The following is a 66,525-nucleotide window of genomic DNA, read 5'->3' as shown; positions in this document are numbered from 1 at the left end:
GCCGCCGCGCCTCTTGGCTCTGCCCCCCGCCGGGCCCGCCGCCGCCGCCGCCGCCGAGCCCCCTCCCCTCCGCCGGAGCGCGCAGCGTGGCCGCCGCCGCCGCCAGCCCCGCCGAGGCATCCCGCGCAGCCCGGGCCCGGCCGGGGCTGGGGGCGCCGCTGCGACAGCTGCGGAGCCGGGAGGCTGCCGGGAGGGAGGCCGGGCCCAGGACGCAAGGTGGCGATAAGGCGCGTTTGGCCCCAGGTAACAAGGGGTCCGGCAGCGGCGTCCTGCGCCCGCGCTGGGGGGCACAGCTGTGAGTTGGGGGTTGGGTGCGTGAGTGGGGAATGGGGAGGGGGTCGCCTGGGGTGGCAGGGCCTGGGGAGGGGGGAGATCGGGAATATTGGAGGTGATGGGGAGAGGAACCTTCCGTCAGAAAGCGAATGGGAATTAAGAGCGATGACAGCCTAGCAGTCACAACCTCAGGTAGTCACTCAGTGAGCCCCATCGTCGGTGGTGGGGTCCTGGGGTCTGTATCTCCAGCCCCAGGATGACTAGAAAGTTGAGTCTCTTTTAAGCTCCACGGGATCCCTGGGGAAACCGAGGCTGGGAGGTGGAGGGGGGCGGGGCGCAGAGCCGGGATGTGGCCGCGCTGGGAGACTTACATTCACTTGGTCCCTTGGGTTCCCAGGGCTGGGCGCACACACAGGGGCAGGTAGGTGTCCACTCTCACTCCTGGCTGAGCCCCGCGAAGCGCCTGTGCAGAGAAGAGCAAGTCCGCATTTTCTCCCCAGTGAACCCCATGCACCTTCTTCCAGAGAGAGCTGTTTTCCTGGCTCTGATCTTTCATCCACAGGAAATTCTCCAGGCAGGGTTCTCTATGCACCTACTGGTGCCCCGTCAGAGCCAGCCAGGGGCCAGGCTCCCTTGGCCTTAGGGCCGGCTTTCTGCGGCCTACCTCACTCCCTATCCTTTCACGCTCATTTCCTTTTGAGTGCAGATACTTTCTCATGGTGGCTTTGTATTTCCTTTTTCATATCCTGTCTGCAAGCTCTCTGAGGGGAAAAAGGGACCATGTCTCATTTTTTTGTGGTGGTGATGGTAGTGGTTTGTTTTGTACCTCACTGTCTCTGAGGCCTAGCATGCTGCAGCTAGAATTAAGGAGAACGTCATTTCTCCTTTATACTTATTTTTGTGTGTTTGTTTTATACTGGCCACCTTGGTTTACATTTCCAGGACAGTATATGACCGTAGTGGGCCTTGGTTGTCAAGCTGAGGTGAGTCTAAATTCTGGTCTATAGGCAGTAAGGAGCCATTGGGGGTTTTGAAAAGGAGAGGAAAGTGATAAGAACTTTGCTTCACAAGTTTTCTTTGGACAGCCGTGGGGGGAGGGGCAGGTTATTCCAGAGTAGAGCTTGGAAGCCCAGACTCTAGCCATAAACTTTGTATACAGAAAGCACCAGAGATCTCATAAAAGTGTGTTTTTCCCATGCAGAAGATCTAGAGTGGGCCTGGAGAATCAGTTTGTGACGAAGTCCTGTAAGACACTGACAACACTACTTTTACCAAACGGTAGCCAGCAGGTCTCTTGAGACCCCTAACTGAACAGGAACAACTAAGCTGATCAAAGCAGACCTGCAGATATGTGGAGAAAGAAAGAGAAATAAGTTTTGGAGTATGTATTGGTTAGGAGCTGCAAAAAGAAAAGAAAAGTTATGTAAGTGTGTTTATTTCCTTGAAAAAGAAAGCGTGGGCCACAGTGATTATGAGCTCAAGGACGGGGTCTGTGAAAATCATTTCACCCTTCTCTCCTGATTACAGTTGGGCCGCAGACAGCCCAGCCATTGCTTTGGAATTCCAGGTGGAAAGAAAGAGAAGGGGCCAAAGTAAGCTTTCCTCCCTAGATTTAAGTTGGCTATCTTTCTGAAGAGTTTTCTAGAAGCCCTGCATTATAACATGCACACATTATTGACTGTCACTGTCAGCAGGAGAGGATGAGAAATAGTTATTTATGTCTTTGTCTACAGTGAGACATGTAAGTTGTCAGTGGCTAAGCACCTGTGATTCTCAGGAGGCTGAGATTTAAGGATCGAAGTTCAAAGCCAGCCCAGGCAGAACATCCATGAGGGTCTGATTTCCAGTTAATCTGCAAAAAGATGGAAATGGAGATATGACTCCCTGGTGGTAGAGTGCCAGCCTTGAGTGAAAAAGGCAAGCAAGAGCGCAAGGTCTTGTGTTCAAGTCCCGGTACCAGTACAAAAAGAAAGAGAGAAGAGAGCGCCCTAGACAATGAGGTCCTGCCATGGCATTGACCTTTGCAGTTGGAGGAAATGCTTTGTTGCAGCTCACACACAACCTGTCTGGGCACCTTATAGTAACACCAATGGTGTCTTCCACTTGCTGAGTGTTTGTTGTGAGCCTGTCACTGTGAGAAATCCCTGACCTCTTCCTGAGTCATTGTGGTGAACATCTAGGAGTCCATCTTCTTGATCTTCAGTTAGCAGATGAGGCAGAAGAGGGTTAATTTGATCCAGCATTCACCACAAAAGGCCCAAGGTTCTTCCCTCTTCCCCACTGGAACCACAGACTTCTGGATGAAAGAAAGCCATGGACAGCAACTGAACAAACAAGGGTGCCTGTGTATGTAGAAGAAAGGGCCTGGTTTTCCCAAACCACCTCATCCAGCACTTCAATATTACACAGAGCCGCTCTGGTGTCTGAGTGGAAAGGAAAATCCTTGTTTTCACTCGTTTAGCATCCTGATGGTTCACATTTACTTAATGACACACTGTACTGCCTTTCTTGGGGTTCTTAAGCACTGAAATTCAGTGCATATCTGAAACAATGGAAGGCAAGGGTTGTTCACTATTTCTTTAGTAAAGATGCTGAAGAAGAGGTAATCCTTCCCTGGAATTTGCATTTCACTGTGTTTTTCTATTGCTATCTATACGGCCTCATATGTTTCTCTTTGGGATTGGAGATTTAGTCATTTGCCCTGAATCAAATAACAGAAGTGGCAGTAGAAAAATGTATAAATCACAACACTCTCTCAGCATTTATATGTCTACATCTTTCCTTCTCAACATTTGCTGAGTGGATTAATACCTAAGGAAAAGTCATCAACATTTCATTGGCCAGAATCAACTGCTATTCCTTTTACTGTTTCTAGGAAGCTTCAGGCAAAAATTTTAAATACTTTCGTCGACACTAAATTAAGTACTTGCATATCAAAGTAAAGCAGCTTTAATATTTTTCCCCTATTAAAAAGTTTCCATTATACTTATAACCAAATTTTCCTTTTGCACATAGAAAAGTTGGGATTCCCACTCCAAATCAGCGATGTTGCTTCTCGAAGTACATGTACAGAGTGTGGGTCGCTATGGAAACCAGACTGTTCCAGGGACTGGTTTGCACCAAGCCCATGGGTTCTTGATCATGGCAGCCATTTCTGCCACTATCCCCTCACCAAAATGTTGGGCTTTGGGCCAATAAATACACAGAACACCAAGTTAGAGACGCTTGCTTTGACTTAGCGGTGTTCTCAACTCTTACACGAAATCTACATCCAATGGATGCTAGGCCAGCAAAGACATGAGTCACTCTGTTGGGCCTTTCCGTGGGAGGAAGCTGTGTCTAAGAGTCCAAATAGGTGCTGGAGTTGGGTATACTCTGGTTCAAACCCACAGGCCACCAGTTACTATCTTAGCCTCCGGGGGCTAGTTTTGTTGTTGTTTGTGTTTGATTTTCTTCTCTGAACCTCTGAATATGAAAGATTCAAAGAGCATAGCAAAAGGTATGCCCACAGGTCACATAACGTAAGTGGTAACTATATTCTTCTCCTATCTAATAAGACCAGTGCTTGTACCTTGTACTTGTATACTGAGTTGACTGACTTGTGTATTCCTTATCCCAGATCAGGGATATTGCAGGATACTGGGTATCCTGTATGTCACAGGTCCTCGGTATTCCTCTGGAAGTATGAATATGAGTCAGATAAATTGAGGGTATACCATTTCTTACTTTGAGTTGCCATTTTTTCCCTGCTGGTGAAGGAATATGCTCCTTGGGTTCAGTGTGATGCTTTGCCTTTTTAAGATGTGCAGTAATCCAGGCAAGTGCACAGATTTCAGAATGCATGGTTCTTTAAGTGTGTGTGTGTGTGTGTGTGTGTGTGTGTGTGTGAGAGAGAGAGAGAGAGAGAGAGAGAGAGAGAGAGAGAGAGAGAGAGAGAGAGAGAAAGCGAAAGCACCTGATATTAGGTCAACTCCTGCCATATTGTTCCTTCTTTAGCCATTGTGGCTTTCATGTCAGGTCTGAGAATCTGGGCTGAGAGTATCACATACATATCACAGCCATTACTTGAGGCAGTGTGCATTGGCAATGGAGAAAAGAATTCATACAATGCTGGTGGGAGTGAAATATCCCATAGCTCCTTCTGGAAACGTTTGACCAGCTCCTCAAAACGTTAAACAGAGGGTTGCTTTGTAACCCAGCAGTTCCATTCCTAGCTTTATACCCAAGACACATGAAAACATGAACATGTCCACACAGAAACCTGTGCATGAATATTCATAGAAGCCATAATCATATTAACCCAAAGGAAGTGCTCATGAAGAATGAATGAGTGAGTGGCTTGGTAGCTAATCAAGAGGCTGAGATCAGAGGATTATGGTTCAGTGCAGGCTTAGGAAACAATGTCCATGAGACTCTTCTCTAGTTAACCACCAAAAAGCCAGAGTGGAGCTATGGTTCCAATGACAGAGCGCTATCTTGAGTGGAAAAAGTCAAAAATAGCACACATGCTCAGAATTCAAGCCCCAGAACTGGCACACATAATCACATGTACACGCAAATGGACACATGTGCACACACACAAGTGAACAAAAGTTACTCATCTGTGCAATATCATTCATTTGTAAGAAGGAATGAAGATCTGACACATAATTTTCCAACATGTGTGAACCTTCCAAATATTATGCCAAGTGGGAAAAGCCAACATTTAAAAGTCTGTGTTTCAGTCTGGGAATGTGGTGTAGTGTTTGCCTAGCATGCATGAAGCCCTAGGTTCGACTCCTCAGTACCATGTAAACAGAAAAAGTCAGAAGTGGCGCTGTGGCTCAAGGGGTAGGGTGGTAGCCTTGATCTGAATAACTCAGGGACGATGCCCAGGCCCAGAGTTCAAGTCCCATGACCGACAAAACAAAAACAAAAACAAACAAAAAAACAGGCAGTGGTGATAGTTGTGCAGTTCTGTAAATGTTCTAAGAGAATTAGGAATTGTAAAAAAGCAATGCAAATCCAAGCAAAGTGATATCTGTGGCCTTTTGTGGTGTCTTTATTGAAAGATGGGTCGTGACTGAAAGTGACACAAACTTCTGGTTGTGATTTTGTAAGGGAACAGAGGCCAGTAAGGTCTGACTTCATGGACCTTCTCAGGGGCTGGCTGTCATGGAGGCCAGGGTAGCCCTTGGTGGGCTTCCACATTTCCAGCTGCAGGGCTTCGATACTGAAGTGAGCTTGGTTAGAGGGATGAAAGAGTTCATATTTTGTCAGTGCCTTTATATTGCCGTGTATTTACTAGAAAAGCTACCTTTGGGGGTTTTGTTATTTTGACAATACTAGAGTTGAACTCAAGGCAAGCACTGTACCATCAGAGCCATGCCTCCAGCCCCAGAGCCTTTTTTGTTGTTGTTGTTAATGCACTAATGTATCTTGCATTCATTGATTAATATATGTTTCAAAACGCTATTTCCCAGAGGTAGAACTTGAGTTGAGCAGTAATTAGAGCACAGGGCCATGCAGTATAAAGTGGCAGGACAAGGTGGAAATTGAGGCTGTTTGGCCTGCAAGTCTGACTTCTGGCGTATTGGGAGTGGGTGAGCAGGGGTGGTTAAACTAAGGGCCTGGACTCTGTTGCTTAGCTTTTTTGATCAAGGCTGGCACTCACTGTACCACTTGAATCACACAGCTCTACTTCCAGCTTTGGTCTGACTTCTCAATCAGGCATATAGGGGTATTATTGAGGAATACACAGCAGATGGGAAAAGCCTGTCAACATGATGGAACTATATCAAGTTGGGGGTTGCACAATTCTAGTGCAAAACACAGAATACCCACTCTATCATCAGCAGTGCTTCAGTCACCCAAAAATGAACACCATCAGTAATAAAAAGAATCAAACAGAGAGTCAATATTAACCTGTTGTCACCATGCAAAATTCTGTTGTGATAGTTTTTCATGTGCCTTAAAGCCACAGCTTAGTGGCTGTTGGAGCTCCCTCTAGTGGCTATTGTTGTGATCCTCAATTTTAAATGTTGCCGGGCCTTCCCCCCCCACCCCCATCCCTCCTCCAGCTGCTGCTCTGCATGTCAAACCAGTTCTCCAAGACACTGTGTGTGCCTGACATAAAGGTGTGATTGACATGTCAAGGTGGCGAGTCTGTGTCCTCTGCCACCTTTCTGTCTTCGCAGGCAGCAATCACTACTGGATTGAAATTACCTTCTATTCTCTAGAGAATTGCAGGTTTCTTAAGGTACAGATTTTTGAGGCCCTCCTAAAATATCTTGTATTATAGAGCAAAGGCCTACAAGATATGTCTTCAAGGATACAGCATTTACCTCTTGACTTAACTAGTCTGTTGCCTTGGTTTGGATGAGATTCATATATTGGAATGGAAGGAAACGTTTAAGAGGTAGAGGCTTGGACTGAGATGTGGCTCAAGTGGCTTTTGGAAGGTACTGAGTCCAGTCCTCAATACCCTCAGAAGATGGGGAGAGAGAAGGAGGGAGTTGACTGGCAAGTAATTAGGTCCTGGACTTTGCTAGATCAACCTCTTCATTTTTATTAGTCTATATCTTTCCATAGGTAATAGATTTTCTTATTTACTTTTGAGAATTCTGCATGCATTACAGAATCAAGTTCTTTTTCAGCTATATTGTTTGCATATATTTTCTCCTTTTCATTCTTTTCTTTTTTCCTTTTGTGCTCTCTCTCTCTCTCTCTCTCTCTCTCTCTCTCTCTCTCTCTCTCCCTCTCTCTCTCTCCCTCTCTCTCTCTCTCTCTCTCCTTGAACTCTAGGCCTGGGCACTGTTCCTGAGCTCTTCAGTTCAAAGCTAGTGCTCTACCATTTAAGCCATACTGCCACTTCCTTCTTTTCATTCTTTTAATATGTATTTTGAAAAAATGGAAGACTCATTTTGACACTTCTGCTGTACTCCTTTGGATTATTAAATAAATCATGCTTTTTGGAAGATTCTTGTCTAACCTGGAGGCATAAAGATTTTTCTAGCACTTTTATTATTGTAGATTCTTTAGTTTTATGTCCCATACTTAATTTTAATAAATGGTGTGAGATGGAGATCAAAAATTATGTAGGGTTTCTTTTTTCATATTGCTTCTTCCATGTACCAAAAACTCATACTCAGCAATGAGTTCTGGGTTGCAAAAGAGGATTTCCTGTTTGCACTGTCTGTAAGGCTTTGTTACCAATTGAACACACACACACACACACACACACACACACACACACACACACACGTGCTATATGTAGTTTTTCAAACATGGATATCCAGTCATTCAAGCCCCTTTTTTGTGCCTGTAGTGGGGCTTGAACTCAGCCTTTCTCCACTCAAGGCTTGTGCTTTCCACTTGAGCTACAACTCAACTTTTGGCTAATTGGAAATAAGAATCTCACAAACTTTCCTACCCAGCTGCTCCCACTATACTGGTCAGATTTCAGTCTCCTAAACATCTAGGATTATAAACATGGGGCATTACTGCCTGGCTTTGTTCCAGCACTATATAAAAATTTATTGCTCACTAAATCATATTTGTACCTCTGTTGAGAACTAGGGGATCCTCTTCTTCCTCCTCTTCTTTTCTTCCCCCCCCTCCTCCTTCTTCTTTTTGTTGGTCTTGGGGCTTGAACCTGGCCTGGGCACTGTCTCTGAGCTCTTCAGCTCAAGGCTACTGCCCTACCCTTGAGCCAAGCCCCACTTCCTGTTTTCTAGAGGCTAATTGGAGATAAGAGTCTCAGGTCCTTTTGTGCCTTGGCTGGCTTTGAACCTTGATCCTCAGATCTCAGCCCACTGAGTAGCTAGAATTACAGGCATGAGCCTGTACTGACTTCTAAATATTCATGAAGCATCATCCCATAAAGTTGGTATTATGTTCTAAGGTTCATTCATTTCAGAATTCTTTCTAATTTCCCTCCCTCTCTCCCCCTCCCTCTCTAATTCCCTCCCCACTCTGTCCTTAGGTTATATAGAATAGGCTGTTGTGCTTTAATCCCCTTGTGTCAAAATGTACACACATGCCTTGCATTCTGAGCCTTGTTCTATGTGGCAGCGTGCCCTGTGTTGGTGCACTCTCTATGAGCACACGAGAAGTGCATGTGTTACCTGGTTCTTCAGCGGAATAGTCTATGATTATCAGTCAGGCAAGGTTGTTTGATAATACTGTTAAAATCTTCCATATTCTCACTGATTTTTCTCTCTCTGTGTTCTGTCTATTTTTGAAGGAGGGGCATTGACCTGTCTGACTATAATTGGGGTTTTGTATATTTCTCCTTTTCTAGCAGTGCTTGCTTTGTGTGCTTTGGAGGTGTGCTATGAGGAGCAGAATGTTTAGGTGTACTATGTCCTCTAGGTGAATCCACTCTTCTTATTAATTAGCCCCTCATTCCTTGTCATATTTTGTTTCTGAAATTTACTTAGTGAGCCTTCCCATCTTCCTTTTTAACAGTATATTCTTTTTTTCCATTCAGTTTTTGAATTTTAAACATTATTGTGGGCTGATTAGCAAGTCAAACCAAGGATCATAGTAACTTCTAATTTTGTTTACACCAAATTCTGGGATTTCAGGGTGTTTATGTTTTTGTTTGTGCATGTGTACAAGCATGTGGTTTCGTACACATTAGAAAGTTTCTGCATATCACAGAAAAACAAATACACACTCTGGGATTTACTTTTAACTCAAGTCCATCTTTCATTTAAAGTGGGACCTGTTTTTCAATCCAGTTTAAGAATCTGTAACAATGTACTGGGTTATGGAGACTGTTTACATCTAACATCTAACATGGTAAGATGTAAATCTTGTTGGTTTTTTTTTTTTTTTTTTGCCAGTCTTGGGTTTGTGCTCAGGGCCTGAGCACTGTCCTTGGACTTTCTCAAGGCTAGAGCTCTACCACTTGAGCCTCAGCACCACTTCCGGCCTTTTTTTTCTATGTATGTGGTACCAAGGAATCGAACGTGGGTCTTTGTGCATGCTAGGCAAGCACTCTACCACTAGGCCAAACTCCCAGCTCATTGTTCGATTTTTTTTTTTGTCTTATATTCCTTTTTTCTTTTTCCTCTGTGCTTGTACTTTCCTTTAGATTATTGCTTGTGATATTTTTTCCAGTCCTGGGGCTTGAACTCATGGCCCCAGGCCATGTCCCTGAGCTTCTTTTGTTCAAGGCTAGTGCTCTACCACTTGAGCCACAGCACCACCTCCAGCCTTTTCTGCTTATGTGGTACTGAAAAATCAAACCTAGGGCTTTGTGCATGCTAGGCAAGCCCTCTACCACTAGGCTATACTCTCTGCCCTTTCTTATGATTTTTTTTGTGAGTTTTTTTTCCTTGTATTATTAGCTTCAATTCTTTGTTATAGCATTCATCTTTAGCATATAGCAATCTATGTAAAAGTGATAAATCTCTTCATATACTTTTAAGGCTTAGACTAGTTCATACTCACAAACCTTGTGCTGTTGTTACATACATTTCTTTTATTTACATTATGAAACACATGCTTTATTGTTATCTTTATTTAACACAGTCCATGTTCTGACTTGAATATAAAATGTTTCCGAAAGATTGGTCACCATTTTATGGACCAATTGACCTGATCACAAGGTTGCCAGTCTCATCAGTGGGCTAATCCATTGGTGAGTTCATAGCTGGATAGGCTGTCAGGAGGTAGAGCTTGCTTGGAGGAAGTGAAGTCACAGAGGGTAGGACTTTGACACTTTTTTGCGCCCCCTCCCTTTTTTTATTGTTTTTTTGGCCAGTTCTGGAGTTTGAACCCAGGGCGTAGGCACTGTCCTTGAATACTTTTTGCTCAAGGATAGCACTCTGCCACTTGAGCCACAGTGCCATTTCCAGCTTTTTCTATGATATGGTACCAGGGAATCAAACCCAGGGCCTTGTTCATGCTAGACAAGCACTCTACCACTAGGCTACACTCTCTTGGTCCCTTTTTTGCCCCCTTTTAAATGTCATCTTATATTTGGATTATCAATAATGTTCAAGATTTTTAACTGTACTCAAGAGGGAATCAGAAAAGTGTGTTTATCTTTTCCTGTAGATATTTCTTTTTCATTGCTTTTGAAAAAAACATTGTAATGGGTATATAATTCTAGAATGGCAGTGTTTATTTTCTTCTTAGACTGCCAAAGATATTACTTCTGTATCTCTTCATCTATAATATTTCCTCTGGAAAAAAGAACATCTATCCTTGCCCCCCCCCCGTGTGTGTGTGTGTGTGTGTGTGTGTGTGTGTGTGTGTTGTGTGTTTTCCTTTTCAGTACGGTGCAATTTGATTTTGATCTGTCCTGGGTGACTGATTTTTCATGTGTTTTGGTGTTAGGGTTCATTGCAGTTACTGCCAGGTCAAGGCTGACCTCATTTCTGAATGATAGAGATGCTGTCAGAGGGTCGAACCACCCCTTCCAGAGATTGGGGATATGTTAGGTACAAAAGCATGGAACTAGAGAGACGAGGGCTGCACTCCAGGCTTCCTGCCAAATAATGGGCATTTAACCATCTTGTCCTGATATAGATACGCTTACTAACTTTCAAAGGCTGACATGTAGATTAGGTAAACACAGTGTGGTACACAATTAAGGGTTCACAAATTCATAGTTATTATTTCCAATAATTTTTCCTTTAGTTTCCTTTTTAGATTTTGAAGTAGTTTTATTTTGTTTTCATTTTTGGGTCCTGGGGCTTGAACTCAAGGCCTGGGCAGGGTCCTTTTAGCTGTCTTGCTCAAGGTTAGCACTCTTGAACACCACTTGAGCCACAGCTCCACTTCTGGGCTTTTGTTGGTAATTGGAGGTAAGAGTCACATAAACTTTCCTATCCAGGATTGTTTTGAACTGCATTCCTCAGATCTTAGGCTCTTGAGTAGCTAGGATTGCAGATATAAGCCACCAGTGCCCAGTTGAGTCTTGCAATTTTATCTAGCTAGAGTTTCTCTTGAACTGCAATCCACCTACCTCTGTCACCTTTTGAAACTGGGATTCTTGGCATGTACCATCATACCCAGCTTGGTTTCTGAGATAGGATCTGTTACAATAGTAGAGCACTTATCACAGCATGTGCAAGGCTCTGGGTTCCTTCACTAGCACCACAGCTGTCTTGTGAAGTACAAAGTGCTGGTTCAACCCTGTCCTCCTTTTCTTCTGCAGCTCTGGAAGAATGTGTGTGGGCTTGTTGGGATATAGTGGCACATATTATAATTGTAGCATATAGGAAACAAAGATAGAAGATAGTTCAAGGTTAGACTGGGCTAAACTAGCCTAGCAAGACTTTGTCTCAATAAAAAACGAAAAGAAAAGAACGAAGGAGGGAGGGAGGAGGCAAGGAGACAAGAGGGAAGGAAGGAAGGAAGGAAGGAAGGAAGGAAGGAAGGAAGGAAGGAAGGAAGGAAGGAGGGAAGGTTGGTTTAAAAAAATCAGATCTGTGGGCTAACAGGAGTCTGTTGTTGTCAGTGATGACATCACATCAGCTAGTGAATCGCCTGAACTTGCAGAGAAGTCTTGTGGCCCAGATCATTCTGTGGGAAGTACTTGCAAATGCTGTCAAGGACTGCTACATCCCTTTGTAGGAGAAGGAGGTGTTATATTGTCCCATTCCTACTCCCACCTCCTCCCCACACATCAGAGGGTTTATACTATGTGATGCATTTTCATTTTGTGTCCTTCTCTTTACACACCATTTCCTTTGCAAGTAATTTTAATTCTCTCTTTTATGAGACAGTACCTCTGTGTGTGTGTTCCTATATAAAAGAAAGAAAATGATTGTTGCTAGGGCAGATTAGAAAGGAATATAATGGATTTCAGCTACAACGATTTCTCCCCCCTTGGAAGAGATGAACACCTAGTCAGATGTAGAACGCCATTCCTTGAATGATTTGAATACATCCTGTTTCTATGACAACTTGTAGTTATCAGCTGGCACCCTAAAAGAAGTGTTTCGATTCTTTCCTTGATAAAAGACTTGACCAGACACTAGGGTTCCTGCTTCTTAATTCTGATTATTTCCATTTGGGTGATAGTTTTCTTTTAAATATGGGCTGCTTCGGAAGGTTAGCCAATTAGAGGTAAATTCACCTTCAAACTAAAAGACTCAAAGGCTAGATGCTAATGAGCACAGGAAATGAAGATGTTCTTGCTGGTCATAATCATTCTTTGATATCTTCCAGTTTAATAAAATCAACAGAGATGATGCAGCAACTTATTAAGATGTGATTTGATTTGACAAAGAGTGATTCTGTTCTTTATTTCCATCTGGACATTGTAATCAGGCTGTTTCTTCACTGCTAATTTATATCTTGCCTTTATGGGCAGTTTGTGTCTTCTCATAGCTAAATTTCAAGTCTTGCAAGGAATATGATTTTATTAATGATTTCCTCTCAGAATGGAAAATAGGAAATTATCTGGATCATCAACTATGTTTTTGCAAAATCTGAAAAATATGGAGTTGCATTTTATTGGCAAGATTATACTTAATGTAACATCAACTATTTAAGTCTAATAAAGGTAAAAAAAATCCCCTTGGGCATTTTAGGAATGCTAGGGACTTAACTAAATTTAGGATGACTCAGAATGTAACTCTGAGGGGTCTGACAGGATTCGAAAGAACAACAACAGTGATTCTGTGTGTGTGTGTGTGTGTGTGTGTGTGTGCGCGCGCACGCATATGTACCAGTACTGAGGTTTGAACTCAAGGCTTTGCTCTTTTGCTTGTCTTGTCTTGCTCAGTGCTGGTATTCTACTATTTGAGCCCACAGTTTCACTTCCAGCTTTTTGCTGGTTACTTGGAATTAAGAGTCTCTCAACTTTTCTTCCTGGGCTAGCTTAGAACCTCAGATCTGAGCCTTCTGAGTAGCTAGAATTGTTGGTGTGAGCCACCTGTGCCTGGCCAAAAGTCTCTGTTTGTGGCAATAACTATTTATCTCATGAAATAAATGCTCAGGGCAAAGGCACCTGGGGGGCATTTTTTTTGTCAAGTCCCCCATTGTCGGGGTCCTTCGTCCCGGGTCCCTCTCGACTAGTAGGAGGGATGGGGAAAAACACACCCTGACCAGTCCAAGCCAGGAGAGGAGAGGGTCCACTCTCCTCTCGCACTCAGCCTTCCTTTCCTGGAGCACAAACAGAGACGCCACGCAGCTTCATCAAGGCAGGAAAATCTCTCTCTCCGAAACCCCCCCTCCTGAGAAAGTCCCTCCAGCTAATATCCCCTCACTCTAGGTCCTAGCAGAGAGTGATAAACAATAACACATTTGTAAGCAATGGTAATCAAGTCTTGCGTCCTGCCTCTTGTGCCTTGCCTTGTCTCAGCATAAAGTTATTAGACATGGTGTCACTCGGCCCCCAACACCCTTTGAAAGATCAGATTTTGGAACTGAATCATGTCAATGAGTACATAGTTTTAGGTCTGAAAACAAGATAGTATCTTACCACCAAGGATAAGAAACTTTTAAAGCAATAGCATGATATGCAATTTACCATTACATACACACTAAGTAACAAATGATAAGACATAGGGAACAAGTAAGGAGTTTGACATCACCCTTCCTGGCTACTCCCTACAGGTATTTATAAAGGAAAATGGACTCAGAACTGAGGTCGTTCCCCCACCCAGGCTAGGTGTGTTATAGAGTATCTTTGTGACCCCTAGTGTAGTACTTTGCTTGGTAGCTCTATTTCTGAAAAACATTATGCAGTCACAGTTGTTTTTAGCGAACAAAAATGTGGCTTCACTTCAAAAATTACTTTATGTTCCTTTACTAATTGCCCATCATTTGATAATGACTTCTCAAATTTTAGTGTACTTGGCTCTCAAAAAGTAAATGATTTATAAGCCAGGCAAGCAGTTATATGCCTGTAATCCCAGAATTTTGGAGGTTGCCTGCAAATTCCAGACAAGTCTGGGCTACAAAGTGACACAAAGTGAGTTGAAAATAAGACAACAACAACAACAACAACAACAACAAAACAACCCAAATAAACCTAATTTAAAAAAATACTTATGAAATACTTTAATGCATGCCTTAGTGAAGGTGTCTTAATCCTAGAAATGTTTATTACTCAGATATTTTTGAGAGTCTACTCCATGAACATTATTTTGTGGTCTTCTCAGAACCTACAAAGGTAAGCTCTTGCATCTCGGGGCTAAATGTGGTTGGTATAGGGAGGAATGGTGCAGGGAGTCATTTTTTGACATGATTTGTCACCTAATACTAAGTTTCTATTTTCCATATCAGGATTTCTTATGTCATAAAGGTCTATCAGATGGCACAAGGATTGGTCTGTGGACTTGCTCTGGTTGTCTGACTGCTGTAGTTTGCCAAGGACATGAGGGCCATCCAGGACATGAAATGGAACATAGGTGTTTGAGGACTGTGAGCAGGACAGATCTGAAAACTGGGACCTGTTCATGCTGCCTATCCATCTCCAACACCCCGCACTGAGACTACCACGTTCACTCAGAGACGAGCAGGCTTGGCCTTCCAGGAGGGGAGATGAGGAAGCCACAGCCAGTGTTGCTTGGCAGCTGTTGCCTGGCCAGCTGCCGTGCTTTCATCCTCCAGCCAGCACTGCTGAGCTGGCGTCCTCAGCATGCTCACTTCCCACTTGGGAAAGGAGGAGGCCCACCGAGCCCCAAGCATGCACAAAGCTGTGAAGCAGACGCCAGCACATATTTTTAGGTTCCCCTTTGGTCACATTGCCTTCTTGATGTTATTGCACACCAAATTAAGGCCTGCCAGCTTGCCCATCCATCCATTTCTCATATCCAGGCCTCCGATTGGCTGACCTCAGGGACATCATAGCCACAGCTGGGTAGGAAGCCAGTGGTAAACACAAATGATGCTGCAATCAAAACACTCGGTCTCTTGAATCTTTGTGTTCCTCTCAATAGAATATCATGCAGTCTCCTCACAGGGCCCTTAAACTTAGAGTTCTTAGATTAGCCACAAAATACAGTATTTCTGAAATCAATGGGATTTCTTGTAAGAAAAAGCATGCTTTTTTGTCACAAGTCCCTTTGCCAAGGCCAGGGGTTCCTGGGGAAAGCAGGAAGCCATACTCCAGATCTCTGGATCTTGAGCCCCATTCTGGAGTATGTGGGAGATGGTTCTCCAGTGATGGTTTCCGAACCCTTCAAGGATGATGAGAGAATATGGCTGGGCATAAAGGAACTGACTCAGGCTAAAATGTGAGAACATGAGCTCACTCAGCATGCGGCCAGGTAGTAGGGGCAATCCTGTCACTGGCTCACCAGAACGGATTCTCCCATGGCCCAGACTCTGCTGCTGAGAACGGAGGATCAGATGACTGGGGCCAGGCCTGTCGTCTGGAGCTCTGCCAACACTGAGGTCCTATGAAGGATTCAGGGGCAAATGTGTTTGTATTTATTCATATAAATTTACATTTGCATGTTTTAAGTATATGTAAATATAGCCACACACACACACACACACACACACACACACACACACCTATGTCTAAACACATTTGGAAATATACTTGTAACTGCACTGGGAAAGGTGTGAAGGATTTTTGCTGCTCCACTGAGGATTTCAGATTCCAGCCAGTTGAAGTGTTTGAGCTAAGATGTCATCGGTAGCAGCCCCTTGTAGGGACAGCAAGATGCCATCCACTGAAAGGATGAAGTGGCAGAGGAGCAGAAACTGGGAGAGAAATTCCATCTGTATCCATTGTAGATCCAGCTTATTTCCTTAACCCCTCTGGGAGGTGTGACAGGCCCTGTGACAGCATGTGACAAAAGTAAAGGCAAGAACCCCACCCTCCATGCTGGGACTGGATGTTCCTGTCTGGGAGATGGGCAACAGACCCAGGCAGCTCATGACCTGCCACCTGAAGTAAACAGTCAGGAGGCGGCGGCCAGTGTTAGCTGCGGAGACTTGGGGTGGGAATGGGGGCCAGCTGTACACAGCAGAAGGGTGGTGGACCAGGACGGAGGCAGCCTAGACCTGTTTCCTGCAGCCCCAGAACAGTTATTGAGGATGGGGAGAAGGGTGGTGAGGAGGCAGGAAGAATCCAGAAGAGGTCAAGCCCCAGTGGCTGCCCGAGGGGTTGTGGTCAGTTAGTGAGTAGAGCACTTTGGTGTGATGGTATCAGTGCTCAGACTGCTGTGTGGAACAGGGAGGGGGTGAGAGGGAGGAGATGGGAAATGAGAAGGGTGGTTGAGAGGACAACTAGCTATCCAGGAGGTGAGAACCAGGAGTGGGTGATGCTGCTGAGGATAGAAGAGGAAGACCATTCCCAGGTTGCAAGGCAGAATAGGCTGGGTAGGTGGGAGGATGGGGGGGAGGCACCGCCTAACTCCAATGTCATCGTTTTTAGGCTCAGGGATTGGGTAGACATATTTCCTCACTGCAGATGCTTAACAAATGCCATTTCTTGTACCCCTCCCCTTCCTTGCAGTGGTGAACCAGACCTTCAGGGTCTTTCAGCATCTAGATCAGTGAACTGGCTGAGCTTTTTCTAGACACAGTTTGCAAGAGAAGAGCTGATGGTCTTGGGTGAGCCATCTGAAGCTCATTAAGTTTGTACAGCTGGCAGGATCTTGGTGAGGTCTAAGAGCACTCTCAAATCACTTTGGGGGGTAGGGCATGGTGGGGGTTGGGGTTGGTGCCAGTCCTGGGACTTGAACTTGAGGCCTGGGCGCTGTCCCTGAGCATTTTTGCTCAAGGCTAGTGCTCTACTACTTGAGCCACAGCTCCAATTCTAGCATTTTTTTGGTGGTTAATGGGAGAGACGAGTCTCACAGACTTTACCTGTTCTGGTTGGCTTTGAACCACAATCATCAGATCTCAGCTTTCTGAGTAGCTAGAATTACAGGTGTGAGTCATGGGCGCCCAGAAAGAAATCATTCTGTAACCACACTGCAGACTCCCCAGACACCCACAGCTTTCCAGAATAGACTCAAGTGTCCCCCCTTCCCCCGCCTCCCTGAGCAGAGCAACTGTTAACACTTGGCATTGCTGGAGGCTCCAGGGGCTGTACCTTCCAGTGGCCTAAATTTGGAGGGTCCCAGTGTCTGCCATCTAGTGGCTGTGGCTTCCTTTTCCTTCTGTGCTTTGAACTGGGAAGGAAAAATGGAGTTCCCGCAGCGACACAGGCCATGTACATATTTATAGCACTGCACCCTGTAAACAGGGAACTTCTCAGTCTTGGAGAAGGAGGCTGGCAACATAAACAGCATAAACAGCATATCTGCCAAAGAGTTCCTGCACCCATTCAACAAACACTTAGAAATGTAAATACTTCTGCAAATCTGTGTCTGTATACCTGAGTGTACTCTGCAGTGTCAGCTCCTAGGATGGGGCTGTCTTTGGCTTGTATTACCAACTGAATTGCAGGCATCCACATTGCACATTTGCATATCAGACACACAATAGGTAATTACCGAATGGACTAAGTACAGGCTGAACATTTACTGCATCTGCACTACAAACTGGATCCTTGAGTGTATGCATTTCCTTGTTTAATCCTAAATGGGGCTCAAGAGTGGTGTATGATGGGGGTCCCTCTTCTGTCCACGTGGAGACTCCAGTACAGAGAGCACAGAAAGCTTGCTAGGTTTAGAGATAACTGATTTGTGACTCAAGGGAGACCAGAATCTAGCTACTGGGCAAATTGCCTTGACTGTGTGCTAAGTTCTGTATGCAACATTGGCATCATTTAGACCAGAGGTAAAAGTTCTCCTCTTGAGGAAATACTTGGACTTCATGGGGGTAGGTGGTTCCCTTCCCACAATGTTCTGAGCTAGAGCATGGGCAGAGGGCTTAGCATTAGCTGGCTCCATGGCTGCGGCTTGCACTGTGTCCCAGAGTTCCCAAACCCCTCAATGTTTAAAGGAAGAGATGGAGGTAGGATCTCTGCCTTCCTTTCTAACTCCAAGATTCTACTGCTCTTGTGACTCCCGGGGAGCTGGATGTAAGAGGAAGAGAGAGAACCACTTGTTACTAGGCAACCAGCACCCGCCTCACCCATGTTGCCATGGAGATGAGGAAAGTTGGGCTGATGGGATTACCAGTGCTAGCTAATTGCATATGAGTGTTCAAGGTCTCTGTTTCTTGCTTTCTCACTCGCTCTGACTTTCTCATTCTTGTAGTGAAATGTAGAAAGATCGTCTCTCCTTCATTTGACGCTTGCTAGAGGCAGCCCTTGTACAACAGAAATCAACTGGAAATGGAGCCTGGCTGTGCCTCTTGAGGAGCTGTGTGACCTTGGGCTGGTTACCTAGCTTCTCTGGGCCTCCATGGTCTCATTTGAAAACTGAAGGTGTTAAAGTAGTGATTCCGCCCTAAGGTTCTTCCTGGCTCTCAAATCCTTTGATGTCTAGGGAGCATGTCAGGGGAACAGACCATACTGTTACTAGGCAACCACCAGGCACCCTGCCCAAGTTGCCTTGGTGACTGGATGCTGGAGGGGAGGGGAGTAGCTGCTGCAGCTAATTGCTTAATTATTTATGAGTGCCTCAAGTCCTTTTTGTTGTTTTCATTGCTAGGGGCCGTGGGGTCACCTCCTCCTCTCTCCTGACACCCCAAGTCATCTGCATTTTGTGTGGTACAGAGGACGAGCACCTTGGCCTGGACCTCAAGCTACCTACGTTCTAGTTCTACCTCTCTCAGGTCCTAGAGCTGTGGCCTCAGGTAAGTCACCTCACCTCTCTTGGCCTCAGTTTCCGCATTTGTAAGGTCACAGGTGGGCTTAGATTATCTCATGTTCCCTTTCCACTTGGAAAGTCTAACTATTGCTTTAGAATTGCCAAGTGGGGAAGATGAAGGAAATTTGGGTAATTTCTTTTTTTCTAAGATGATTCTACAAAGGAGTGAGAATAATTGCATTTCTCACATGTGTCAAACCAGAATAGAATTAAAGTTGTCCCCTTATTTACTGTTTGGTTTGCCTGACTTCTCTCCCCTTTTCTGACTTCTTTGACCTTAAGGCCCTTTAAGTGTATTTATTTATATGCCAACAACTTCCCAAATAGGTTTGAGGGCTTCACAATGTAAGATCCATCTATGCACAGAGGTTGTTAACATAGCAAAAATACAAACTATAAAAATAATGTTGTTTCGGGCCGGGAATTTGGCCTAGTGGTAGAGTGCTTACCTAGCATGTACGAAACCCAGGTTCAATTCCTCAGTACCACATAAATAGAAAAAAGCCAGAAGTGATGCTGAGGCTCCAGTGGTAGAGCTCTAGCCTTGAGAAAGTCTAAGGACAGTGCTCAGGCCCTGAGCTCAAGCCCAGGACTGGCAAAATAATAATAATAATAATAATAATAATAATATAATAATAATAATAATAATAATAATGTTTCTTCAGTGTTTTAACGTAAATGTTGTGTTTGAGAAGCAAATGCCATTTTGAGCATCCTGGGAGCCAAAGCAAAATGAAAGGAAGATATATTTGTTTTTCAATACAAAAGACTGTCAGTCCATTCCTAGCTCTAAATTCTGAAGAGAATAAACCATGTGGTATACAATTCTTTTATTAGATAAAATGTCTAAAATAGCCCTTTCTTAATGACAGGACTGTTAAATGATATTAGAGCCGAACTTTGACAATGTGAGAAGTTCCAATCAGTAGAAAGCATTTTGCCCATGCACAGAACTTTACACAGAAACATGTCATTTAATGAATATAAATTTTCACAATCATTCACCACCTGTGTAAGTCAATTATATAGGGATTCGTGTGCAACAACTTGGCAAGATATGTCTGATTGTTTTAAATGCAGCCAGTGGCACCATATCTTCAAAGTTCTTCCAAGATAAGTTAGTACAGATGAGAAAAGAAATCAATATAAAAATGCTATAGGTGGCATTATTTATAAAAAAAGAATATGACTGAAATCTGCATAATGTCAGAGCATAGTGAATTAAATTATACTACTTCTTTACAATGAATTGCCCTGCAAACCTTGAGATGAAATCTAAATGTTTTGATATGGAAAGCTTTCAAAGATATATTATGAGGAACCTACAATGAATCCTAGGTGGTACAGAAGCTGTGTTCAGAGGACAACGAAGCACCTTCCTTGTTCTGTAATCCCTGTGTTCATTTTATCCAACTCTGGTTCTCTTTGGAGAAAAGCCCCTGTCCTGGATTGGTGACTGGCTTGATCCAGTGACCCCTGGGCTGATAGTGATGCGTTTCTACCTCTCACCTCTGCCTGTCTTTTGAAAAAGAGTGATGGAGTTGTGGACAGGGGCCTTCCTGCCTATGAGCCCACAAATCTCTGGGCCATAGTGACTGACAGGAAGTTCCTAACTGCAGGCTATGTGTACAAAGTTGTCCTCTGTTCTCCTTTCTTGCCCCTGGTTTGAGGGCAGGTCTGGAGAAACATGACTCTGAGAACCTTGTTTGAAAGTTAGCCACGCCATGGGCCAAGCTGGCCCTCTCACTGTGCCTGGGGGGTGAGGGGGGGAAATTGAGAGAAGGTGGGAAAGGAGCTTGGGGCCCTGCAAATGAGCCTAGTTGGGCAACTTGCTCCCACTAGGAGGAATGCGACCTGCTACAGCCTCAGGCCCTGAGTCAGCAGTTCCCCTGCTCCACCTTCTGTCTGCCTGGCTGTGGTCTCCATGTCCCCAGGGCCTCAGCCTCTTTATCCATTTGGCTATTGGTTCCCCTCTCCATCTCTCTGTCACATCCAACTGTGCCTCCATCTGCCCTTCCATCCCTCCCTCCTTCCTCCAGCCACCTGCCAGCCTTCCCAACCACCCTTCAGTCTGCGGGTCGGTCTATCCATCCCTCCTTGCCTCTGCACTGAGACCCAGATCCCAGCCACCACCATTCCGTTCCATCCCTACCTCCATCTGTCCACAGCCCGCTCACCCATCCCGCCGACCTCTTTCCTGGTTGCAGAGCTTCCCTCTTCTGCCCTAGACACCCCACGACCAGCTAGTCCCCGGTTGCCACTCCTACCCACGAGTGGGGCTCTCCGCCTGACTGCTCCGGGCGGGCTCGGCTTTGTGCGCGCCCAGCGGCCCCGAGCACAGCGCGGGCCCCGGCGGGAGGGGAACGGGGAGGGGCTGGGGCGGGGCAGGCGGGGCCAGGGTGACTCAGCCGCCTCCTCCCCCGTGGTCCGCCTCGGCTGGGCCGGCCTGGAAGGCGGGGCAGAGAAAATGGCGCTGACCCCAGCCACCGCGACCCCTGCCGGGACCCAGGAGCTGCCGGGACTCCGGGAAGCCGCCGCCTCCCCCGAGCCGCCGCTTGGCCTCTGGGAGCTGTCGGTCCTGCGGCCCGAGCCGGGCGGGGTCCCGCTGCACTCGCCCTGGACCTTCTGGCTGGACAGGTGAGGGGGCGCGGGGCCCTACCGCCATCGCAGCCGCTGGGGCTCGACGCGGCCTGGAGAGCTGGGGTGCTCCGGGCCTTGCCCCTCGTGCGCCCCGGGACGGGAAGTCCTCACCTCACGCAAAGGCGCAGACCCGGGTCCACCGCGCGCCCCGCGGGCTCGGCAGCTGCGCTTTGGGCCCCGGTGTTCGGCGGCTGCAGAGCCGCCCAACTTTGCGCACGCTTCCCTTCCACCCGTGTCCCGCGGGCTGCATCCGCGGAGGTGGGGCGCGTCGCGGGGTGGCGGTGGGGGGTCTGCGGGATCCCCGTGTGCAGCGGAGGTGGTTCCCCACACCCGCGCGCGGCACTCTGGGGATGCCCAAGGCAGGGTCGATTTTGCTTGTGACAGCAGTCGGGAAAAGTTGACCAGACCCCCTGGAAAGTAGGCGAGGTGGCGTCAGCTCTGAGCACCCGCACCTCGTCCTCCGAGACACCACACCTGGAATCCCTTCCAGCCACTCCTGGAGCAGGAGTTGTGCAGCTCTTACTTACCTGGTCTGGGCGCAGCGGCTTTGCTGGGGAGTCACTTGCACCTGGTCTGTAGGGACCCCGCCAACTGGCGGACGCCGTCCCCTCCCCACCCCCTCAGCATCTCCTACCCTCCGCACCGTCACCACGTTATTCAAGAAGGATCCTGTTTATTTCCAGTCTGTCTCCTCAGTTCTCCCAACACCTGCCCACGGCCAAGAGTGACACAGCAGGAGTTTGATTGTGGACACTTGCTAAGTCCTGTACTGTGCCTGGCATAATTAATAGGAGCACAGGAAATGTTTGAAGGCTGAATAGGTGCTCGAAGGCCCAGCCTGTCCATGTATCTGTGCTCTATGCCAATGACTACCCCTCAAAGTGGTCCATTGAAGTTCACAGAGGTTTGGGTACAATTGTGCCTATCATGGTTGAAGGGTTAGGTGGGAAAGTGAGTGATCCTCAAGCAATGGACTTAGTAGCCGTCAAGCTGCTTTTTAAAGACCTGCCTGAGATGCCTGCCAGAGTATTTAAAAGTGGTGGTCATTTTTGACAGGGGAAAACAAACTATTTTCTTCCTGTTGGGATTGGTGCCAGCTTCTAAGAGTTTATATTTAGAGCTAGCTTCTTTTCTGGGGAACCCGTGGAATTGAGGGTGGGAGAGATTGATTCTCGTCTTCAAAACAAAAACATTTTCACTTTCATTATGAGATTCTGAGACCCTTTACTATCATGACAGGCGTGATTAGAGCCAGCTGGAGTAGAATGAAATAATGAGTCTTTGTTTTCAAAGGTGTGCAGGGTAGGCTGTAGTTTTCTGGCATCTTTTGTCAAGGTATTACACCTGGAACCATAATGGTATAACTGTAGATGCTGCTGCTGAAAAATAGTATCCAGAGGTTTTCTTTTTAAACGTGTCAGTGTTTATTCTACTTCCCAGAACGCTTCTGAATCCTCTGAGATATCAGCATGCTACAAGCCCTGGTTTTTGTAGTAGTGCTGGGGTTGCAACTGAGAACATGCTTACCAGGTAGACACTATCGTGTGAGCCTTATTCCGGGCCAGTTTGCTTTGTTATTCTTCAAATTGGGCTGGCTTGGATTGAGAACCTTCTATTTGCACATGCCATCTAATTGGTGTAACAGGCATAAATCACCTTTGTATTGGTTGGGAAGGGATTTTGTGAAGTTTTTGTGTGGAGAGAGGAGTGGTTGGCCTAGAACTCTGAACCTACCAATCTCTGGCTGTGAGGTAATTGGGATTAGAGGCAATCGTTATGTATCTGGCTAAAACAAAACAAAACTAAAACAAAACAAAAAAAACCCTTTTTTAGTGTAGACACTGGGTTTGAACGCAGGGTCTTCTTCTTTTGTTTGGCTTTTGTTGTTGTTGTTGTTGTTCAAGGCTGGTGCTCTACCACTTGAGTCACAGCTTCACTTCCCACTTTTTGCTGGTTAATTGGAAATAAGAGTATCATGGCATTTTCTGCCTGAACTGGTAGTTTGAACCTTGATTCTTGGATCTGTCTTCTGAATAGCTAGAATTATAGTTTTGAGCCATCAGTATCCAGTCCAAATCTTCTTTTGAAGAGTATCTAGTATCTTTTTTAGGATAAATGTGTACTAAGGAAGTGTAGCTCAATCGGAGAAGGCTTACCAAACTAGCATGTATGTATGTGCAAACACACACATCTATGCAGATATTTAAATATGCATTACATCATTTGTAAAGGCCCAAACTGTCTTTCTTACTACAAACTTGGATTTTTAAAAATTTCTTTGTCAGTAATAAAGTGAAATTTATTATTTCACAGTGTTCACACCTTTAGTAGGAATGGCTATATTCATTTAGAAATCATAATCAGTTTCAACATTGTAGGTTGACTTTCTCTTGCCTGATCAATCATCTCATTATTTTTATTGAACTCGTTGTACTTCTCTGGGAATCCATTTATATTGGCTGGCTCCCTTCTACTCAGGGTTGTGTACTAACGTGTTCCAGAAGTTATTTTGTAAGTACTTTCCTTGCCCTCCCTCTCCCCCAGCAGCATCCTAGCATAAGGTTTTCAGGAGGGACCCTAAGGGGCCCTGAGGTCACTGCAGCTAACACTATGTCTGCACATGATGTCACCCTTGAGCTCCACAACATCCAAAGGCCTTCTACTTAGACCTCCCCTTTGACCCCTGTTCCCCGCCTGACCTCTCTGCCAGCCAACTATTCGATGACATGCAGGTCACACACCCTCCTCCAAGCTGTGATTTCATTGTTTGTGAACTAAGCATAGTCATATGATGTATCTCCTAGTGCTGTCTGAAGGATTCAATGAGAGTCTTGGCTGTAAATCACCTCATCTGTGTGTCTGTGCTTAGTAAGTTTTAGCTGTTAGCAGTAGTACCTTGCACCCAAATTACCAGCACCTTCCTACATTCACACATCCCACCAGCTGTCTTTAGCTCAGCTTTTCTGCTTTCACTAGCAGGAAGTCAGCACCCTAAATTCATTTCCCATTGGGTGAATTGGAGAACCCTGCAGTAGAATTGTTTGCACCTTCAAGAAATCCTTGTTTCATTAAAAAAAAAAATCAAATCTGTGGCTAAGAAATCTTCTGGTCTAAAGAAGGGCATCGATGGAGGACATTTCTTCCCCTTTTCTGGATATTTAAAGCTCTGCCCTTTTTTGGTTCTTGGAGATATTCTGGCCTACATTACATGATGATGCCCTAACCTGCGAGTTTTTTTGTAGGACACTCACAGCCCCCAGGCCTGTTCCCTGCTCCATCCAGGCCCAGGGCTTGCACCTCCAGCTGAAGCTGATGCCTCATGAAGGAGGGAGATTCAGAGCAACAGGTGACCCTGTCCCTCTTTCTTGTCTATATATGTCTGTTCAACCAAACATATGCTGGACTACCTTCTCAGCTGTCGAGCACAGCTGCCCCTTTCTGTCATCTGAGTTCAGATGGAACACTCTCAACAGTGATCCTCTCCTTCCAATTGGTCAGGCCCTAAATCCTGGAGCCAATCTGTAACCTTCCAGCACCCAGCAGAAAATAAGTGCTTAGAGAAGCTGGAAGATTGTGTTCTTCCTGCTCCCACCTCTTCTTCCTTTTCCCCGTCCATGTCTTTCAGTTCCTTAATCTCCTTGCTCTTTTCCCCAAATCCCAAGCAAGCATGGGTTAACACAGTCTGCCTGGAATACTCTCTTATTGTCATCTGCACAGCCTCCTGTGCTCAGTCTCCTGTCCTCAAGTATTCATTCATGGGCATCTTCTAAGCAGACTAGATTTCCAGGCAAGGTCCCTAGATTTTTAATTTAATTTAATTTAATTTTTGGTGTGTGTGTTTCATATTACCATCACAATTTTTCAGTCTTCTCAGTGGAATGCAAGTCTCATGCCGATTCGAGTTTGGTATCTGAAGCTGCTGATTGCTACATCGGAGCCTGGTACACAATGGCTTTTGATTTCTACCTAAAGCAAGTTAACTTTCCCCAGTGGAGTCTCCTTTTACTCTCACAATGCCTTGCAAACCTCCATCGCTATCTTAGAGCTCTCTCCCAAGTCCCGTCAGGGGCCACAGAGCTGAGAATACAGACACTGAGAGTGCTGTCCTGATTATTCTGTAACTGAGCTGGTTTCTCTCCACTCTCTTCCTTTTCTGCTCACCAGGAGTCATTTCACTACCCAATATATATATATTTAAACACAGTGAGATGTCACTTTATTCTCCAGATGGATCAAACAAACTGTTGGGGATGGCATAAAAGGAGAAGTCCATAATCAATAGTTCTCACACCAAATTATACTGCCCTATTTTACTTCCATTGTGTCAGAGGTGGAATTTCTATTTGAGTATTGATTGAATCTCCTTTCCCAGGTGTCTCACTCCATCTGGCTCATATTTCATATGCCTATGATCCTTGGGAAACTGGCTCCAATTCTGGGCCAATCCCCCTTCTCCATGACAATTTCTATGCATGTGTGGGTTTAGGGAATCTCACCTTTCCATCTACCAGATCATTTCTGAGTGGTGGTGATGGAGGGCTGATTGTAGAAACAAGTCAGTTTGCACAGTTTTTCCAGACTTTTTGAAAAAAGGAAAACCATGGGCTTGCAGATTGCATTGTCTATTCATATATTGCTATATTCACTTTTTAACCATGACACTTTCCACTCCCCAGCTAAAATTGTACTTGGTCTGTCTGTCCTTCCTTTCCAGTAATACTAAATTCCTTTCCCTTTTCTTGAATGCTAGTGAAATTTGTCTTCCGAGATTCCTGCTACTTGGAATTCTCTTCTTCCTTTTGTCTACCTGAAAGACAATCCTACAGCCTTAATACCCACCAGTGTATTAGTAGCCTCTGCTTCCCCCTCTATGTTCACAGAATCTCGCTACAGGACAATGTCTGGTATATGGACAGTGACTTCTTGCTCTGTCCCTTACCCTTAGCTGTGAGACTCTAACTTTCATGTTTGTGACCCTCAGGGAGTGCATGCACTAAACACACTGTAGGTGCTTAGTGTTTGATCACAAAAGTGAGTCTCAAATACATCTGCCACTGACACTCCTATCTTGGGTTTAGCTGCACTATATTTGTCTGAAAATGTCGTCACTTATCCACTTAAATCAGAATCGCTAGGTACTGCTATTGAAACCTCAGGTTCCCACCCCTTGTCAGTCAGATCAGTTAAGGTGGAAGATAGATTTGTCACAGATGCCTTATGTATCCAGTCTTGAGCCTCTGCTCTCTGTGTTGTTATGTGGACTGAGCTAATGAAAGCTTTTAAAAATGGTAGGAACTAATAAATATTTCTCAATCCTAACTCTCAATATCAATGGACTTAACTCTCCAATTAAATGGCATAGACTGTCTAGTTGGATCAAAAAGCAAGATCCATCGTTCTGCTGTCTTCAAGAGATACATCTTGCCCCAAAATACAATCATCTTTTGAAAGTGAGAGGTTGGAACAAAATTTGTCAAGCTAACTGCCCCCATAAACAGGCTGGAGTTGCCATCCTCATATCAGATAAAGTAGACTTCAAACTAAAATTAGTAAGAAAAGACAAAGAAGGTTACTACATACTAATAAAGGGATCTCTCCTCCAGAAGGACATAACGATCCTAAATATCTACACACCTAATCCTGGAACACTGAACTTCATCAGGCAAACTTTACAGTCCCCAGTGTGGCCTAAGAGTGCAAGAACCTCTACGTAGTAGGCCTCTGTCAAACTTCAGGGTCGCCTTATATGCTGTGGCATTCAGTAGCATCCGTGAAGAGTTTAGAGAAACATGGGGTTCCCACATTATGGGGTTGAGTCTTCTCCCGTGCATTCTGATTGCATGATGTGTAATAACAAAGTTGGTAGTTGGAGGTGCAGCTGGACCCGACAAAGAATACTCCCAATTATCCTTGTTTATAGAGTGGCCTCCACGACTCTTTTCCTCTTTCCCTTCAGAATCTCAGAGAATCTCTAAATGGCCAAGGATTTTGTTTTGTATAAAGAAGCTCTGGGTAAATCTACATGGCAGGAAAAGGCCTTTCCTTAGAGGACTCACAGACTCTCCAGCTGTGGGCCAGCGGTTACTTCTTGCAGAGTATTCCAGAGCTTTGAATATCCCTCAGTCAGGAAATACTTAGCTGCTCAAAACATGTTTTCCTGCTTTTAGTATTACAAATCTCACCTACTAATTCCCAAACTTAAGACTGTGGGCAAGACTTCAGCAATCTGACATGGTTTTTGTAAACTTTACCATCCTCGCATCCAGGCCCCTTATACAGAAGGGTTACTTGTAAGTCAAGATAAAGAGGCCCACTGGTACTGACAAGGAGTGGTGGGATAGATCAGTAGTGACAATGGATGGAAGACAGAGAAATCCGAATCAAGTGGGCATGCAGAGGTAGAACGCTTCAGTTATCTGGATGGTTTCATCAGATGGGTTATTAACTGTTGATCGTAGGCTCAGACCATCTGTGTGTGTGTGTGTGTGTGTGTGTGTGTGTGTGTGTGTGTGTGTGTGTGTGTGTGTGACTCCTCTGACAGACAGCCAGTGTAGCCGCAAGCCACAGATCTATGTAAAAGTGATTAAAATGAAATCATCTTTAATGGAGTGAATGATGGTCGCTGGGCACACTTAATCATATGATGGGGGCTGGGAAGATAACTGAGCCTGATGTTGATATAAATTGCACAGGAAGGCTGGCTTGTAGGAGACAGGCCTCTGGCTTTAGGTTGAACTTAGCTGAATTGCAATCATCTGATGTATTAGGTAAAATATTGCCATCATTCATACTTTCAGAAGAATATTACTGTGTGCATGTATTACTGGGCATGTATGTCCATTTATTAGATACTCTGCACTTACTAGGTAAAGCTTTAAATTGTCTTTTCCCAGTTTAGCATGTTAATGTAAAGTCCACCTTTCTCCTGTATGTTGAGCACTGGACTCAGTTTTGTATGGATGGAGGCATTGAATCTTCCTGCAAATGGATGCTTTGTTAGAAACACTTTACAATGGAGGCCTGGAGAAGTACCTTGCTTGGGATTACACTACTGTATAATAGAAAAAGGATTTGAATTCAGGACCGTGACCCATGCAGTCCTTCTTCCCTGAGACTATGAATGATAACTGGGCCATGGTTCTTTCACATGTTATCAGTGACACAGCCGCTGGTTGGGACCTAGAGGTAATCTGAGCCTTTAACTTAGTTTTACATGTGGAGAAACCAAGGTCCAGCTTCATGCATGAGACATAATTAAGCCACGGGTCTCCCTTACTTCAAAATCTGCAGAGAAGATAGTTTTGCTTACCAGCCTATCTTTCAGGCCCTTGTCAGAATTGTTCTGCACATATATGGATGGTGTCATGTTGGAAATGCCTTTGAGTGATGGCAAATGCTTCTGTGAGAATGGTGGGTTTACATTTTTCTTAGGATGCTGTCACTTACTCGTTTTCTGAATTGTTTGCATATCTCATGGTGACTTGATTCAGATGGCACAGGCAATGCATCATACACTTTAATGTATACAGGAATCCCAGGGGGGATTTAGTGTGCCTGGGGCCTGGAGACTGTATCTTTAATATGTTCCCAGGTGATGCTTCACACTTAAAATGACAGAAATTCAGATAAGGGATCAGGCAACATTTCCAGCATCTTTGTTTTGTCAGAAGGGCCACCAAGTGTCCACATGGCTGGTAAGTGCACGTGGCTTACCAAGAGCGAGTTGAAATTGAGCTGATTTCCTTGGGTACTTCAGAAGGCCTCTGTCCCTGAGGACTTTCTTCAAGTGCTGAAATCACAGCTACCAAACCTTTTAAGTGTGGGGATCAGTGGAGACTGCACACTTGGAAATTCTGAATTGATGATTGCAAGGTGCAGGAGAGTTGGGACTTTGTGGGTTTGTAGTATGGTGTACAATGTTGATTATTTAGTTATCACTTGCTTTAGGCTTAGCTCTGAGGGCAAGGTTATCAGGCAACCTGTGGTTTAAGTTCCAAGTCTACCACCAGCATCTTTGGGCACATTACCATACTACCTTCAATTTAATTTCCTTGTCTGCAAACTAAGCATGAAACCCAATGAAGATAGAAGTACATGTGATGACTCCTGTCTGTTCATTTATTGGCATTCAGCATTTACAACATAGGAAAGAGGATAAAATGATTTCAGGCATTTCAGATTTCATTTAAACTAAAAGAGAATCCTGGGAAGATTCTCAGGGACCTGTTGTAATGAGTATGTAAACATAATTTGTAAATATCATATTAAATTTCTACATGCAAAAGAGTGCTCAGGTGCCTGGAAAGCATTTAAGTAGGACTTGTTGATTCAACCTTATTGGATTTGTCTGCTTTCTCCTGACTCTCCAAATGAAAAGGAATTCCCACCACTTTTACCAAGAGAACCTTAAGATTCATTTCTTATTATCCTGTTAGATTGGAGACACAGGAGTGAGTTGGGAATTTAGCCTCAAGTAACCTAAGAATCTCCTTGACATCTTTGCATTAGCTATTTATTTGGCAGACCTGAGTCCTTTCCCCTTTCTGCCTTAACTTAGGGCAGTTCCTGCACAAGCCAGGTCTAAGTGGAAAACAGCCTTTCCTGTACCTGATGGAATTCTTTTTCTTTTGTTTGTTTTTGTTTTTTGGCCAATCCTGGGCTTAAGCTCAGGGCCTGAGCACTGTCCTTGGATTTTGCTCAAGGCTAGAACTCTACCACTTGAGCCTCAGCACCACTTCTGACTTTTTCTAAGTATGTGGTACCAAGGAATTGAACCCGGGTCTTTGTGCATGGTAGGCAAGCACTCTACCACTAGGCCAAACTCCCAGCCCTACCTGATGGAATTCTTTTCTGAAGACCTGGGTAAGAGACTGTCAACTATTTGTGTGGAAATCTCAGGTTTGAAAACATGCTGGGTGTCTCTTAGTGCTAATACCTTTCTCCTTTGTGCCAAGTTTATTTGTCCATCACAGAAATAATGGGGAGCTCAGCAAGAATTGCTTCTGAGGTAGGTTTAGTTTAGATGCTCTATGTAAATGCTTTCTGTGGCACCAGTTCATGTAGCCTAAGGAGCAAACCCATGGGATGGAAATGTTTCTGTAGAGGAAAATCCAAAAGGTTGAGACTCAGTCTTGCCACACAGCTGACAGGTGGCTGGGCTGAGACTTGAAGTGAGACATACTGATTTCAGGGGCCATCTTCTTCATCGCTGTGCTTTCCTACCTCCTTGCCATCATCCATCGGTCACCTTTGTTTGGGTCATAGTCTTCCCTCCATGTCCAGCTGCCACAAAGCAGTGACACAGACATGTACTCTTCTGGAATTTAGCTACTTGTATCACTCATTATCGCTAGGGATTTTGGTGATGTCTTGTCCTCTCCTTTATTTCTGTTTTGCCCCTTCTAACACTGTGGCTTGGCCCATGGTGAGAGAGACAGAATGACAAGCAGTAGAAGCAGCAGGTGGACCCAAGGAGGGCATGAGGGATCTTAATCAATGGGAAGGAAGCAGGATTTACTACAAGTCATGCTGTATGTGACAACTGTGCTGTCGGTGATGGATCAGTTTTTACTGGCAACTTAGTCCTAGGGGAAGGAAGGTCATGGCTATCCAAGCCAGAAAGGTGAAGAAGAATCTAGAACTGCTTCTTGCAAACAAGCTTGCTGAACCTCAGTTTCCCAAGTTTTGAAGCAAAGGAATGATACCACTTTGACAGGATTGCTGTAAGCATTAGAGCTAGTACATGCTCAGTAACAGCAAGCTATTGTTAAATTAATATTGTTTAATGGAGGGGGAAGTCTTGAGGAGGCAATTCAGATTCTTTACCTGACCTAAAGCAGGAGGGGAGGGAGGGCATTTATCCTTTCTATTACTGTGTAGCTCTCTCAATCTACTGTGGGAAGAGGTTGCACAGAATTTAGAGAGACGGAACATAAGTGGGTCCTGATTCCTGTACTCTGTGATGTCTCCTAGCTATGACCCTGTCATTTTCAGATGTATATTCTGCCCTTAGCTTTCCACCTCCTTCCCACCCCCCTAACCACCACCATCTCCTGTCTCCCAGGCAAGTTTGAAAAGCTCTGGGCATAGTTTCCTAGCCTTTGGGAGCCTGGAGAATTTGGAGAGCATGGATGAAGATTCTAGAAGCTAAACTCCAGGAGACAAGGGCTTTGCATAGAATGATAATTACTGTATTCTCAGCAGACCAAATCGGGGTACAACAAACCTTGGTTGCTCAAATGTTAAATCCATGTCTATACCATGTCTACATGATTCCATCTCTGTATCAGAGTTCTCGGCCGTGGTACTGTAGACATTTGAGGCTGATGGTTCCCTGGGGTGGGGTGTACTGTATGTTGTGACTATGGGATGGATTTCACCATATCCCTGGCTTCTGCCCACTGGAGACCAGTAACACCTTCTCAAGGCAGTGGTAAATCTACAGGCACCATCAGCCCTGGGTAAGCACCTTGGTCTTCAGACAAAGGCTATCCATTGGGGTTCTGTTGTGAGGTTAGGCTTTGTAACATGAATGAACTAAAAAGATGTGTTTGGTTTTTGTTTGTTTTTTTTAAGATATAAGAATATACTATATATGTGATTGATCCCAATAAGAATGTTCCTAGCACTGAGATCTGTATTACAAACCCTTGCTTACAGTTGTCTGTCAAGGTCAGCAAAGCAGGGTATGGCTGCTGGCCACAGTGGCTGTGTCCTGCCGTGAGCAGTCCCTTTAAGTAGCAAAACTAGAAGGTGTGGGCCTGTGGTTCAACTTTGAGTCAGCAAGCCTAGCACAGACTGATCTGTTTATAGGGCAGATGACTTAAAACAACAACAACAACAACAAAGGCAGAAAAACTTCAGCTCATTTCCTGTTTTGAAATGGATTTTGTAGCCACGGCCCAATTTGGACCAAACAAATGGTTGAAGAATTTGAAGGTTCCAGCATGAAGATTCAGTATACTGATGTAGTTCAGTGACACTGGAATCAGATTTGCTGCACTGAACGCTGCTCTACTAGCCAGCCAAGCCAACACAGGACTGTCAGGGTTGCTTAGTTCTTTTGCAGCCGGGATCAAACCAGGGCCTTGAATACACTAGCTACTGCTCCATCACTGAGCTAAGTGAGTACCACACTTCCATTTGTTTTCTTTTTTCTTTTCTTTTGGTGGTATTTGGATTCGAACCCCTGACCTCCCACTTGGGAAAAAGGTATTCTCATTGCTGGGCTATTTTTTTTAGCCATAATTGTTTTTTGTTCTGTACTTTTGAAATAGGGTCTCACTTCCTACAAGCCATGGGTGATCCATGGCTTGTATAACAGGTGCCCTCACCCTATGTAGTCTATGAGAAGGGTTCTCAAAAACTTTTCTGCCCAGGCTAGCCTTGAACCACAGTCCCAACAATCTCAGCCTCCTAAGAGTTGGAATTGTGTGTGTGAGCCATCATCCACCAGCTTTCACAGGTTCATGTTTGTAATGGTGTTTTATGGTGGGCTCTTAGTATATTTCCCCACCATTCTTTGCTGAATCCCATTTCCAGTTCAGGTTTGTATCCTATGATTTTCTTAGAGAAGACAGTATTAAAATAATCTTTTACCTTGGGGACAGAAGGGTCATTACAAAAACAGGATCATTCTGAGCACAGCCCTCCTGAGTACCACCTTAGGATATGGAAACAGAGGTTGAGAAGAAAGTCTGTCATATTCCACCAAAGCAGTTTCCTACATACTTCATGGAGGGGCTGGATTCTCTGACCTGCCTGAGGCCACATGGTCTCAGCATGCTCAGTGTCTTCCACCATTGCAGCAGTGAAACAGAGGAAACCTAAATGACAATTATACACAATCATCTCCTGCTCTGGAATGCAAGTGAAAGGCCTGATCCTGGAGAGAGAAGCATTAAAAAAAAAGTGAGAGGCACAGGAAGTAAATGTTCATCACTGTTCTCTGTATGTTACATGGTCATGCTGGATGCGTTTACATCAATTGTCACAATGCTACATGAGACGATCAGTCAACATGCTCAACTACCCTGAATCGAAGGGTGACTTAAGAATTGGTAAAAAAATTTTTTTTGAAGTGAATAATTTTAATAATGGGGAAAAATATAAACAGGTTTCATCCCCTTGGGCTCTCCCCTTATCTCCCTGGCACACAGCTTGGAAAGGATTCCCGATGCTCAGGAAGGCTTCCTGGTGAAGCAGTCAGCCAGACGTTCAAGGGAAGAAAAATTAAATGTTAGGATAAATGCCAGCAGGATTTCCTGTGCGGGTGGTAGGATTTTCACATAACAATCTATTGGGGAAAAGGTTGAGGGATTTTCGTGTGTGTGTGTGTGTGTGTGTGTGTGTGTGTGTGTGTGTGTGTGTGTGTGTGTGTGTATATACCAGTACTGGGGTTTGAACTTAAGACCTGAGCACTGATTCTGTGCTTTCTCTCTTAAGGCTGGTACTCTATCAGTTGAGCCAGACCTTCACTTCCACCTTTTGGGCAGATAACTGGACTTTTCTGCATGGGCTGGCGTTGAACTATGATGATCAGATTTCAGCCTTCTGAGATTGCCAGCATGGGCCACTGGTACTCAGCAGTTGAGGGTTTTTAATGTGTTTTATTTCCCCTCTAATTTTGAAAACAATTTAAAGCAAAAAGAAAATGCCGCAATAAAGCACAAATTGTTATCTGTCAGGACGCACGCACCTGGCATCTTCATCTTGTGTTGGCTTACCACATGTTCCTCACCACTGCCCATTATGGTCAGTTACAATTATAGTGTCCATCAAGTCAGGCGTAGTGCCTGATGCCTGTAATCTTAGCTACTTGGGAGGCTATGGTCAGGAAGATGGAGGTTCCAAGACAGGGTGGGCAAATACTTCACAAGAACTCCATCCCAATAGAAAATTCTAGACATGGTGTCACACACCTGTCATACCCACTACAGGAGGAACCATAAAATATTAGGGTCATATACCAGTTTGGCAGAGGCAAAAAGTGAGACCCTATCTCAAAAACAACCAAAGGCTCAAGCAATAGAGAGCTAGCCAAACAATTGGAAACCTGAGTAAAAGTTTGTGAAATTTATCAACAACTAAGCAAGAGTGGCAAACATATAGTTTAAGGTAGACTTACTTATTAGATTTCACCTGACACCTGTCCCCACACTAGTACATAAGATTGCTTCTTTAGTGACCTCCAGACAAAGGAGTTGTATTCCAAAATGACTTGTTGATGTATTTACTTTTTTATTAAAGAATTTATTAACATTGATTTTTATATCATATTTCAAATGACGTGTTTAACAAACGAGTATTCAAGAAGGGAATCTCTATATACACTCACTGGCACTTAGTTTTTAGAACATAATCAAAATTAGGCTAAGGGTTTGTATATCATAGATACATATTAATCTATGTAATAAAACATTATGTCTGTGATGTATTTACTTTATTTAGTTGGTCATGGAGTTTGAACTCAGGGCCTGAGTGCTATCCCTGAGCTTTTTTTTTTTTTTTTTTTTTTTTTTGCTCAAGGCTAGCCCTTTACCACTTTGAGCCATAGCGACATTTCCAGTTTTTTAGTGATTAATTGGAGATAAGAGTCTCACAGACTTTCCTGTCCGGGCTGGCTTTGAACTGTGATATTCAGATCTTAGCCTCCTGAGTAGCTAGAATTAAAGGTGTGAGCCACTGGTGCCTGGCTTGATGTTTTTATTTTTGAGCATTCTGCACAGGCAGAACTTTTGTTAACACTTGTCCAGAAGGGTCTGGTGACCATGTCTCCAAGGGTTCAGTGCTGGTAAGTATCCTGTGAGCAGGATACTTTCTTCTCATTGACACAGATGTGGGCTTTTGAGGAGTGTTTGTGTAGTAGAGCATCGTTTTGGGCCCGATATTAACAGAATCCCAGCACTCTTGAGCACAGAGTCAGTAGAAGAAGGAAACTGACTAGGAAAGAGGATCTCAGTCTCTAAGGGCTAATGGGTCTCAAGAAACTGCTCTATAGAGCCAGCACCACTAAATAGCTTTTTCTGGTGAATAAAGCTGTGCTATGTTGCCATCTAGTGGAACATAGAGCAAAGTAAAGATGAATGCATTTTGACCACACAGAATGGTCACCAGACCTCATTGAATCAGAGAAAAGACCAGAGGCTGTTTTCCCAAGGCATGAGTTTGAGAAACACATGCAAATACAAGTCAAATAATGTTGGCTTTTAGCTATATTTTCTTGTTTCTTTTTTCTTTTGGCAGTCTGGGGGTTTAAAGTCAGGGCCTTGTGCTTTCTTAGGCACGTGCTCTACCAATTGAGCCACTTGCTATACATTTTCTTTCTTTCTTTCTTTCTTTTTTTCCTTCCTTCCTTCCTTCCTTCCTTCCTTCCTTCCTTCCTTCCTTCCTTCTTTCTTTTTTGCCAGTCCTGGGCTTGAGCTCAGGGGCAGAGCACTGTCCTTGGACTTCTCAAGGCTAGAGCTCTACCACTTGAGTCTCAGCACCATTTCTGGCTTTTTTTTTCTACGTATGTGGTACCGAGGAATCAAACCCAGGTCTTCGTGCATGCTAGGCAAGCACTCTACCACAAGGCCAAATTCCCAGCCCTCGCTACACATTTTCTAAGCACACATTCATCCTGTTTCTCATATCCAGGGATATGGATATTTACTAGCAGGACATGTAGTAAGTTTTCAATACAAGTGCACTGCATTTTCCACTGGTACAACAGGCAGTTTTTTACCTAAAGAAATAGGCAATGTGCTTGATTCCCCCACCCCCCGCCCCATTTTATTGTTTTAAAACACGATTTTAAAATTCCCATTGCTTTTCTTACATGCTTTACCTTTTCCCCATCCAGCTTCCCCTATAATAAACATGCTGGTTGTTTAGGAGAAAGGAATGTATGACTTCACAAAGACAGGATTTCATGCTTTAGATCTAACATGCATCCTGCAAATATCCAGACATTTTGGGACCTTTGCAGGATTACATGATAGAACACTTCATAGACACTGACGAGTTCTGTTTGCTTCTTTGTTCTTTGGCCGATGTGTGCTTAGATCTTTCCCTGGTGCGACGGCTGCGCAGTGTGCCTCCAACCTGAAGAAAATCTACACAGTGCAGACAGTGCAGGTAAGATGGCAGGGGTGAGGCTGGGCTAGTCTGGCTTGTGTTAGATGCCTGGAGGATGTCCCATTTGGGAGCTGCCCTGCGAGGGCAGACCCCACCCAAGGGCTCTACTCCACATGTTGTTTCTTGGCTTCACTTTGGTGCAGCTGCTCTTGCCCCACTCTACCTCCAGCTGGCTGGACACACACTTGGTGAGCTGCTGTTCACTTTGCCTTTGTTGATACTTCATTAGCTAACCATTTGTGCCCCCCCAACCCCAATAAAGAAGCAGACATCTGAATCTATGTGTCCCCCTTATTGAGATTCAAGCTCTGTCACCCCTGTCTGCCTCTCTAGACTCCATCTATGCAGGGCAGGACAGGGTCACTGATGGGTTAGGGGTTATATAAGTCAGATAGGTCAGCTAGGGTGGTGTTAAGCCTGAAAGCACTATCCCAGCCCCTTCCAATACCTTACATTAGGTCCAAAGACCTACCCTCTGTATTTCTGGGCACGTGGTATCACCATGGTCCCTACCTCCACAGGGCACTGCAAGAAGTAGACGAGTAGTGCCTGCTTACAGGATGTTTGGCAGAACACCTGCTATGCTGCTGCTTCTCAACAAGGCCGAGTTCTGAGCTCTCTTAGTTCTCTATCTGACTTTGAAGGCAAACTTTCTAGGCATTGATTTATTTCATTTATCTCAAGTTTTTTTTTATATTTTTTGAGGAAGGTACTGGGATTTCAACTTAGGGCCTTGTACTTGATAGGTAAATCTAATTTGTCACCCCTTGGATTATACTGCCAGCCCTTACTTAAGGTTATTTCCCAGGTAGGGAAATGTATGTGTGTGTACATGTTCATGTGTGTGTATGTGTGTGTAGACTGGCCTAGTACAATGACTAGCTACCTATACCTCCCTAGTATAGGATAGGAAAAAATCTATAATTTTCCTGCTCTGCCCCCTAAGTTTTGTCACATCTTACAGTCTTAGAATTTCCAATTAGTTGGTATCTAGATTGTGCTCCTTGTTCATGCAAAAACACCACAAAGATCCTTCTGTTCAGACCCTGGTGTCGTCTGAAAAGTGCACATTTATGGTTACATACACTCAGGGCTTACTTGTAAGGTATCTACGCATGGGCACTGAGACGGTGAGCTGGTGTCTAGACAGGTCCCACCCACAGGCTGTTTTCTCAGATCCCATAGCTGGCTTTTAGCAACTTGAACAAGTTGCTTCACCTTTTTGTATCTCAGTCTACTTATCTACAAAATGGGAACAGTCACAGCCAGCATTTTCTCATATAACTATGAGAATAAAATGATCCCGGGAATTCAGAAGTACATCCTAAATGTCCAGGAATAAAGTTAGGCTCTTCCACCATCCCTTATTTTCTGTAGTAGCATCATTTCCCTCTCTCCTCTGCCCTGTTTGATGTAAGGACACCATACCACTGCTTCTAGATTATTTATTGCAAGCAGTGATGCCCTGTGCTGCACCAATGCTGACACCTCACCATATGAAAGCATTAAACTTACCGTAGCTCAGAGGGGTTCAATCTGTGAAGATCTGTAACGTCTCAGGATAGTCCTTCATACTTAAGAGCCAGCTGGGGTGCTGAATTTGAAGTCACTAGAGACATGCTTTTGCCCTGGTCTTTATGCTGTGATTGTGTGGTGATGCTCTGGGCATCATCCCTAGGTGGGGAAAGAGGGATCCCTCTTGTTTATTAACTGGGGAGACTGAAGCTAAAAGGTTAGAGAACTAAGCTGGCACTGAAACAGCCAGTTCTGTTGCAGCTTCAGTTCTGTCTCTCCCTGTCTTGAGGAATGAGGAACCACTGCTGAGGACACTGTCATTACTGCCAAAAATAACTCTCTCTCTGCCTGGAGTTAAATATCCACGACGTTCCCATCATTCTTGGAAAATTCCATTTTTCATTTAGGTGTACTTTCCAGACATATATTGATTCCTTTTACTCTTCTGGACATGTAGAAAGTTTGGGTATTTCTCTAGGGTGTGCAGTCTCACCGGCACAGCACAATAAAACCTGGTTTCTGAACAAGCCCAGGCTTGCCTGGGGAAATGAAGAATGACCTGTGGGCCTGGGTGTGCAAGGAGGCTCAGTTATCCCCAGTGCCTTTCACATGTGCCTGTCACTAGACTAAATCCTGCACCCAGCCTTCTGCCCAGCACACATTTTCCACACTTGTCCCCTTAGTACTATGCTCTGTTCTCCCCCCCCACACACCCCATAAATTGAATTTTGATGTAAATTTGCATAAACAGAGACTGTGCTTTTTCTATAAATGGAATTTCAGCAGTGCTTCTCATCACTGGAAGTCTTCACACACAGTTTATATAACATTCAATTAAGAAAATTCAGGCCTGCTATGTGGTGCTATGGCATCAAGCCAGCTCTGCTACCCAAATGTCAGGCTGTTTGATTGTTGTGTCATGCTATTGTAGGTTATTAAGTTAGGGTAGCCTGTGCCCCAACTCTTGGCAGTCTCCATCTCTCCCTTTCTCCTTTTCTCCCCATATACCCCTCTTCCCCCACTCTTCCCCTCTTTTGTTTTGTGCCAGTACTGACATTTGAACTCAGAGCCTGGACACTGTGCTTTAACTTGTTAATTCAAAGTTAGTTCTTTCCTACTTGAGGCACAGCCCTACTTCCAGCTCTTTTTTTTATTAAAGAGTTTATTAACGTTGATTTTTACATCATATTTTAAATGACAAGTATAACAAACAAGTGTTCAAGGAGAGAATCTCTATTTACAATCACTGGGACTTAGTATTTAGAACTTAATCAAAATTAGGCTAACCAGTTCTTTTTTTTTTTTACAGTCCTGGACTTGAACTCAGAACCTGGGCCCTATCCCTGAGCCTCTTTGTGCTCAAAGCTAGCATTCTACCACTTGAGCCACAGCGTCACTTCCAGCTTTTTCTAGATTGTTTGTTGGAGATCAGGGTCTCATAGACTTTTCTGCCTGGCTGGCTTTGAATTATGATCCTCAGATCTCAGCCTCTTGAGTAGCTAGGATTATAGACACGAGCCACTGGCACTCAGCCAGAAAGAAGTTTTCTGTCAGTGTCAATGATGGAGAGACTGGATTGAGATTTAACAGACTTCATGCCTGTGGTTGCTGGCATCCTGTAATGGAGGGAAAAGAATCACCCTTTGGAGGGGAGAGACCAGAGAGAGAGTGAGAAGGACCTGAAACCAGGTCTGCCTCATTCTGCTATCAGTGCAATGTTAATAACAAGTGTGACAAGAAGCCTTATCCATCATTTATTTTATTCTTTATACACACAATGGGACTGAGGGACTGACGTATGTCTGTAGTCACAATCCAGTTATTCAAAAGCAGAAAGAAGTCAGGTTGCCCTTGTTCCTTCCATGTTGACTTATGGCAATGGAGGTCATTGTGTTTTGTTGGAGTGGGGGAAGGGTGAGTCAGACTTAACCTTACAGCTTGAATAACCTAGTCACTTCAGACTGAAAGCTTGATCTCTTCCAGGTTAACTCTCTTGAGTCAAGCATTTACTCACCTTCCCCATCACCACCTACAGAAATACCTAAGATCTTACCTGGCCTTTGGTGTTACGCTGGGGCCCAGGTCATGGAGGCCTCTTGGTGTGTATCCACATCTAGACCCTGGACCCTTTCCTCCTAGGCTTTGTAGCAATCTTTTACTCCACAGAGGCCTTATTTAAACATTAGCTGCCTTTGACCCACCCACCAGCACTAGAGGAATGTTGCAAGGTGGGGGTAGCCTCTTGGGGACAAAGGAAACCCCCTTCTCCAGCTATTCTCTGACCTGACACCTGTCTCACACCTCAGGACTCTTCTGTGTCATGACCAAGTGTGCCAGACCCAGGAAGCAGACTAGACTGCTCTACTCTGGATTCCTCCGGACTTCTCTAGGGGAGGGGCCCTCCTAGCCCCCTCAAGACATGGACCCCCATTCTTTTCTCCAGGCTATCAACTCTCCAATTCAGAGTAGGTCAAGCTCTTTTGGAGTTTAAAGTGAAGCCATTTTTCTCTGGAGTACAGAGCTTTTGCAAATCAGAAGCCCTTTGCTTTCAGCCTGTGTGTCTGCTGTAAGTTACAAACATCCATCAAGCTCTTCAGTTGTCTCCTCCATTCTGATCTCTATCTGCCCACCACGAATACTATTGATTCTGTGTGTGGGAAGCCCCGGGCCTGTAGAAATACCTAATGAGAAAAGTATCCATTAAGTATCTCTAAAACATTCTCCTCTTCATATGCACCAGCTTTTGGAAGGGAATCAAATCTAATTTTTGTTTTGTTTTATTTTGTTTTTGAGGTGCTTTGCTGGGTAGTTTTGTTTGGGGTTTTATTTTTACAGAACAAGCATATCACCTTGTCTTCTTTCAAGATAGTCTTTTCTTGGCAAGATTTTTTTTTCCCCCAGCATATTCTTGATTGCCTTTTTCTTTAGAACATTCCAATGGGAAATAAAGGAGGAAATTCACCAGTTTTCCTGGCCATGAATAGTTGTCTATTGGGCAGAAGATCATGGAGGGGGGGACATAATTGCTCCAGTTAGAATGAATAGGTAGGAGTGTCAGTGTGTCTGACCTTACCACTTGCTTCCTTACTCAGGCATCCTGAATACTTTCACTGAATTCAATCTTGAAATTAGCTGATAAGGTAGCTCCTTATACATCAGGGAAATTTGGGCTTCGCGATCTGTGTGTCTTGTTCAGGATAACCTGAGAACTAAGGCAGTAAGTCTATGTGTTAGACCCCACAGGACAAGCCTCCTGTTTTGCACAGAAGGAGCCAGAATGATGCCAAAAACTTACTAGTGTAGCCCTCTGTGGCCGCTGGCTGTCTCCATGTTCTGCACAATTCCCCCAGGTCTGTCACACGCACTTGCTGAGCCATGCCCAGCTTTGATGCCTCACCTGGTCTGTGGGTACTCATTAAGGCTTTTGAAGAAAGCACTTAACCATCACTAACAGAAGGGGCTCCAGGCGCTGGTCCTTCCTTCTAGCTCTTTCAACATTACATACACCCAACAGCTGTTGTAGTATTAGGTGAGATTTGTGGAAAAGCGCAAGAGCCCCTTCTCAGTGGCACTCCTGGATGTTTGCTCTCATTTTGTCTTTGTGTAGCAGGGTGCGAATATGTGCTTTAATAAACATGTTTGGTCAGAAATATGTCTTTCATGGTATCTTGCTGGCTAGGGTCACTTCCTGCCAGGTTGGTCAAGACAAGCAGAATCCATTGTCTGTCCTTTTTTGTGTTCAAGTTTCCAAGGCTACAATCTATGGCCCTTAGAGGGTTTCTTACCCTGGAAAATAGAAAAGCATTTTGTTATTTCTTTTTAAATGTTTCAAGTGGTAAAAGGTCAGGATTCAAGACCATTCATTGGCTAGGATGTGCAGATAGGAGCTTTAGTATGGAGTACCTTACAGATTTGAAATTTTCAGGTATCAAAGTCCTCTTGGTTTTCCCTTAGGCAGGGCTTTTCCTCTTAGCATCATTCGGCCTGTAAATCTGCAGGACTCGCTGCCTCATTGTAAGCACTGTTCTTGGGCTCGAGTTAAGACAGACCATCAGTAGACTTGATGGAGTTCCACACTTGACTGTAGGAAAACATCGTCAACAGGTGTCCTCCTTTCTGTGACCACATTGCCTGTCCCTGGCTTCTAAGATTATGAAAGTGATGCAGAAGACATACAAATAGGGTCTTTAAAGGAAACAGCGTAAGGTTTATGAAACCAGAGAGTTGGAATTACAGTGCCTAGATTCAAATTCTAGCTCTGGCTATTCATCCTGACCACATGGAGAGAAACCCAAGTGTTGAAATGCTTTCATTACCTGCACAAGACGCAAAGTACTTGTGTGCTGGGTTCCCCCAGGAGACCTGCAGCAGCGGCAGAGCTACTTTTGCTGTTTCTAAATAGCATCATGGGAGTAGAAGGGGATGAAGGTGGATTTCCCAGGAATAAATCTACCACCGTGTACTTTCACCTTCAACTGTCTTACGGTATATCCTTACTACCTTTGCAATTCAGATTCATCTTGCTTTTTATTTTTCACCCGAAACTGGCTTGAACAACCTATCAGGATTATCATTGAACATAAATAGACTCCCCCTTCTCCTTTATCACTCCATTCATGATGCCCTAGGATTCATTTTCCTAATTGCTCATACTATTTTTTAAATGGGACCTCCTAAAGTTCTTACCTTATCACACAGCATGATGCTTCTCTTTGCATGTAATTCTATGCACAGAGCATAGTATGGTGATTCTGGAAGTCTCCATCTTTCTCTTCATCCTAAGAGTCACCAGTCTATCTGTGCCTCAGTTTCCTATTCTGTACAACAAGGATAATCATATGTCATCACTAGAACTAATTACATAAACACATAAAGATTCCTAGAGACAGAACAGCTCAGTTAGTATCACCAATCCTTTTTAATGTTATTACTTCACCTGACATTGTTAATTCTACACCAACTATTTCTGTTAACAGTTGCTGTATTGCTCAGTTTACATTACAGTAATGAATGTTATATAGTGGCTGTTTTCCAGGGTTCTAAAGCTGGAAGTCCAAGATGAGGATACCAGGTTCTGGGGAGTATCCTCTTCCTGGTATGCAAGCTAGCAGCTGCCTCTTTCTTACATTCTGTCCTAGAGGAAGAGAGAGCTGGCTGCCTTCTCTCATAAAGGCATTCTTCCTGGATTGGGAGCTCTCCCACCATTTCTGAAGGCCCCAGCTCCTATAACCATCCCACTGCAGCTTAGGTTTCAACATGGGACAATTTTGAGATCACAGACATACAGTCTATATATGCTACACTTGGGCACTCTGTTGCTTTAGTCACTAAGCCATCCTCTGCTTTTTCTAAGAGGATAAAGAAGGACAGAGCCTGAGATGGTCCTTTGAACTTCCTTTATTCCCTTAGCCCCCAAGCCAAGGCCCCTTTCCCTTTAGTGTCTATTAGAAGAAGTTGTGGCTCAGTACATCTGGTATACCTGCCTGAAACACCAACAAGATCCTTTTCAATCTGTGTGTTTGAGGGTGGTAGAGTTGTTTTAGGATAAAGTCAGTTGCTATATTTACTACAGAATGCCCAACAATGAGAATCTTTATGCATTGCAAAATTGCATCCAACTCTATATTACAAAGTCTATAATCTCCCTTGATTTTTATGTGAAATCTTCAAAAAATATGAAAGATCTCATTTCTACACAGAATAAGGTTTTCCGGATATATTTTGTTAAGCGTTTACAGCACCAGGAAAAATATTTTTTTCTATGTCAATGGGTAATTTCTTATTTGAAAACTAAATGTTACATGTATCTAAAATTTTCAACATAGGATGCTGAAAGACAGTAAAATGGTCACAGTAAAATAGCAAATAACACATCTGCCATCTCCACTTGAGCTGCTGAGCTTTACGTAGTCACAGAAAGTGCACAATGCAGTTTTATTAATTTCAGTGTTGGCATTGTGCATTACCTTTCCAGCTTTCTTTGTAGATAAGTTACATAGGAATGCTTGCTTAATCAGGAGCTTCCTGGAAGATGCACTTTGGCCCCCAACATCAGCAAGCAACGTTAAAAAATGTTGTATTATACTTTCTAGCAAAATAAAATGAGAAAGGGTACTGACAGAAATCATTTTGAATAGATAGGACTTAGGGAAGATCAATTTTTTCTTTAATGCATTAATTTTGTAATCTACTGGCATAGTAAATCAATACTGGGTATATTAAACAAAGTGTGTGGCTTTTTTTCCTCTTAAAGATATTCTGGAGTGTGTACAATAATATCCCTCCTGTGCCTAGCCTGCCTGTGAGATGGAGCTACCATTTAATGAGAGGAGAGAGGTGACCACTTTGGTAAGTGTCTGATGTGTAACTTGAGGTCAAAGGTGGACAGAAATGGTGTGAAGCTCATGAGAGATCTTTTTATCAGGGCATACGGCTGGATGCCTCCCATCTGGGCCTTTAGGCAGTCTGCCTGGTGAGCCTGACTACAGGCTAAAGGAAGGGGTGGGGTTCAGTGTAGTGGTGGATGTATTATTAGACAGTGAGTTGGTTAGCCCCATCTGGAACCTCAATTACTGACATAGCTTGCTATAGCATCATTCAACTTTTGGAGTTATTTACTCACTAATGAATGGCTTACTCAATAGCAGGTGATAGAAACTTAGATCGAGTGGAAACTAGAATATTTCTTGGATTCTGGAACTGGGAAATCCCACATGGTGTCAAGATTCCCATATTCTTTTTTTTTTAATTTTTTTTATTGTAATTAGTAAAAGGGTTACATGATATTTGCCAGATAGAAGGTGCATTAATTCGCATAGATTGATACCCTTTCACATGTCTTGGTACCCATTTCCCTCCCCCCCACACTCCCCTCCCGTCTTAGTTTTCCCCCCTTCCCAATCAAAGATTCCCATATTCTTCATCATGTTTCCATTCCCTTCTCAGCACTGGCTCAGTTTTCAGGCAGGATTTCTCGTTTGAGGGCATGTGGGCCTTCCTCCCTAAGCTCCAGTCTTAACTATGCAAGCCTAGTAGTGTCAGCAGCATGCTCCATCCTCCAGGGAAATTTCCAGGCTGGATGGATGTCCCAGGCCAGCCATGGATCGACCTCAAAGCCTAAGGAGAGGTAGCATTCTCATAGGCAAGCCTACGTGGCAAATCCATTGTTAAAGCCCTGATGTATAGACATTCCTGTCTGAGTGAGTCTGACTTGAGAAGCCATCGGGCTTCTCAAATGGCAATGGGGGTGCCTTAACCAGACAGCAAGAAAATGCTGAGCAAGAGACACCTTGCAGATGTTCTCTATGGCAAGATGTGTTTCTCTATAGCCTGAGGGGAAATCAAGTGGGATAGTGTCATGAGTCTGTCAAGAATATAAAGATTTTCATAACCTGTGAAGCAGTCACCTTAATTATCACCATATATATATATATATCATCCTTGTGAAGAATTTATATATCCTTCTCTCACCCTCTCTTCTTCCTATTCCTGACACTTTTTTTTTTGGTCAGTCATGGGCCTTGAACTCAAATCCTGAGCACTGTCCCTGAGCTTTTCTACTCAAGGCTAGTACTCTACACCTTTGAATCACAGCTCCATTTCTGGTTTTTTGGTGATTAACTTGAGATGAGAATCTCATGGACTTTCCTGCCCAGACTGGCTTTGAATCTTGATCCTCAGATCTCAGCCTCCTGAGTTGCTAGGATTATAGGTGAGCCACCAGCACCTGGCTTACTCTGGCCTTTATTACAACTGAATTCTACCCACCTACTCACCCCAGCCATGTCTGTCTTTTTCTTATGTGTTTCTTCTACTTTTTCCAGTCAAATGGCTTAGGAAGAGTTGGTTGGAAAATGCCTAGTTGTTTTTGTTTTTAAGGTCACCTATTTTTAAGGAGAAATCCTTAGTCACTGGGCCTAACTTTCACGTTTGGTCTTTGCTGCAGGGAAGAGGAGAGTAATGGGAAGGGCGGCGTGTGGAAGATGAAAGTCCTCAAGGACAGCACGGTACGCTTCTTCTGACCATGTCCAAGGAGGAACAGCAAGGCTTGGACTGGTAGGGGGTGTTGAATTGAGCATTCTCTGCTGTTCAGAGAACTTTCCCGGAGGCCCCCAGCAGGCCTGGGATGAAAAATATCTTTCTGACCTTCATGGTGTCCTTTCTTACACTACTACCTTGAAAACTGTCTCTGTGGAAGAGATGTGGTCTGTATCACAGTGTCTGGAGGGCGGGTCCTGTACATCACATAGGAAAGCTCAGGGTTCTGTAGGCCTTTCCTCTCCCTTGCCCACTGGTACTAACATGGGCAAGTTGGTTTTCCATAGCACAAAGTGGAATCCTTCCCACTAAAGCTCCTCCCTCCCCACTGGAAGGCACCAGCACCTTGTGGAAACACCACGGCACTGAACAGGCAGAGACAGAGTTGTTCCTCACCTTTTCCCATCTCTCAAGAGACTACCAGGCCTCAGAAACCCAGGTTTCTGAGTTTGAGCTCTACCTCATATGTGGACTGAAAATACAGTCGAGCACTTAAATCAGGGACTTGAAGCCCTGAGAAACCACAAGGCCTCTTTGAAAATACTTAGGTCTCACCTTTTTAATGCTTTCTTTCACATGGATATGTTCAAGTAATTCAAGTGTCTCTAAGAAGTCATGCCTAAAGATTGGATCGGATTTATTACTGTATAATAAAGAAAATCAGAGGAAGAAATAAGAAAATAGGCAAGGCAAAGAAAGTACTTCTACTCACATCAGAAAAAGAGCAGAGAATGTAAAAGAATGAGAGTAAATTAGATTCCTATATCCCTTCCCTCTTCTCCTCCCTCTCTCTTTCTTTCTCTTCCCTTTTCTCCCCTTCCCTCTCTCCTTCCCTCCTTCCTTCTTTTCTCATAACTCAGATATGGACTCATTGCCTTGCACTTGCTAAACAGGTACTCTACTACTTGAGCCACACTTCCAACCTTTTTTGCTTTTAGTTATTTTTCAGATAGAGTCTCACACTTTTGTCCAGGGACAGCCATGGATTATGATTCTTATGCTTCTCCTTCCCATATGGCTGGTTTTAAAGTTATGAGCCATCACATTTAGCTTACTTTTTTTTAAAAAAAGATAGTCTTATTAGCTTTATTTTCCTGTCCAAGATCTTGAACCAAGATCCTCCTGTGTCTGCCTCCCATTTAGCTGGGATTACAAATATGGGTTGCTGCATCCACTGTTTTTACCCACCCTCCTTACCGCCATCTCTTACTTCCTCCCTCCTTCCTTCCTTCCTCTTGTTTTCTCCCCTCTCTCTTGCTTTGTTGTTGCAGTGGTGGGTGTGGCACGCAGGGCCTTGCAAGCTTATGTGTTTTATTTGCTATGGGAGCCAAGCATATCAATGTTCACCAAGATATTTTGTCCTTCCCTACTTGACCACATTTGGTCACAAATGCACTTTGTGTCAGGAAAAGTGTCCTCTTCCCAGTGCTTCAGCCAGTCCATTCCTGCTGCCCAGTTGAAGTCTGGTAGGCCAGTCAAAACAGGAGTGTGACCTCTCCCTTGTCCCATCCCATCTCAGCTTCATCACTGAAGAGGACAGACACAAAAGTGAAACAATGGCCCCTAAAGGGATCTAAGAGATGAAAAGGGAAGGCCTAGGAGAGAGGAATATTCCAGCCTTCCCAAGAGTGATGGGTCATCTTTCAGGTCCCCTGTTGACTGTCAGAACCCTGGATAAAAGATCAGCCCAGCTGCTATGAGCTCCTGAGATCACAACCACCAGCATTATGTTACCATGAACGTGTATGGACTGCCTGGGTGTGCACAGGGGGAGCTCTTTAGAGGTTGCTCTTAAATGTTGAGCCTTCTGTGCTGAGCCCCTTGGATGCATTCATTGACTGATTTTACACTCAACAACAACCTGTGAGGTCAGTGTATGAATACCTTGTCCACCTCAGGAGATTAATGCTCAGAGAGATTGGTAAACCTGCCCAAATCACGAAGAATAAGCAGATTCTCAGACCTTAGACCCATGCCGGGAGAAAAGGGCCTGTGATCCTGTGACAAGGGGATGAAATGAAGCTAAGAATTGATAGGACTCTAGTGACCCATGCATAGGTTCTGGCTGCTTATGGATGACTTTAGTTGGGGTCCCATAGAAGGTATTCTCATTAGCAGGAGGTGGTCCTGAGAGTGGACCAGTCCTCCAGGAAAACCATACACAGTCACCCAAAAATCTACCACTTTGCATCAACAGCTTGCCTCCTGTGAATACATTCTTGCAAGCCTCCAGTACTCCAGAAACAAGAAATTCCCCGTAGTTTGCTTGGGCAAACATTGTACATACCTTATCAGCTGCAAGAAACATAAAGAGAAGGATTTTACTAGTGGCTTGCAAATATTATCTGTTCATACATTTTTAAATCAATAACCATGAGAGCTGGAGAACCAGGAACCCCCTCCCACTGCTGTTCAGGTGAAAGCTCACCCGGGAAGTCACTAGCAATTAGCACTCATTAGTCTCTGGACCATGTGTATATATCTGGATCCCCTAGATGCCACTGTTGTGTTTTATGGCTTGGAGATGTCTGCAGGCTCCAAATATGGGCACTGAATGTGTGTGTGTGTGTGTGTGTGTGTGTGTGTGTGTGTGTGTGTGTGTGTGTGTGTAGTTCAAGAGCTCCTGCAGATGATGACTGAAAAGCACTGTGCTGTGTTTCTGACACTGATTCTTGTCCCCTTTCAGCCCACAGTTTGGAAAGAGCTGTTGTTAGCCACCATTGGGGAGCAGTTCACAGACTGCACAGCTGGAGGTAAGGATAAATCCATCCACACTTCCGGGGGCCATGGCTCCTGCTGGTTCTTTGTGAAAATTTATTTCCCTATAGTCAACTCTCTGCATTGTTTGGAAGGTATTTGTTTTATAATTAAGAAGTTAGTTAGGCTTCCCCCCCACCATGTGATTGTAGTATTTGGTGGTAGATATGTGTGTATGTATACTTGTATATATTTGCACAATTAGTCTTTTTCCGTGGGTTTTGTTTGCCCTTGTCTATTCAACCAACTACAGATAAATCACTGAAAAAAAAACTATCTGGACTAAACACATACATTTTTTTCTTGTCCTTATTCTCAAAACACTGTAGTATAATTAATTATTGTAAGTAATCTAGACATGATTGAAGATATGAATTAGACACATGTAACTAGTATGCTATTTTATTTTATTTTTTTGTTCCAGTCCTGGGGCTTGAACTCAGGGCCTGGGTGCTGTCCCTGAGCACTTTTTGCTCAAGGCTAGCACTTTAGTTCTTGAGCCAAGTTCCACTTCAGGATTTTAGGTGGTTAATTGGAGATAAGTGTCTCACAGGGACTTTTCTGCCAGGGAGGACTTTGAACCATGATCCTCAGATCAAAACCTCCTGAATAGCGCCTAACCATGTATTTTATGTAAGGGGCTTGGTGGTGTCTGTGAATTTGGTTTGTGGTAGGACCTAAAACTAAACCTCATGGATACCAAGGGACAACTGACTCTTCTATAAACATATGTATGTATGAGCCTGCGTATATTTTCCTCTATAGTATGACTTAGTAGTGTCTGCAGCCATCTCTCCAGAGATGGCTGAAATAAAAGAGAAATATGACGTCAATCAGACTCTTAACGTAATTTGTAGCTGATTTCCTGTACCTGTGGCCTGCCATGTCCAGTGGAGTTGAGGTGGGAAGTCTGGGTCCTTCTGTCCATCTGCATTCCTTCCCCTTCCTCTGGTTCAGCTCCTGGCCCTGCTGAGAGAGGCGCTCACAGGAGGCCAGAGCTCTCCTTCTGGAGCTTCCTGCAATCTCATAGCTGAGGCCAACACCAGGTCTGCAGAACTCCCGTGTGGAGACCACATCCAAAGACCTGGTGCCTTCCTGGGGTCCTCTTTGTGACCCTTTGTGTTTCGCTTGGTTTGCCATGAAAATAGTCCAAGATGAGAAGCTTGTTAAAAGTTTGTCTTCTTCTTGGGTACTTCCTTCTGCATGCTTCTGAGGGCACATGTTTGTAAATGTATTTTCTGTTCCACTTTCAGTTAGGGATTTTTTTTTCTTCTCTATTTTGATATCATTTTCACAAGTTAGTATAGCTCTTTAACTGGCCCTCAGACTTTTGAGACAGGACTGTTTCTTAAAGCCTTGCTAGTCCCATGGCAAGTTTCAGATTCACCTCTGTAGGTGTCAGTAATTCTGCTTTGGTTTTGTTTTCTGCATATTCATGGGAGACAAAGCTTAGATGAAGGTTAAATGTCTTAGAAGTGTAGGAGCTGAAGCCTGGGTGCCAGTGGCTCAAGTCTGTAGTCCTAGCTACTCAGGAGGCTGAGATCTGAGGACTGTGGCTCAAAGCCAGCCTAGATGCAGAAGTCTGTGTGTCTCTTACCTTCAATTAACCACCAGAAAACTGAAAGTGGCACTGTGGCTCATGGAGTAGAGCCTTGAGCTGAAGAGCTCAGGGACAGAGCCCAGGCCCAGAGTTCAGCTCCATGATGAACAAAAAACAAAACAAAAAGAAAGTGTAGGCGCTTTCTAACAGGTAACTTTGTACAACTCCAAATGCATCCTGTGTTATAATGTGCAAACTCTGGAAGAAGTACTCTTCTCTATGAATTATTCCTCTTTTCAGAACTGAAGAAAATAGTCTTAAGTGGAATGAGAACCCAGGATTGAGAAAGGAAGACTAATTGTTTCGTGGTTCTCTTAGAAGTGAGAGCATCATTAACCATTATCTAGCTCTACCACTTGAAGCAGGTTGGCGAATCTATGTGGGCCTTGCTTCTGTCTGCCAGTTGATTCTACTAGGAATGTCATATGTATCTGATGGACCTGCTTTTGCACCTTATTTATACCGCACTGTTTGGACAGGCTGCATGCTTAGCTGTGCCTGGTTACCAAAGCCAAGCCCAAGTGAGATGGCTTTCTTTATTACTTCACCCGCTGGCCAGGAGTGTAAGAAGGAGTAATGGCAAAGGACTGGGGAAGACCAGTGTTCCCCAGAAGGCTGTGCCTTTCCTAAGCAGAAAACTGCAAAACCTCCTTGGCTACAGGATGCTCTTACTGTTATAGAAAGTTTAACATTGAGTTCTAGCAACATTAAGAAGAAAGCAATAATACCTGAATCGTTCTATTGTTTTTGATAGGGTTATAATTATGTGTGTGTGTGTGCACGGGTATGTGCACATACTAGTAATGGACCTTAAACTCAAGGCATGGGTACTGTCTTCTAGCTTTTTTTCACTTGATGCACACTTCCACCTTTAGCTTCTTACTGGATAATTGGCGATAAGAGTCTCATGCACTTCTCTATTTCCCTACTTGGGTTGGCTTCAAAACACATTCCTCAGATCTCAACCTCTTTTTATTTTTGGTCTATTGTGGGGCTTGAGCTCTGGGCATGGGCACTGTCCCTGAGCTCTTCTGCTCAAAGCTAGTGTTCTACCACTTGAGCCACAGTACCACTTCCAGTTCTCAAGTGGTTAATTGGAGATAAGAGTCTCACAGAGTCCAGGCTGGCTTTGAACCATGATCCTCATATCTCAGCCTCCTGAATAACTAGGACTACAGATGTGAACCACCAGTGTCCAGCTTTCAACCTTTGAATTGCTAGGATTACAGGTTTAATCCACCCATGTCCTGACTGGCTTATAAATTTCTGAAGTGGACTGTGACCAATGCTATTTTGGAACTTTTTGTTTTAATATGACATTTGTAGAGCTTACTCATAACATAAATATCTCTCTATAACAGAGTGATGACGACACAGGCTGTCACCAGCCCTGCCCGTCTCCTCAACTTCCCTTCCTTCATAGTCTAATTTAGCTTGTTTGGGGACATTTATGTAAATGGAGCCATTTAGTGTCAAATTATACACATCCAGCCAAGATTGCATTCATTTAAAAAAAGAAAGGAGGAAGAGAGAGGAAAGAGGAAAGTCAGGGAGAACACTGAAGATGATTTATTTGATTTATTTGAATAAACCAGACGTGCCATTACTTAAATCATACTCAAGTAACAAAATGTTTATACCTCCAGAAAAACTTAGGATGCAAATATTCAGATTTGCCCAGGCTGGCAAATTAGGGGAGAGGGTATTAGGTAAAGCAAAGTCTCCTAGTTTGGGTAATACTTCTCTTTGAAGTATTACTAATAGAAGCTGAGTTTATAAGTGCAGAGGGCTACCTTGCTGAATTAATGTGTCATGAACCCACAAAACCGGGAGGCAGACGTCTGCATGCCTATCATTTCCTTGCCCATCAGCGTGAGCGGAGTGGCTGAGGCCAGGGAGCATGCCACTGTCCGGTACGCTGAGTATCTGGCAACCATTCTCTCATATCTGTTACGCAGATCTGCATCTGGAATTTCACTTAAGAAGCAAACGTCCACATTAGTCAGTTTGTGTAAGGGCTTTAATGGCTGTAACAACACAGTCTCACTCGGAGGACAAGGGTGCTCCTTCTCTGTGCATAGTGCTAACAGATGGGCACGGGCTTTGAAGCCCATGGCTTAATACTACCAGGATGATTGCTAGAAGGAAGCAGAGGACAGGACAAATTCACAGAAAAGCAACAGACAAAGCAGCCCCAAGACACAGATGAGCAACGGGCCCCACACAATATGGGTCAGTGAGTATTGGGCCAACAGCACCCACTGCCCCCAACATCTCCAACGCTCTGGCAGGAAGTCAAGAGAGATCCTTGACACTCTTAACAAAGAGGGCCAGGCATGGAAGCAAAGTTCATCTGAGTTCACTTGGCTCCGAGAGGGCAGGGAATTATGCAACCCATTTTAGAAAGAGTCTCATCCAAACAGTAAGAAAGAGGGAGCTTTGGTGACATGTTACAAAGGGTAAAATTACTTATCTGGAAAATGTGTTTGGCTGGAACACTCTGCATCCCTGGATAAATGTGACGCGGCTCCGTGGGCTCTGTGCATAGACTTGCTTTTCTCCAGCTATTTCCTGCGGGAAAGGTGGGTTGGATTCCAAGTTTTCCGTCCCATTTTCTTTTCTCCCTCTAACATATAGATCAGATGATGAGGTATTTAGAAATGATCAGACTGACCTGAAATTGTCACTCACGTCTTTGTTTTGCACATCTTCCCCTCAGATGACGAAGTGATTGGAGTCAGTGTTAGTGTTCGGGAACGCGAAGATATCATCCAAGTCTGGAATGTAAATGCCTCTTTATTGGGTGAAGCCACCGTGTTAGAAAAGATCTATGAACTCCTGCCCCACATATCTTTTAAAGCAGTATTTTATAAACGTAAGTGCTTCATTTCCAGTTATTTCTCTCTAGCTTATTCTATCATATGTTTAAAGACAAAAAAATCTTGCACATGACTGTAAAGGCAGAGTCACTTGAAACTCTGTAACTCTGAAAATAATTCAATAAAACCCAAGTGGGGTTCTTTTTGTTAAGTCAAGTTTAGTCTCAGAAATTAAAATGAGATTTGTATTCTTGCTGAGCCACATGCATGTCAAGAGGAAATATGCGTTGTAGTTTGTTATTTTGAAACTCTAAGTCTGAACTTAAAATTCGTCATGCTCAGACAAACAATTACATTCTGTTGGAAACAACAATAACAGAAATGTCACTCTATGAGCTGGCAGGTAGAGATTCAATCATCCCTTCATAAACAGGAATTTATAATGTCCGACATCTGTATTTGTGGAGGAAACTCATTTTGAGCTCAGCATGATTGAATGTTCTCTGGATTGCTAATACTTCCTCATTACGGGGCAACTGTGACAGAGAAATGAGAGTGAATTCACGCCTGGTGGTGAAATGGGAACAGTATGAATTGGTGTGTGGACCCATTGTTTCCATCATGATTCATGTTCATTGCTTTTGTGTGCTCTTTTGAAAAAGTCATCTCTTTTCAGAATGAAAACATCTTAGAGTGCTGTTAAATCAATGTCTGGTAGGTCTAACTGTAGGATACATTTTTTTCCCCTAAAACTATTGACCAGCCTTACACATAGGTGATAAATTTCCTAAGTCCCAAATAGTTCCTGAACTTCACACTTTAACAAAAAAAGAGTATATTTTTATTGAAACTATGATGCTCTTGTTAATAAGATGCCCTAGTATTTTAATATTACCAAGAAAGGATTAAAAAAAAAAAAGTCCCCAGTGAAACTGTGGTGCATTGTTGGATTCCAAAGACCTTCTAATATGTGTGTGGGTGGAGGTATCTTAAAAGTGCTGAAGTACACTTTATTATTGTCTCACATGTCCCAACCACTTGCCAAAAAAGATAGGAAAATCTAATTTTGTTTCCTGATTGTCCTAGTGTGACAGCAGATAGGAAATTCAGGCCTCCCTAGGAAGACTTTTGCCTTCACCACCACATGCTCAGGGAGACTGATCTCACGCTGCATATAGTTAAGGAGGTGCAGGTCCTTGGTTTTGAAATGTAAATTTAAATTTAAAAAAGGAAGGCCTGGAATTTGGCCTAGTGGTAGAGTGCTTGCCTAGCAGGCGCGAAGACGTAGGTTTGATTCCTCAGTACCACATACATAGAAAAAAGCTGGAAGTGGTGCTAAGGCTCAAGTGGTAGAGCTCAGCCTAGAGGACGGTGCTCAGGTCCTGAGCTCAAGCCCAGGACTGGCAATAAATAAATAAAGAATTTTTAAAAAGGAAGGAAAGAAAGAGCAAAGGAGGGAAGGAAGAAAAGGAAGGAAGGAAGATTGTACTGTAGAAGTTATATATGGGCTGTGCAGTGTGAAAATTGCAAATTTACTGACATTTTTATTTATCAAGGATACATTAATCATATATCACCCCACATATAAACTGAAAAGTGTTCCAAGAATTTTTTTTCTTCAGATTTCCATTCACCCCAAAGAGCTAACAGAAACTCCAAAAGGAAAGGTGATATATTATCAGGTGAGACTGGGGCTTGCTCAGAGGTTCTTTCTCTTGACAGAGCCAGCTCCACCTTGACTCAAAGGCAGAGCCATTTAGAATCCTGATGTCACGCACTCTAGATTTTTGTCGGACAAAACTGATCACACAAATCCCATCTCCCCACTGTTTTATACTTCCTCAGCTGACTGTCCAGGCAATTGATCTGACTTGATCTCCAAGGTTCCTTCTACTTCAGAATTCTATGAGCAGATTGCCAGGTCGCACATGGGTTAGCAGCAGCTCTGCATGTTGTGTTGTCTTAGATAGGTAGGCCGCAGCGTGATTGGACTAGCTTTCCTGGACTGTGGCTCTAATCATGTAAGAAGGACCAGAGGCCATAGTTGCCTCTTAGCTGGGGCAACTATGGGAGAAGAAACGTTCCTCCTTGGGCAGCTGAATCAAGATAAAAAAAGGGAGGGGGGTTGGTGGGGAGGAATGCCCTAAAGATAGCTTGTTTTTGTCACTTGGTGAGTAGTTTAGAACCAGTAGCAGTCCTCAGCAGAAATCCATAATTTAATACTGTTCATTAACATTTAAAAACTCGAAAACCATTGACTTAAAAATTAGAATTGGAAGAAAAAAAATCTCTACTTTATATGAAGCAGGCAGTCCTTTACTCAGTGGGGTTACAGTGGGGTTCCATGTACTACTGAAATCATTTGGGAAAATGAGCAGAAAGCTGACTATGTGATGAAGGGTCCCCGGGCGGGCATGGCCAGAGTGGCCATTCCTGTTTCTGCTTCTGTCTTGTGAATGGGATCCTGCTGTGAAGAAGATGCACAAGTTTACAGAAGTGAGGTGATGCAGTTAGAACCCTAGCATATTCAGTCCTGTTCTCCCATGGGTATGTGACGTTCTGGGCAGTGCTAAGTTAGATGTGAAATTGCTGATGACTTGAGAGTGAAAGTTACAGTGTGCCTATGACTCCCACACCCACTCTTAAGTTCTTCAGTGCTGAAAGACAGAGATTATTACTTAGTGAATGTGCTTCACAGCAAGGCAGATTGAAAAACTGGAACCAAGTCTACCCCCATCTCTCCTCTCCCTTCTTCATCTCATTTATTTTTGCATGAGTGCAGCAGAGAATTGTTTTCACATATTTTTGTATAGTTTGGGGGAAAAAATCAAAACAAGGGTCATTTTTGTAACCTATGGAAAATATCTAACAAATGTCAGCATCCATGATTAATTTTATTGCCACATAGAAATGTTCATGTGTGTCTGTGTTTTTTGTAGCTGCTTTAGTGCCTAAAATCCTAACACTCAAGAAGAGGAGGTATTAGGGTCTTGAGTTGAAGGCCAACTTACCTACATAGTGAGACCCTATCTCCAAAAACAAAACAACAAAAATGCTATCTCCAGAAAAGTTGGCTGACTCTTGGCTTGCACAGCAGTTGTGTGGTACCTTCCAGCCTATCAAGAATGTTTCCAGGTGGGCACACGACCCCTTGGAGCTTAGGCACACCTGGTTCCTCTTTCTTCTGCTGTTCCCTTTATCCAAGGACCTGGCAGTGTCTCCATTGTGCCTTTTAAACTCTCCCTTTTACCTGGAAATCCTTTAAAAAAAATCTTTGGAAGCTGGGCATGGTGGCTCACGCCTGTAATACTAGCTACTCAGGAGGCTGAGATATGAGGATCACAGTTCAAAGCCAGCCTGGGCACCAAAGTCTATGAGACTCTTCAGTTAACCACTAGAAAACTGGAAGTGGGGCTGTTGCTCAAGGGGTAGGGTGGTAGCCTTGAGCTGAAGAGCTCAGAGACAACGCCCAGGCCCAGAGTTCAAGCCCTACAACCGACCAAAAAAAAAAAAAAAAAAGATCTCTGGATAGTCCTCTGTCCTGCTGCTGCTCTTGGCTTTGACCCTGTAGCATAGGATATTTCATAGCAAATCAAACTGTTTTTTTTCTGGTGTCTGTTCTAAAACAACTTTCTTATAAAGAAAACAAAAATGGAAATGTTTGGAAAAGTTATAGCCATGAGAAATGTTCAGTTAGGTCAGATTTCAGGCTGTACTTAGGAATTTGATCTGAGGTAACTCTTGGGGTTACATTTTCCCAGTATTCACCCACATGTAGAGCAGGTTGGAGTCAACAACAATGACAATCTGAGGGGCCAGGAGTTTGGCCTAGTGGTAGAGTGCTTGCCTAGCATGCACGAAGACCTGGGTTCAATTCCTTGGTACCACATACGTAGAAAAAAAAAGCTGGAAGTGGTGCTGAGGCTCAAGAGATAGAGCCCTAGCCTTGAGAAAGTCCAAGGATAGTGCTCAGGCCCTGAGCTCAAGCACAAGACTGGCAATAAATAAATAAGTAAATAAATAAAATAAATAAAAGACAATCTGAAAGAATCAATAGACCTGACATGGCCTCTCTCTTCATCCTTTCTAGTTATAGTCTGAAGAAATCAGCCCCTGTTAAAACAGAAATTGGGAGGGGCTGCAAAGGTGAAGTGGGCCCCTAAACCTGTGTTCTCCCTAGGTGTTAAGCACTGACAGAGATGGAGGTGAGGGCCAAGCAGCCAGGACCCCAAATATGTGTTCAGATCTCTCCCTTTATAACAACGATCCACCAAATTCCAGAAGTGGATTTTCAACCTTGGCCTTTTGTGTCTGATAAGGAAATGTTATATATTTTACAGGCCTCCCATTCCTGTCTTCCACTTCAGACATATTTTTGCTAGCATATTGATTTAGTTTTCTTCTAAAGTCCCCAATTGTAACTAGTAATTCTGTACACCAAATATGTTTTAGGACTGAAAATCGACTAGGAGTTGGGTGGGAGAGGGGTCACAATTGGGAAAACAAACAGCTTCATCCACCTGATGAAACTTCATTTTCCATGAGAGGCATGGAGGGGTGGGGCAGGGGCATACTCTTCCTGTCACCCTTGTGTGATTCTTGGTTTCGTGTTATTTTATTCTTGAAGATAGGCTTGTGAATGGCCCTTGTCTGTGGGTAAGTTAGGTACCCTTCCTAGCATGTTTTGTGGGGCCCATTTTCCCCCATGGTATTTGGCCAGCACATTCTCCTCATCAATGCAGGGTGAGTCATCCCCTTAGGCATAGCAAGAAGGAACAGGCAGCAAGTCCATTGCTTGTTTATTCCTTGTTTTAATTTTCATTATTACGTTTCTCAGGAAATGCACGCCTTAGCTAACAGTTACTGGCACACAAAAAAAAGGTATTTGAATTCTTGCCAACTATTGGGGAAGCTGAATGAGATGCCTTAGAGGAGGGTTGGCCCATCCTTTGCTTAAAGTTTTCTTTCCTTTTTTTCTTTTTTGTTTTTTTCTGTCCTTTAGCCCATGAAGAGCATCATGCTTTTGAAGGTGGACGTGGAAAGCACTAATTGCACTCTGTAAAGAATTCTTTGTCCTTTGCTGATTGGTTTTGGAAACGGTCTTAACAGGAGGGAGAGTGAAGGAAGAGAAGACTTGCCGAAGCCCGATGCTGGTCAATTTAGAGTGGGTTTCTGTGCTTGCAGACTGGGCAATTAGAGGACTTCCCAGTCCTTCCCAGGCAGGTGGGGTGAGGGAGATGCTGGGGGTTCTGCCTTCATATCACTTGCTTGGTTTGGTTTTGTGACTTTTCTTTTTTGGCTTTCTAAATTCTCTGTTTTTTTTTCCCACTCCAAATTATTATTATTATTTTTTGCCTTGAAAGTTCCTCATTCAGGCTAATAATTGTTTTCAACACCCCCCCTATCATTAAAGCACAGGAACTCAACTTTCCCTTGAGTAGCTCTACTGTACCTAGTTAATGAGCGTATACCTCATCATGGCAATACTGCTTTGAAACCACACTGCAGGGGAAGAAATACTAGCTTGGTGAAACCTGTCTTTTGATTATTTGTTGTGACACATTCCTGTGTACTGTGAGATGGGCATTGTTGGGTTTTGTTTTTGTTTTTTGTGTGTGTGTGTGTTTTTCTCTTTCTGTGCCAGAGAAAAGAGAAAAATCATACTTCAATCTGATTTTGCAAGACAGCACACACATCTTTTATTTTTCCTTCTTAAAACCTTTTTAAATTAGAGATAAAAAATAACAATTGATTTGCCTATTGTGAAAACTTTTATCACAGTTTAGTATCAGGCTAGAAATGACACTTTAGGTATTTGGACTCCCTGTGCAAATATTTCAAACCAGAATCTCAATCTGGTCTTTTTCAATGGAAGAGAAGTAGTAGCAGGCAATTTTACCCAGTGGTAAATGTGATTTTTCTAACTTAAAGGGGAAATAACATTTTTTTGCATGTTTGAGATCAGCTACTTCCAAAGCATTAGGGCATTTATTCACTTGGGTCTTTCCAAATGAATTACATTTTGTAAAGCAATCCCCTTTTCCTTGCATATTCCATGTCATTTCTGATACTCTGGTGGCCCTGGAGCCTGGGAGCCTTCCCTCCGTTTTCATGCAGGGGTGGGAAACTTAAGTCTCACATCCAGGCTGCATGAACACACTCACAAAGTTGAAGGTTGATTGCATCCTGTTCATATTAATTATGAGAATTGTTGTCATGTACCACATTGGACTACCAAAGAAATACTTGTTTTGGTAGAAGGAAATCTTGGCGCACTGAGTTCCATTTGAAATGTGCTGATTTCCCTGTCCTGGCTTTGTGCCCAGCTTTTTGGTGCTTTTACCTGAGAAGGAGTGGGAACTGTTGAAGGCCCTCAACAGCCTTACTCCTGATGGCTTCTTGGGGAAGGGAACGTGGGGATTAGTTTGCACTTACACATTTCTCCCTGGAACCTGGGGTTTTTAATACCTCTTGGAAGTGTTGAGCAGCAGAGAGAGGTGGAACTTCTCTAAGCCCCTCACATGTATTTTTTTCAATAAAGTTTCCCATTCAAATGTTTCCAATGACTTGTGGTGATAATCTATTTATAATTCATATTACTAACCACATCAGCCATCGTAGTCATCCTCACTGTAGTTTTTAAAAATCGTTTTTTCTGTAAATTGACTTTCTCCAGCAATTTCACATTCAGATTTTGAGTCGTGTTTTTCTAAACTATGTATGTTTCTTTAAATGTTGTTTTAGAATTATTCCGTAAGGATTGAAAAGAAAACTATTCTGGATGGACCTGAAATTGCTTCTTACTATATAAATTTTTTTGATAGGGTAGAAGCAATATAATTAGCTTCATTTTAAGTGTCATCTATATTTCCATCAATCACTGAGTTTGAGCAAACTTATTTTTGAACTTTATTTAAAGAATTTGTGGTGACATGTTAATTTTTGTCTCTGTGTAGCTTTCAAAGTAAAAATAAAACACAATAAATAGGGATGCAAGGTTGATATTCATGCTTTTAAGTTTTTATTGTTTATGATCCTGAAACAGAATCACTAATGGGAGATATCATTTTTTTTGTCCCAATGAACTTCTACAGCTATTTCTGACCATTTGGAAAATACCAACCATGAGAAAGGTTCAATTTGTTTAATGTTAAGAACCTATCATCTAAATTACTCTCAAGAGTGGATGTGTGTGTGTGTGTGTGTGTGTGTGTGTGTGTGTGTGTCAGATTTTGCTTTGGAAATTGTTTTAATAGACAGTCTGAGCTAAGCTGATTTAATCAATTTTAAAACCTCTCATTACCTCCTTAAAGAAGCTAATAATCTTTGGAGATAGAAGAAAATATTTGGGAGACACGTGACTTTGGGGGTAGGGTAGTTCAGCCATCAAGACCAATGATGGGGAAAGTGGGAATCTGGGTAGAATCTCCATCCTTTTAGCCAAGCCTGGCAGGGCTGTGTTCCACAAAGTGCTAACCACACAAAAGCCGGAGGCTTGCTTTCTTGTCTGGTAATTCCTCAATCTATGAGACAGAGCCAGGAAACTTGATTGAAACCAATATGCATTCTTATTCCATCCCTCCTCCCCCATGATCTCCAATTGGCCTATCACAAGTGCTTGCTTACATTGGGAGAGTTATGAAAGAGTTAAATATAAGAATAAGGAGCACCCACTAAAGACTCATCCAGGTCAGTCTGTCCGCTGGCATAAGCACTTTCTGCAGTGCTAGCTAGCCTCCTTGTTAAGATTTTCTCTCATTTTAGGAATGATAATGGCAGTTTACAGCTAATAGGTTCCTTGGCTGTAATGTTGCTACTTAGTTCACGAGATGAAGAAACAATGTGCAAACAATAACACAACTCTAGTAAAAACTGTAAGGTAACATCTCTCCACCCACCCCTCTCCTTGAGTTCAGTTCATGTTCCATTATACACAACCACAGATTTTACATGTGACAAGAACTTTAGATAGAAGGTGATCTAGGAGGCCTGCTAGCTGCCAGCTGAGCCTGGACTAAACTTGTCCCCTGAGGAAATACACAGAAGGATCAAGTGACAGAGCTAGGCTTTATAATCTGCAGGCTGCATCCTGGTACAAGTTTCCACAGAGAGAAGACCCTGGTATCTGTCAACCTAGACTCCCTAGCCTGTCACTCCCTGTTTAGCACTCTCATCTGACTCACCCTAACTGGAGATGAAGCCACACAGTCAAATACCCTTTAAAATAGTTGCTCTCATTTTCTCCTGCTCAGCCCCAGTGAGTGACTGATGGACACTGGGTTTGGAATCTGCAAGTAGCCCTCCCTCCGCTAGTGGGAGGGGCTTCTGGGGAATCCCAACTGAGCCACTGACACAAAACCCAGCATTTGTAGTGCTCACACGGTGGCGCTGCCATCCAGCCGACAGTTCTGGACCAGCAGCAGACTGGATCTAGCCATGTTGTGGGGTTATTTTAAGATCCTGCTGCTTTTTTTTTTTTTTGCAATAATTTGATCAGAGTGTAAAAAATCATACTTGGTGGTGACATTTAGTTCTCATACACCTAATAAAATAATATGTCAGAGAGAGAACTCTCCAGACATGTTGTAAAAAAGAAAAGAAAAAGAAAAAAAGACACCTTCAAATTCTAGGCATTGGCTATGTAAGCAGTCATGATAGGAAAAAAAGTAAAGTTACATGTAAGAAAGATGAGAAATAAGTAGTAGTGTGAGCAAGGCAAAACTATTCTGATATGGTTTGGGGTGTTTTGCTTTCTGTAAGAGGGCTCCCCTTTAAAATGTAAATGGATCCTTTAGCTTTGGTATATATCTGTTAGAATTTCACTCACGACAAATGAAATAGAGGACTGCCTGTTTCATTTTTTTAATTGCATTATATGTTACAATCAATTGAAATTTTATATAAAATTATATCTTGAGTTTGGTGGCTTAGGACTGTGGAAAACTTAGAGAATTGTCTCAAAGCCCAGGGGAGACAGAAGGTGACAAGGAGACAAACAGGAACCAAAGTTCTGTGTAGCAATTAGTGGGTTCTCTTCTACCACTCTCAAGAGGCAAAAAGCCCAGGTAGACTCATCTGTTTGAGTGTACTATTCCAAGATTGTTTCTCTTCTTCTTGTACATCTTTTTGCATCAACAATTTAAGAAGACTTGTAAGTTACCCCTTTGGGGCCCAAAGTCACCATCTTTTGTAGTGCCAATGGGACTTGAGTTTTGAAAGAAAACTCAAGAGACTCAGAATCTGAGAGTGGAAGAGACCTTTGAGATCATCTACCCTTAGGCATGCACAAGCATGGCCAGAGTGTGTATTTATTACACAGATTTCTCTATCCCTCCGTGGAGCTCAGAGTCCAGACCTCTGTCTTTGTAGCAAATGCTTTGATAACAAAGGCCCATGGTCCTCAGACCTCACTTTGAAAACTTGTGATTTTAGTTTCTGCATTGGACACAACAGGGAAGACTCCACCCCTAAGCTCCTTCAGATACCCAGATTTGAAAGTGTAACACCAACCATTTTATAAGCGCTAGAGAAAACCCAGAATTCTGACTAAGAATTAAGTGGAGGATGCTTGTAAATCAAAACTTTATAACTGGGACCACAGCAGTCACAAGTAGCTCATCAATGGAAGTCCAGAACACAAAACCTTTCAAATCAAGCAGTAGCTTTTGTGTCTTTATAAATACCATTTCAGCCTGTTAAGAGAAACAAAATTAATGGTCAGAAAAAGTAGCTGCTCCGTATGCAGTAACTACTTTTCTATAATGTCTTAGGGCATCTGGGGTTTAGCATCATTGAGCACGATTAAATGAATGTTATAGAGCTATAAAACTGCATGTAAAAAGAACGCAAAACTGTTCAGATGAATATCAGAGTAGCCCGGGAATGAGTTTCCACTAAAATTAATTGTCACTTTCTAAATGTAGCTTAGCTAAGCTGTTACTAAACTAGAGGGATTCACTAATACATAGGAGTATCCAAAAAAAAAGTAAATCAATCAGTTTTCCCCAAACCATGAGAATGGCAAGTAGAAAGAAGTCATTTGTGAAGTCAGTTTTTTGTTTGTCATTGATACTACAATGCACAGTCCCATTGTATATGTGTGCTGAGTGTGCTTTATTAGAATATCCAACAAAGTAGCCTCTGGATATTCTATGCTCTGTGTCTCCCAGAAGTTGTGAGGTTGAGAATTCATGTTCTATGTTTAAATGTTTGCTTGATTCCTGGAAAAGAAAAACAAAAACACAAGTTCAACTCATTAAATGAACGTAATGAACAAAATCCAATTTCACCTTCTCATGTTGAAGTTGGGAGTTTTTCTTGAACTTTTATTCTAGAACAAGTGGTTTTCTTTTGGGCATTTACTAAATTGGCAGCTTTGCATTATGTAGGGATGAGCATGAAGCAAATCTATGGTTTTATTTAGTTTTCTATACTAAAAAAGAGACATGCATTGTCTTTGAATACAAAAAAAACAATTTTAATAAGAACTTAAGCAGGTGAAATATTTAGTCTTTAGCACTTTTTATAGGTGAATAATGCTGAAGAACTCTGAATTTTTTAAGTAAGCTATAAGCTTTGTTTTCAAGTAGACCTGTTAATTTGGTGAGCCATACATTCGGTTTCCCCAAATTTCTCAGACTTCAATAGCCATAGCTTTCAAACCATGGTTTTGTTTTTAAAAAGTATTCATTCACAGCAAATCCCCCTAACTTTGCATGGATCCTGAAGGAGCTTTTAGTTTCATTTGAATTATTACACACACACACACACACACACACACACACACACACACAAATTCAAATTGCAACTTTGAGCTTGAGATATATCTAGGATCATTTGTCTTGAATTTAAACATCTTATCAGTTGCCTTGAAAGTTCTTCATTCTTTAGAATGAAGTCTTACCTGTGTAAGTTGAACCAGGTTTATTTGCTTGATGTTTTGGATCTGCTCAGACCCCTTCTCTCCACTCCATTTTATACCATCTGTGCCCTGCGCAACCTAGGACCCCTTCACATCTGGCAACAAGCTGGTGGAATGCCCTTCCTTTTGATCTGGTCTCACCTAGTGATTTGCTCAGTATTTTGAAGGTCAGACTGAAAACTTTTTCTGTTCTAGTTATTTTGGGTTTTATATCGTGTGTTGTGTTTGAAGTCCAGATACATGTGAAAGTTGCTTCTATAAGTCTGTCATTCTCATTCCACCCTTTTGCAGCAATAAGGTAAGACTAGCCCCTATTCTTCTTTCTTGAAAATTTAACGTGTGGAGTGCAAATGATTACTTTGTGCAGGAAGATTTGGCGGGGGAGGGGGCACTTTGCTAATTTGGGACTTGTATTGTCATAAGTTTATGTTCTTTCCTTTTTTCTGAATTAAAATTATATAAAGTATGTTGGAAGGTTATTAATTGGCAGAAATGGATTTTGATATATTTTCTAATCTACTGTGCTAGTTCTCCTCCCCCGTAGCTGGGTTCTTGTAATATAGAAATGTTCATCTTCCCCACTAGGTTTAAAAGTCTCATGCCAATGAATAAACCACATTGTGTAATCTAAATTAGATTCTAAGTACGTGTGTGGTGATTATCATAACCCTGTTTATTCCAGCCTGTTTTGCAATTTATTACCAGCAGCTTCAATATGTATGAGGCTTCCAGCAGCCAGGCACCTGGCACATAGTAGGTTCTCTGTATACCCTGACAGAGTGCAGTATATCTATTTTGCATCTCTCATGGAACACAACTGGTAAAGAGAACTGCTCCTGAGCTCTCAGAAGATGCATCTTACTTCTTGTAATACTTCCAACCTTTTACTCAAGATGGTTTCATTTTAGAACAGTCAGCTATTCTTGTGTGTCTTTGAAGCTGCCATCTACCCATGTGATTTACTTGTTTCCCATTTAGCTAAACAGCCAACGTGTTTATTCTGGACTGTCTCAGACATACCCCCTGAAAAGCAAAGAAAATATCAGCGAGCCCTTATATTTTCCCATTCATCTGCAGGCACTCCCATCTCTCACTATAGAAGCAAGCAATTCAGAATTCGGTGTGAGATGCCCAATTAATTTTAACACAGCAAATTTAATGAAATCTGTGAGGGGCAGGACGTAACACACTGAAGGCTTTAAAATTTCATAATACCTCTTGCTCGTATTGGAGTCTGACTGCTGCCACCCTGCATTCTCTGTGTACTTTATCATCTAGTGGTTATTGATGCACTTTTCAGAACATGTTCTCAGTTGTTTGATTAGCATAGGCTTTGCTTTCCCACCTCACATGTAGGGTTTTGGAGGCCAAGACTCTGTGTGCCTTTTCTTTCTCAGTAATTCTTTTCATGCAGTAATTGCTGTTTAAAAAAAATTTAACTGCCTTCCACTAACGAATGTATTAAATATCTCTGGAATTCTCTAGGCTGATAGGTCTTTTGTTATAGGAAGAAAAGAAAACAGTAGCATGTACAAGGCTCAGCAAGTTCAAATATATATCATCTGAATGTATTTCTAACTTCCCATCATCTGGCTCGGTGATGATGCTGACTAGCTTATTTCTTGCCAGAGAAAATAAGTTTAAATCATAAGCATATATTAACTAGCAGGCATAAATCATAAGGCTTTAGAATCCTTAGCATGTTGAACTCTGTACAGTTTGTACAGATGGTATGGCTGAATGTGTACTCCCAACCCACAAGATGGGGGTAGGCCCTTACTCCCCAATTTCCTCTTCAACTCAGGAAACTCCAAGCATTGGCTCACCCTTCTTTTCTCCCCCACCCCTCACCCCCCATATAGGAGTCTATAGAGTAGCAATCTAAAGCGAGCTTTCAGGTCTGGGATTCAGGGCTGCAGTACAGGGATTCTGTCTCCAGGTGAAGAGTGATGAGAAGGAATGTGAATCACCACAGGAACACTTGCTTATTCAGGCTAAAATAAATGATGCTTTCTACGGGACACTAGTTCCCAAAACACGTACTTTCCAAAAAGATTTTTTAAAAAAGGAAAGCAATCACAGAATCAACATTTAACAGAGGTTCATCCAACTTAAGAAAAAGCATCCCCTAGAAGGCTGATTTTACCAGAAATACTTTAAGATACTTCCAAGAAGTCTTAA

General features: G+C 43.4%; 1 protein-coding gene, 1 non-coding gene and 1 pseudogene across 3 annotated transcripts; 2 read left to right on the top strand and 1 right to left on the bottom strand.

The window, feature by feature from the left end:
• Positions 1-7,365: 7,365 nt before the first annotated feature.
• On the bottom strand, positions 7,366-7,492 carry LOC150066681 (small nucleolar RNA SNORA40). The gene has a single exon (XR_016534668.1). It is a non-coding gene; the product is annotated as a small nucleolar RNA SNORA40 (small nucleolar RNA).
• Positions 7,493-21,389: 13,897 nt separating this feature from the next.
• Positions 21,390-44,550, top strand: LOC150066680 (eukaryotic translation initiation factor 4E type 3-like). The gene is made up of 3 exons (XM_090323990.1): positions 21,390-21,575; positions 36,623-36,695; positions 44,464-44,550. The coding sequence occupies exons 1-3, from the start codon at positions 21,406-21,408 to the stop codon at positions 44,548-44,550; spliced, it is 330 nt and encodes a 109-aa protein (XP_090180116.1). The 5' UTR covers positions 21,390-21,405.
• Positions 44,533-58,514, top strand: LOC150066679 (eukaryotic translation initiation factor 4E type 3-like; annotated as a pseudogene). Its single transcript, XR_016533544.1, has 5 exons — positions 44,533-44,558; positions 46,156-46,216; positions 48,934-49,000; positions 53,324-53,479; positions 58,426-58,514. The product of XR_016533544.1 is annotated as a eukaryotic translation initiation factor 4E type 3-like (transcript).
• The last annotated feature ends 8,011 nt before the right edge of the window (positions 58,515-66,525 follow it).

This window comes from Megascapheus bottae, chromosome 2, assembly GCF_031878675.1.
Source record: "Megascapheus bottae isolate mThoBot1 chromosome 2, mThoBot2.hap1, whole genome shotgun sequence".
NCBI classification, from domain to species: domain Eukaryota; kingdom Metazoa; phylum Chordata; class Mammalia; order Rodentia; family Geomyidae; genus Megascapheus; species Megascapheus bottae.
Note: the sequence above shows the minus strand (reverse complement) of the source record. Positions and strands in the feature narration are given on the sequence as shown.

Bases quoted from the DNA above. Each gene is read 5' to 3' on its own strand.
- LOC150066680 (XM_090323990.1), top strand. From the start codon at position 21,406: ATGGCGCTGACCCCAGCCACCGCGACCCCTGCCGGGACCCAGGAGCTG. The intron at 21,576-36,622 runs GTGAGGGGGCGC...ATGTGTGCTTAG, and splicing joins TGGACCTTCTGGCTGGACAG to ATCTTTCCCTGGTGCGACGG. The intron at 36,696-44,463 runs GTAAGATGGCAG...TTCCTCTTAAAG, and splicing joins ACACAGTGCAGACAGTGCAG to ATATTCTGGAGTGTGTACAA.